The sequence below is a fragment of the Sesamum indicum genome, linkage group LG3, assembly GCF_026168435.1.
Source record: "Sesamum indicum cultivar Baizhima isolate 11 linkage group LG3, ASM2616843v1, whole genome shotgun sequence".
Taxonomy (NCBI): domain Eukaryota; kingdom Viridiplantae; phylum Streptophyta; class Magnoliopsida; order Lamiales; family Pedaliaceae; genus Sesamum; species Sesamum indicum.
The window spans coordinates 29,832,475-29,884,933 of record NC_142659.1 but is presented as its reverse complement, the minus strand read 5'-3'; the positions used below and the strand labels follow the sequence as shown (position 1 = coordinate 29,884,933).

Sequence of the window (52,459 nt, the reverse complement as noted above, 5' to 3'; positions counted from 1 at the left end):
CTTACTACTTTCGTTTAAACATTTATTGTTGTTATTCTCTGCTCTCTTATTACAAGCAATCTGATTAATAGATAATATGGTCAATTATTCATTATAAAAAAATATTTGCGTGGCTATTTGTTTAGTTCAATAATCAGTAGCAACATAGCATAGTTGATTATATCATAGTCATTAATTATGTTATGGGGAATGCATGATCTAACTTAAATAAATTCTCGTGAGAATTTATTGATTAGAATTGAGCCTAATCTAATTCTTGATACTGTTGAGTTATCGGGGTGAAGAAGTGTGTTGTAAATGTAATGACCCTTGACACCCCTATACCTCCGATGGAGAAGGCAAGATGGAGTAAGGGATTCAGGATTAAATTGCCTTGACCTAGAGTCGAGAAACAACTCCTACAACTCCTTTCTGGTCATAGTTCTTCATGCCCGACCCGGCCGGTGCATGGACCAAACCTGTCCTAACAAACCAAAGCCTCCGAAAGAGGCGGCGAGAGCTTATTCGAAGAATCAGCTCGAAGCTTCGGAGCCCATCAATTGAAAATCTCGAGTTGGGTCAACCGCATTGGAATCGAAACGTTTGTGGACATTTTCATGATTGTTTATTGACTAGGGAATTAGCCAACAGACGTTTCTTGCTGACGAAATGATAAGAAAAGGTGAGATCGTTAGGTCTACCAATGATCATAATTGATTTTATCTATTTGAATGATTGTTGTATTTGCATCGATGATCAAATAGTGGAATCAAGCAGGAACCCGACTTTAATTGGAAAAATTTTCTATCAAATCTATTCATTTTATTCAATTTCATCTTCTTCTTAATCTCATCACAATCAAAACCCCTCCTATTTTTTATTTTTGAAAAAACCAACTTAAAACGAATTAGTGAGGAATCAACCATACTCACCCCTTGTCTTCTTTTTTTATGATCTGGGCACCCATCATGTGAATTTAGATTATAAATCATGATTATTTTGGTGACATGGTAGGATATGATTGAGTACCAAATTATTCACATAGTACCGGGCCAGCTACATGAATGGTTTTGGGCTTGGGCGCCATGCCCTCCGCTCCACCACATGTCTCACGACATTTCATATTTCTTTTGGATCGAGCATCCGGAAAATGGGTCGGATCTTCACAAAATTCGAGGCATTCGACATAATGCAACCAGTATTTGTCAAAATCAGTTTTCGTTTGTTTGCAAGTTGGATTTTTTGAGGTACAAAAACACTTCACATTTTCTTCCTTTTGCTTTAATGCAAAAAACGTGAAAGAGATGTTTGCATGAACATAGTTATTGGTATTTATTTATGAATTTATTCATTTGGTTGTTTGGAAATGTTTAAAATAAGTATTTATTAATTTATTGTTTAAGATAAATTTTAAAGTATTTTTATTTCATCATTTTTACTGTTTATTACTAAAATTATAAATATTAAATTATTATTTCAATACCTTAATTTTATTTTATTTTAAAATTTTTATTACCATACACTCTCAATTTATCTTATAATATTTTTTTTATAAGTTATATTCACTACAAAAGTAAAAGATATTGCAGGCACCCCTTTATTCTTATTTTTTTCTCGAAAATTCTTTCAAAGTCAGGTTTGATTGAACCAAAACAATCACATAGCATGTGATACACTTGTCATGTGATTAATTATTTTTTTAAATTGTACATCAATCACATGATAAATATATTACACTTATTTTATAATTAATTCAAATTCGATCAATCACAATTTAAATTAGAATTTTCTATCTTTTTCTATTTGATCTGGTAAAATTGGATTTAAAACTGATAAAATTCGAAAGTTGGATAGGCCTTACCACAAAATATCATAATAACTACGTTATCTTATACATATCATAGTTATGAATTTCTTAAGCAGTTATACAAATATAAAATTAAAAGAAGAAGAAATAGAAATATAAAATAATGGGAGGAGGAAGAAAAAAGACAAAATCCAAAGGGTGACGAGTGTGTTATTTCGTAGCCGACATCGACAAGTTTGGACATTTTGATTTTATTATTGCTGTAGTGCATCAGATTCTTACTTAATGCCCTAGTGTTTCTGACTCAATCCTGGCCGTTCCCACCGCTGATGTCGGTGACATCCCACCACACGCCGGCCTCTTCACAAGATGATCATCGCGTCATTATCTTTCCCCATGCTATATCCGTAATTATTCTCCTACAGCCGTACTGTTTTGGAATTTCCCCGCCGCGTGATGGGGCTCTATAAAGCACCGCTTTATCTTGCCGTGCTTGCAGTGAACGCATAGTTTTTGGCACATTTTTCTTCCAAGGCGTAAGAGTCTGTGTTGTGAGTTGGGATTTTCGTTTGGGAAGAAGAGAGAAATGTCTACTTCGGAGGAGGGGCAAGTGATTGGCTGCCACACCGAAGCGGAGTGGGAGGAGCACTTCAAGAAGGGTCGTGAGTCTGGAAAACTGGTAACTGAGAAGTTCTTTTCTTGGTGGACTTCTTTCTAGTTGTTGATGATGAATTATTTGACATGGGTTTAATTTTCTGTTGTCTTGATTTGTGGTTTCACATACTTCTAGGGTTCAGAAGTAAATATTCACTGATCAAATTGAATTGCTTGAAGCAAGAAAATGGTGCTTTATATGCTTGCTTTTTCTCATTTGGAAGTGTCTTGATTTTGGTGATAAATGGATGAATTGAAGGTCTTTATCACTTAGTTAAGACCAATTGAAGTTCTTGGTTTTCACGGAGACATGTTTCATGATTATGAAGCAAGTGATGTGGGCTAGCCAGTAAAATATTTTTGTCTGTTAAGTGGTTTTCTTGCTTGGTTTCTGAAACTTGCAAAACTGGTAGAAAAACCCCTTATGTGGCTAATGTTACCATCTTTTGCGTTTTGGGTTTCGTTGTTTGTATTATGGGTTTCAAGCCTTGAAGTTTTAACACGGGAAACGCCAAAACCTTTTGATCAGGTGGTGGTAGATTTCACCGCATCATGGTGCGGACCATGCCGTTTCATTGCTCCCATTTTGGCTGAGATTGCCAAGAAGACAACGCATGTTATATTCCTGAAGGTGGATGTTGATGAGCTTAAGGTTTGTATCTTGACATTTATATTTTTAGGCACCAGTATTTTGTCAATAATTTTTGAGATTCCAGAGTAGATTTGAAACTAGTTTGCTGAATTCAATAAATTGCCTGCAGACTGTTGCTCAGAAATACAACGTTGAGGCCATGCCTACCTTTTTGTTCCTTAAAGGTGGCGAAGAAGTGGATAGGCTTGTGGGTGCCAAGAAGGAAGATCTGCAGGCCCTAATCACCAAACATGGTGCTCACATTGCTTCTGTTTAAAGATATAGTTACATTGTCTGCTGATGCTTGTAATAATCATGAGGTTACGGCCTTCTGTTATGGATGTATGCTACGTTTTATGTGGATTGTTCTTGTTAGTCTAATGGATTAATCTATGTAAGTTAATGTAATGGAGTATTCCAAGTATTTGTGACTACTTGAAGTTCTAACTTTTCTATGTGGTTTACTGTAAATTCTTTGAATATTTGTCTTGGAATTATCTTGTCCATGTCTATGGGAAAGTGGGAATAGCAATGTAAAGAGCATTCTCTTAAGTTGAGTAATAAATTAGCATCTGGGTTTGTTTTGAGTCTCCTCAATTGATGGCCCATGGTCGTTTCACACTACATTGTTGATATCTTGATTACAGAGGATATTGATCAATGTAAACAATAAACGATAGTGCGTAGATTTTGAGCTATATTTGGGCGGATCTTGTCTGAATAGTCTTTTATATCCGACTTTCCAATTATCACCGTTCGTAGTGTTCTTGTGCATGTTGTCTAACGTCTTCCATTCAAAAAGCGCCATTACAGGTGAAGGGACTCTGCTTTTGGGCCTAAGAACATCATTTTAATGTAAGAAATCCTGTTATGAAACGTGATACTGTTTCCCATGTTTGCAAGATTTTCTACAGTTTCAAAGAATCATAAGATTTAGTATGAGGTTTGAAACACCTATTGTAGTCAATCAGCTCATGGTCCACGCTCCACAAAATTGATCTTGTCAATCTGTTATTGCAAACTTGGAAGAACCTGGTAAATCAAACATGACAACCTACAACCTTGAATCACTTAATGCATCGGATTTTAGATGTTTCTTTTTCTTTCTTCTGATCAACGTTACGGCACACAACGCCCCGAACGCTATGCATAGTGAAGCAAGTTTATTTCGATCACAGATTAAGAAGCTAGAATGTTACCCCTATTAAGGAGAAACATGTCGCAAGTTTGGAAATCAGCTGGAGTTGGTTAAAGGCATCACCTTGGTTCATTAAGTGCACGCCATTTCTTGAGATGAATAGCTTGATATGGTCTAGCACTGCAAATTTACCCCTGGAACTAATCAGAGCAGTTGCCAGATAAGACAATGAGGGAGATAAAAGATGATTCTTGATTTTCCAATTAGGTGAAAAGATGTAATCTAAGTGAACACTTTATACTCTGCACTACCAGCATCAATTCACTTGGCCTCTTTCTGTTGTGGTTAAGTTCCAGGCATGGTATGCAACCTGTGTACGTCTTCACCTGTTTTCCATGTTGGCCCTTATGTTTTCATATATTGAGCCAATCATGCATGCTAGTCCCCTTTTCAGCAGCTGTAAAGAACTTGTGATATTGGTTCATCATATTCTGATAAGAAAAGAGACAGAATCAGTTCCCCCACTGATATGAAACATTCTAAGGTGCCTTGCAATTTGGGCCCTGAAGCATCTCACGTTCTTGCAAAGTACGAAGTGATGTGATTTCATTGTCATGAAACAATTGTAAATAATGTTTCGCCGATTCCCTTTTTTAGTACTGTCTTTTCCAGGCTCAGGAGATGAGCCATTCCCTGTGGAGGCCATTCTCAACCCATATCTGGTAGGAATTTCAATTCATTGCTGTTGCGTGACATTTTTACTAACATTATAAACAGAAAGGCTCATCTTCTTTGAATCAAATTCTCTTCTTTTGAATGCTTTCGCTCCATAGTGGAACCTGGAATTTGCTAATTATATGAGCATCCAGAAGACGCTATTTCACTAACTTAATTGAGCATACGAAATTCCTCCTTTCTTGGTCGACCACTATATATTGTTCCCCAAGTTTCGAGAGACAATACAGCTCTCATTTGTTTCTTTCACATCTCTGCATCGATAGCTCCAAAAGCCATTTGTCCAAGATGGTAAGTAACATCACATTTTCTAAGAACATTTTCTTATGATGAACTGTTTATAAATTGTTTTTGCATGCAGAGTCTGGAGAAGTTTGAAAAACGCGCTACATTGGTTGGGCCATGGGGAGGTCAAAGTGGATATTACTGGGATGACGGTGTACACTCCACAATAAGGCAATTGGAGATAGGTCATGGAACCGGTGTAGATTCAATCAGGATTGAATATGACAGCACGGGAAGATCAGTCTGGTCGGAGAGACATGGTGGAAGTGGAGGGACTAAAACTGATAAGGTAAGTTCCGATAATCTATGTATGACCTATATTTCTCGTTCCAAGTTGCTACCTTATGAGACTTAACATATGGTGTGTGCTATATATGATCATCATCAATTGATGTTTATTGGCTTAGATGACTGTTCTTATGAGATTCTTTAATCTACCAGGTCAGGCTTGAGTACCCTGATGAGTTCCTTATTTCAGTGCATGGATATTACGGTAGCTTGCAAGAACGGGGACATGTCATTATCCGATCACTTACCTTCGAGAGCAACAAAAGAAAATATGGACCTTTTGGCGTTGAAAAGGGGACGTATTTCACGTCTTCTACAACACATGGCAAGATTGTCGGATTTGTTGGAAAGGCTGGCTGGTACCTAGATGCCATTGGATTTTACATAGAGCCTCTTCACAAATCTGTTGAATCACATGCTCTTTATCAGTCTCAGCAATTTGTTGCTGCTCATGGGACTGAGAAGTACGAGTACTCAATGATCCAAGGAAGTCTTGGTACAAATTATGATCTCGTTATTGCTGTCAGACAAAAGGATAACGCGAAACCTTCTCCCCCAATCGATCATCCAAAGCCAACCATACAAGATCATCCAAAGCCGACTATACAAGATCTCAGCCATACAGAACCCAAGAAAGAGGTCATTATTTGGCTATCTTTTCATGAATTATCTGCATTGTTTTCTTGCATCTCTCTAGCAGAATGAAATTTGATTGGAGACATTTTTTCAGACTGCTGTTGTTGTTCCGAAAAAAATTGAGAGGGTTCCCTCTGAAAATATCAAAGGAGTGGTGACTTATGGACCGTGGGGCGGCAGTGGAGGGAGTCTGTTTGATGATGGAGTATATGATGGGATCAGACAGATCAATGTGTATCGCAATGTTGGAGTTGTGTCTATTAGAGTTTGTTATGATAAGGATGGGAAGGCTGTTTGGGGGAGCAAAAATGGTGGCACAGGATCATTCAAGTCTGATAAGGTAAATTATCCTACAAAGATACTAATTTAACTTCATTGGTAACATGCATAGAATCTTGAATACAAGAAAGACTTCTTTCTCTGCAGATTGTCTTCGATTATCCATCAGAAATCTTGACTCACTTGACAGGCTACCATGCCCCGACAATGATCATGGGGCCTGACGTGATCAAGTCGCTCACTTTTCACACCACAAAGGGCAAATACGGCCCGTATGGAGAAGAACAAGGGGAGTTCTTCTCGACTAAGTTGAAGGAAGGATCAATGGTTGTTGGATTTCATGGGAGGAAGGGATTGTTTGTGGATGCTGTCGGTGTTCACGTGCTAGAAGGGAAAGGTGTGCCTGCTTCAAGTGCCAAAATGAAGGATGCAGTCGTTTCTCCCACGTCTAATACCAAAATGACAGCTGCAGTCGTTTCTCCCACAACTAATACCAAAACGACGGCTGCATTAGTTTCTCCCACAACTAATACCAAATCGAAGGATACAGTCGTTTCTCCCATGTCTAATACCAAAACATCGGGTTCAAGCTCGCCATCCAAATCCAGCTACCAAACCGCAGTTTCAGCTAACAAAGCTGATAATTCTCAGTGGCATTTCAAAGTAGGAAAGCGAGGACAATCTGAAGAGGTACTTGGCATAGTAATATCATGAAATGTAAGTTTATTTGATGAAATATTGATACTTGCATAATGGTCTTAGGTCGTTCCACGACTGGTGATCAAAGATCCTGCTCCTTACGGCCCAGGCCCGTGGGGCGGGGAAGGTGGGAAGCCGTGGGATGACGGGGTGTTCACGGGGATCAAACAGATCATCTTGACAAAAACAGACGCCATTTGCTGCATTGAAATTGAGTATGATCGAAATGGGCAATCCATCTGGTCGGTCAAGCATGGGAGCAGCAGCGGACAGACCGCAGACCGGGTAATAAAACACCGTCCCGACAACCTAAAACGTATATTAAGCATGTGAACTTAGATTAAACAGACGACACTTATGAAGCTATATATTCGCTTATATTTCAGGTGAAGTTAGACTATCCCCATGAAGTCCTAACATGTGTAAGTGGATACTACGGTCCCATAAAAAAAGAGCAGGGGACAAAAGTGATTCAATCCTTGACGTTTCATACCAGCAGAAGAACATACGGCCCCTTCGGACAAGAGCTGGGGACTTATTTCGCGTCGGGCACAACAGAAGGAAAGGTGGTCGGATTCCATGGGAGGAGCAGCATGTACCTGGACGCCATTGGAGTGCACATGCAGCATTGGCTAGGGAATCAGAAACCGTCTAAGCCCCCTTCTCTCATGAAAATCTTCAGTTGATTAATCGACGTCGTGATCATGCTTCTGATAATAAGAGATTTGAATAATTGGCAGCACTGTCACTCGTTTCTTGAAGACATTTTTAGATGTCATCCAAAGAAATCACGAATGTTCATTCATATTTTCGAACAACACACGGTTTAATTAATGTGTATTACTGAACTTAGTGTAATAAAGAGGAGTTGCAATTCAAAGAACAAACATCATGAATTCTTTGTTGTGGGAATAAATACCCCCACTCCCAACAAAGATTGAGGTTTTGATCCCCCTTTACCTCCATACTCATCCAACCGCATTTTTCTTTGATGCCACCAACGCAACAGTGACAAAATCTTCATCTGTTAGGCATTTTACTGGGTGAACTAACAGTAGTACAGCTTAGTAGCAAGAACATTAATACTAACATCTACCTATGATTATATTATTATACGACTCCACTACAAAGAATATATAGTACTATAAACAAAACAAAAGTGATTCTCTATATATGCCCTCAAGAAACAAGATAAAAATTGTATCATGTCTTTAATGAAAAGATATTAACTACAAATTTTCCGGATTATAGGAACAAATTCGACAGATGTTGTCAAATGGATTAAAGAAACACCTGCAACTTGTTTGGATGCCTCAGAAATTCAAAGAATATGGGGAATCAAACCAAATTGGATTTGTCGAAAAATTCCTAATTAGTGTAATGGTTTGGCACATGACGTGTCTAAATGGACACATAGAGCCAACTGGGATGGTCCTATCTCCCCCTTTCCTCCATTTTTCCTAGTGATGTTTTTGGTGATAAGGGACCTAAATCTCTTAAATTCTTGGGCTTTTGATTAATGAAATTCATTAAATTAAAAAAAAAAAAAACCCTACAAATTTCAATGGTATGGTTATAGTTTTGAGAAGACGATGTTCATACTTTCGAATACTTCATTTATAGTATCTGGTCGAGTCAATTCTTACGAGACAACTAAGAAAGTGTTTGACTAGCCTTATTTAAACTTGTAAGGTGTTTTAACAACTTAAAAAATGCCAGATCTTATAAAATGTTAAGAGTATATGGTATAATAAACTTTTGATATTGTAATAACAATTGAAAAATCCATCAAACTATTAAAATTTAAAATCATATGATAGATAATTTTTTTTTTTTGGGGGGGGGGGGGGGGGAGAAGGGGGGAGTTTGGAACGTCAACTATATGAAGAGTAAAGGTGAAATACTAACAAGATTATAATTGTATTTTTTGTTTATTGGATGTTAAGATTAAAAAACTTATAAAATGTTTTAATAAAAAAATTTGGCCGAAATTAAACATTTTTAAAGAACGTGTAAGATTCAAAATATTTCTTATAAGTTCTTTTTCAAAAAAAAAAATTATCAAACGATTTCAAAAAATTATAGGCTCTCAAACATCTTATAATTTATTGTGAGAAGCTAATAACCTCAGTCACCACCCTCTAAATTCATAAACACGAAATTTTAATAAATTTTCAAATGGAACCTAAATTAGAGTAAAAGCAACAGTGTCACGATCGTCAGGAATCACTCAACAAATACAGTTTGATGATTAAAGTCTTAAAAACAACATCAGCATCAACATAAACAATATATTAATTTTGCTTGTGGTCATAAGGAACAATAATCATTTATCATAATTATAAATTTAGGTCCTAACTCCAAATAAATAGAGTATGGTCCATATAATCAAAAAATAACAATTCAAGGTGGGGGACATATTGGGTTCTATCTCTTCCATATGAAGAACCTAAAAGACCAATGAAGAATTGATTGAAATAGAAAATTTTAACTCATATTGAACTTACTTTAATTTAAATTTATTGTATAATATATATAATATATTTATTATGTAATTGATATATAATTAAAAAAATAATAAAAATATTATATTTATTTTATAATTAATTTAGATAAAAAAATAATTAGATTAAGAACTTTTCAGGTGAGAATGAGATGCTGTCAATGTCAGTATTTATTGATATATTTTTGTATTTATATACTATATGTAGGTATAAATAAATGAATAATTAAAGTAGAGTGACACACTTCCCACTAGCTTATAGCTTTACAAAATCCAAAGCTGAAAAGGCAAGGTCAAAATGGTCAGGGGTCACCCACGTACAAACCACTGGATTCTCTGCTCACGTGACTCTTGCCAAGTGGCAGCAATCATCACCAACCACACGTGTGGATCATATTCATCACTGACCGTCAGATCTACTCCTTTGACTTAAACACAATCTTCTTCATCTGGATTGATCAGATCAGAAGGCAGAGAAGTTTCTCTCTTTTCTCTTTTCTCTTTTCTTTTTTTTTTTTTTAAAGAAAACGGAATTATCAAATACCTGAAATAAATTTAACCCCTTTGCAGTGCAAACGCATCGTTTTGTCTTGCATTCTATCTGAAATTCTTTCTTTTTTCTCTCTCTAACATTGTCATTTACCGTACGCACGCCATGACCGCCCCCTCCGCTTCTTCACGCAAGGTCTTTTTCTTTGATTCTAGAATTCATATGTGTGTGTGTGAAATTGCTGTGTGATTAAGTCTATCTTATGTTCGAATCTTCTTAGGGAAAATATTGATTGTTTTTTTTTAATATTTTTTTGTGGGATTGGAATTTGGGGAAAAGGCGTTGAGCAAGATCGCTTGCAATCGGCTACAGAAAGAGCTGGTGGAGTGGCAGGTGAATCCTCCTGCGGGTTTCAAGCACAAAGTTACTGATAATCTTCAGAGGTTTCTTTTTCTGCCTCCTTTTTTTCTTGAGCTGTTGATTTTTCTTAGTTTGTGTTGGATGGTTTGCGAATCGGAGATTTATGGTGGCGATTGATTGAGTTTTGGTGTAATTAGATGGATAATTGAAGTCAACGGTGCTCCGGGGACGCTTTATGCAGGGGAAACGTACCAGCTTCAGGTTGATTTTCCGGAGCATTACCCCATGGAAGCGCCGCAGGTATATGTTTTCTGGAGATTCTATTTCGATTATTGTGCTTTATTTGTGATTCTTTTTGTAACTTATTGAGCAAAATGGGATTTTTGAGTTTCTGGAATATTTGTGGAGTTTTGGTAGGGTTTTACTGCTGCTCGTGGTCATGTTTGTGGAAATTCCAATGTTTAATCACGGTTTATTTAGTTAAATTGAATTATCCACTGTTTCTTTGGCAGGTTATATTTGTTCCTCCAGCTCCTTTGCATCCTCACATTTATAGCAATGGCCATATATGTCTGGGTATGTTTTCCGTGCTCTCTCAATTTTGGTTTTTTATTGAACTATATTTGCACCATATATTTTGTTGTTTTTTGTTTTTGTTTTGCTTCAAATTTATTCATTTATTTACTTACTTTTTGGTGTGTAGTAGTGAGCAATTCATTTAGGGTTGGTATAATAAGCAGTTGGTAGTAAACAACACCCAATATGGTTCTGAAGCAGCCTTTCAAAGGATTGTGTTTCCGGGAAGTTGAGCAATTAGCTTAGGGGGAAAGAACATTTTCTCATGGTTTTTGGTTGAAGATGTCAAGGGCCAAGAATAGCCCTTCCCAGAGGTTTACAATTTGTTGTACAGTGATGGGTTTAAGCAACCTCACAAGTAGATATGGGACAGATATTGTTCCATCTTTCGCGGGAAAGCCGATGTTGTTAGTTCTGGTGCCATAGAAGTGAAATTAAAGAACTAATGTACTGCTTGAGGATAAATGGGCATTGGAGTTCAAACAAATTGGTGCTTCAAATATTGAAGAAGTAGGAGCAGCAATGATCATTCTCCAACACTGCCTCTATTGTTCCACTTAACACTAATACTGGTCATAGGTTAAATGAGTTGTTTTGTTCGGTCATAGTGTTGCAATATGCATGAATTGTTGAAACATCATGATGATATTAACTTTGCTAGAACATCTATTAATAGTTGTATGATACATTTCGATATTCTCTATATTATCTGATTGGCAGATGGTCTTTTTCTCTTCCTGAGCTGGCAGCCATAAGCAATAGCAATACCAAATAGCAGTTTATCTGTTGAACGAGAATTAGTGTCTTGAATTCCTTTATGTCAATGACATATTAGCTTTTCGTTGTAGCTATCAGTGAGGTATCTGGGGATCAGTGACATCAGAATGTCACAATAATTTTATTTTTGGGTTCAGTTGACGCCTCTGTGCTTGTTGGTTTATCAGATAACTGCACTGAACACCTACTTTTTGTTTTTCCTCCTGATGTATCCATGCAGATATTTTATATGACTCTTGGTCCCCAGCCATGACTGTGAGTTCAATTTGCATCAGCATTCTCTCTATGCTGTCGAGCTCCACAGTGAAGGTTTGTCCAATTCTCAGTTGTCGAGGCTTTGAAATATTATTTTGCTTCACATTGTTGCTTATCAGGAATTCACCTTCTTAAATTCTTTACCTAAAACATTGATCCCCTGAAATTTTTTCCCGTGCAGCAACGCCCAGCTGATAATGATCGCTATGTGAAGAACTGTAAAAATGGTAGATCTCCCAAGGAGACAAGATGGTGGTTCCATGATGATAAAGTGTAATAACTTGAATTTGGATAAAGCTGTGACACCGTCTCACTCTAGGGCTGGAGGATAGTTTCTTCCCTTTAAAGATTAGGGGAAGACGGAAAAAATATATATAAATATTCGGAAAGAACAAAAAATATCTTGTTAACTGCTCTGGATGCCTTGATGGCATCAAACATTCAGTAGCCGCTGGCCGAATGTTGATGGATGTATCTATTTATATATATATATATAAAGTATCAGTAGTTCTGTCTATGGTGTATGAAGTAATGTGCTAAAATTGTTGGACATAACAGTTTTACACTGTAAAGCGTAAGCCTTTTTACCCCTTTCAAATCTCTTCTGCACCTAAAACTGAAATGAGATTGATATCCTGAACCGTGTAAATTGTTTGTTGTTTTGAAATTCGTTAACAATTTAAAACCAGTACATCATGATTTATTTCGCTCCAAACCACTTTGGAATTGGAGCAAGCTAAGATGATATGAATTAATAAAACACCAAAACAAAAAAATGGTTAAGGTTGAGCTTTCATGGGTTTGATTTTTATTTTACCTGTGTATGTTTGTTTTATGTCATGAGTTTGGGTCTTATTTTACGAGTGTATGTTTGTTTTATTTAATGTAAATTTATTGTAATTTATTATTTTTGTAATTTAAAATTATATTAATATATGTATTGATATATTGATCAGTTACATTTTATTTATTTATTAAACATTAATATAGTTATTTAAGTAAGTTCCATATCTATCTAAAAGAAAACACACCAAAAAAGAGGGAAAGAAAATCAACATAGATAGATAGAAATCCATAATGGTCGTCCATAAAGGCCAACAGCCACAGAAGTCCGTGTCCGCTATAAATATTGAAGAAGTAAGAGCAGCAATGATCATTCTCCAACACTCTGCCTCTATTATCCCACTTAACACTCACTTTAAACAAATTGGAGCAGAGAAGAATTTACCATGAATATATGTTTTTGCTCGATCTTGAAACCTTATCTGAATTCCAAACCTGATTTCCTTCCCGGTTGGGGTCCAAACCCTAAAATCAAATCCATTCAATTCTTTAATTTTCAACGTTATGGTAAATTTTATGGCTTCAAGGCTGTGCATGATGATGGCGTGGGAGTTCTTTACTCCGACGACCTCGTTTCTGAGCGGGTTGCAGCTCTTGATGCTGAACCGGAGGGTCAGGGTCAGGCCAATGGAGTGGCAGGCACTGTAACGGAAGAAACTCATGAACAACGAACTCAAATTCGGTTGAAAAAGGCGGAAGCTAAGAAAGGCAGTGTAGAGGAAAGTGACGAAGAAGGTCGGTTCAAACTGCGAAATGGAAGAGAGGTCTGTCTTTCTAGTTCGATCCTAGTAATTTTCTCAAAGGAAGTTGTGTTTCGATTTTCGATCTTTTGCGAGTTGTTTGGCCTTCCGTGACGTATGATTGTGTTAACTAAATCCTTTATTGTTTGGTGCTGTATTTGGAATTTCTAGACTTGGTATGCTGCGGAACTATGACATGTGAGAGAGTTTCAAAGTGTTGTCCAAACAATGATGTATAGGTATATATATATTTTTGTCTACTAAATGGAGAATTTTAAGCTAGGTGTTTGCAGAGAAAGCTTACCTAGTTGGTGTGGCAAAGAAAGGTGATGGTAATGGTTCTTTTGGTATAGAGGAATCACTCAGTGAATTAGAGCAGCTGGCTGATACTGCTGGGTTACTTGTTGTTGGTTCGACTTATCAAAAGTAAGTAACTTTGCTAATATGATTTGCTCATCTAATTTTGATAATATTTCGCTTTTCTTTTTTGGTAATTTCTGAGAAATTTGAACGATAATGCACTGATTCAGGTGATTGTTATATTTGGTACAGACTTGCATCACCAAATCCCAGGACATATATAGGATCAGGAAAGGTGGCAGAAATTATGAGCGCAATCCATGCATTTGATGTTGAGACTGTAATTTTCGATGATGAACTTTCACCAGGGTTGTTTTCTGATCACTTCATAAGACATTTATGCATGCCTGAGTTTTTATTCTGTTGATTGTGCCATCTCGGCCACTTTTTACCGAATGCTATTATTATGCATCAACTAGGGGGCAGTAATTTGCTTAGTGTACTTTGCCCAACCTCTGCTATTTTGGTGATCTTGGTCAGCAGAGAAAAGATTTTATGGTGCTGGAGTGTGCCTTCTCTACTTTTCCACTTCCGAATGGAATTTTCAGGCTAAAGTGGTTTCTTCCTCTTCCTAATCTTCTTTTAAATTTTGCTAAATGTTTGAAGACAGGCAACTGCGAAACTTGGAGAAGACCTTTGGTGGAGATGTTAGGGTGTGTGACCGCACTGCCCTCATCCTGGATATCTTCAACCAACGAGCAGCCACCCGTGAAGCTGCTTTACAGGCAATTTATCTTTAAGGGAAAATAATGTGTGACACATATCTTTTTGTTGGTGCTAACAAGAAAAAAATATTTTTAGGTCTCACTGGCTCAGATGGAATATCAACTACCCCGATTAACAAGAATGTGGACCCACCTTGAACGGCAAGCTGGAGGACAGGTGAAGGGTATGGGTGAAAAACAAATTGAAGTTGACAAGCGTATCTTACGTGACCAAGTATGCAACTTGCTTTCTGCTACTCTCATAAATCTTCATACATTTTCAGCAGGTGCAAACACTGGGAGTCATCTTTATTTCCTTTCCTTTTCCTCGTAAATTGGCTTTTCCCCTAGTGCATCACTAGTGATGCATCGTTACATTTAGAGTTGGGTCAATGACGTGTAGACATTATTTACTTTATGCTATGTTATTTCTCTTTTAGAGGAACGTGGAGGTTGACTCGTTGGTGGCTCAACCTCATTTTTCCCTGTTATCGTTTTCTTGTTTTTTTCTTTCGAGTAGCTTCATCGCGCTTACAGTTCTGCTAGAAGTCAATTCATGCTTACAAACTAAAATCATAGTAGTTTCAGTGCCATTTAAGTTTTATATTTTCTTTGTAGAAACTCCTTCTACGTTTGTCTTTAGAATTGCTATTTACCGTCTCCTTCGTATTACCCATCTTTATGACTAATCATTAAACTGAAATTTTTATACTCCAATTTCCTATCGACTTCTCCTATGCATGTACATTGTATATTTTTTTCCACCTTTCTCTATCAGGGCAATGTTTCTTTGAGAACTTTGAATTATTTAGCATGTTTCTGTGGTTGTACTCTGCTGCCTGTACGCTTGACTTCCTTGCTATAGTCATTTGCAATACGTGATATGTACACTCTTTCTGGGCTTTCCAGATTGCTGCTCTCAAGAAAGAGATTGAATCTGTCCGTAAACATCGCAAGCAGTACAGAAACCGGCGATTTGCTGTACCTGTGCCTGTTGTATCTCTGGTATGAAATACTCTTTGTTTGTATTGGTAGGAATAATGTCAGAGATTGAAGCTTGTCTATAATGGCAGCTCAAGTGTTTTATACTGTAAAATACTTCTAGGTTATATGCTATAACTCGCTATATCTTACTATGAGTTGATTTTCATCGAACAATTTTGTATTAGGATCCAAAATGTACCTTCTTACACTCAATATAGTAATGTTTTGTTCTTGAGGAGAAACCCATCTGAGCTGCACAGCTGCTTCAGCTCCCGTTTTCCCAGATGACGTTAGCGATCTGTGTTGCTTCAAATTGATGAGTCTCTCTGCCTATATTGTTAATTGATTGCGTCATGCAGAAATAAATTGCTTACTATTGCTGAAGACAACTTAGTGATGCTTATCAGCTAATTCCTAAAGGATTTGTTGGTGGAACATGTATGGTTATTCTATGCTTAAGAAGATTCCTAGAGAAGTTGTAATCTGTTTCATGTGCTAGCATGCCATGTAAGGATGACATTGAAACAAGTATAATGTTTGAAAGGAAAAATGACTTTCTTCTAAATCGTAGGTAATACTTTGAATTTTTTTTTTTGGTTTTATCTTGGGAGCAAGGCATGTTTTACAGTTTCTGGATTATAAATCGTCCTCTTGTGATTTATTACATATGAATATAATTAAATTTGTATAGTATCATCATCTGCAACAATTTAATATTCGTCGATGCCTTGTATATAATGAGATTGATGATCGTTAAATCTGCTGTTCAGGTTGGGTACACAAATGCTGGAAAGAGTACTCTTTTAAATCGATTGACTGGCGCCGACGTGCTTGCTGAGGACAAGCTATTTGCAACACTTGACCCTACTACAAGAAGGGTGCAGGCAAGTACAATGCCCCTAAAGAAACTGCTAATTGCAAGACTCTATCCAGGGATCTTTGACGTTATACTCTATGAAATGATATGTTTCAACATTTACTACGGGAATTGGTTATCAATGCATCTGTTATTTCCGGCAACATTATTTTCTTTTATATTTTCACGGAACACCCAACGGCTAAAGCAGATAGCACAGTACTTCTTTTTATCAGCATGATGCGATTTTCATTGTATAAGTTCCTTAGTTTTAGAATTCTCATTAGAATGAAATTCCTTTACTTAGCGTGGCTGGAATACAAAATAGAATCTTTCCCAGGTTCACTCATACTTGGTTGGACCTTGAATAATTGTCAAAGCATTACAGAAAATATTTCCTTCTTTGAGTTAGTACTCAGTTACATACAAAGAACTTGCACAGTTGATACCTATTATTGTCTAAAAGAAACACATAATGAAGTCTAATTTTCAATCATTTTGCTTTTCCTTTTCACTTTTCCTCCTTTAGATCCTAGATGCAAAGAGTGCATGAATGTATGATTTTCATGATTTCAAATGGATGGCAAATTCCTTTTTTTGTACTAATAATTGATTCTATGTACTATATTTCTTCCTTGCGTGCCCTAAATGTAGGGAATTGGTGTACTTTCTTTTGTTTAGATGAAGAATGGGAAGGAGTTTCTTTTAACTGACACTGTTGGCTTCATTCAGAAGTTACCAACAACACTGGTATGAACATTTCTCCAGTTATGTCATGGTCATCCCCTGCTATTTCTGATTGTGTTTTGTTATGTTTAGTGAATTAAATCTTGGCTGTTCTATTTAATTGTTGTTTCTTTCAACCAATCATTCTTCTTCTAGGTAGCTGCTTTTAGAGCAACTCTGGAAGAGATATCTGAGTCATCACTTCTAGTACATGTGGTGGATATTAGGTATGATTGACCATTTGATGAGTAGACTGTAAATCTCAACTATACAGCTTCTAATTACATTGTTCAATTTGGATCAGCCATCCACTGGCGGAGCAACAGATTGACGCTGTGGAAAAAGTTCTTGCAGAACTTGATACATCATCAATCCCTAAATTAATTGTGTGGAACAAGGTAGTAGGATTTATTTGTCATTTGTTCTTAAATTTGCAGAATATGGAGCGACAGTTGAAGTTAGCTCAATCACTCTTATGTTCTGTTTAGAGTTTCTGATTCCCTATCTAATAACTCCTCCACAATACCGCCGACCCAATAAGATAGTGTGAAAACTCGAGAATTGTACTACACAATGATACCACCGTGGTTGAGTATAAGGCATTCAGATTAACTCCATCCACTTCATTGAGTGTGAGTTGCCTTATATATGTTTATCTCTAATATATGAACATGACTTCTTGATACATACCTTTGGTAGTAATTGATTTCTTCCACGTCATTGGACTGACATTGACATAACACAGTGTGCTAACCTACTTGGTTGTCACTGACTGAATCTGCTTGGTTTTGTTCTTAATTCTCGACTTATTGATGGTTTTAGATTTATAACATACTTCCATTCAGAATACAAGAGGTTTGACTGGTTGCAATGGAGTGTAAGAGAATCACTTCTTGACTGGTTAATGCATATTTCTATAGGTTGATAATGCAAAGGATCCAGAAAAGATCAAGTCTGAAGCTAAGAAAAAAGCAGATGTCATATGCATCTCTGCTTTAACTGGTGAAGGGTTAGATGATTTCTGTAATGCAGTTCAGGAAAAACTAAAGGTACTTCTCCACGGCTATCTTGCATACTTACGAACTGGTTTCTAATCTTCTTTTCCCCGTCCTCTTTTATATGGGACATATCTACCAGTAGATCGAATGTTCTTATGTGATCCTTGACTTTTTTGTTCAACAGGATATGATGGTGTGGGTGGAAGCTCTGATTCCCTTTGATAAAGGGGAACTCCTGAGCACCATACATCATGTTGGCTTGGTTGAAAAAACTGTAAGCATTCTTCTGCATTTCCTATTCTTGTCTGCACTTTCCTGAAATTTCAAGGGCCTCCAACTTGTACATTTATGAATAGATGCACAACCTAAAATGACATTCTTCTCCCACCAAATTTATCTGATATTTTCTCTCGGAGGTAATAGGAACAACGATATGCTAGACTGCTTCATAATAAGGAAACAGCTTTCTGCTTTAGAAAATTGTGAATGCGGTTGAAGAAAGAGAAAATGAAGAACCTAAGATTTCACATGATATGGTCTGATTCACTGAAATAGTAATAAGGTGGTCTTCTGCCATGCCTGAGTATGTGTCAAAATCACCATAATTCTGACAATGCGATGATATTCTGAGGTGTACTTATGTCCATGTTTGACTCAATATCCAATTTTTACTGGTTGTTAAACAAAAAACATAATCCCAGAAACTTCAATGTTTGACAATCATTTGATAGGAATACGTCGAGAATGGAGCTTTGATTAGAGCTCATGTTCCACTCCGCTTTGCAAGGCTTCTCACTCCCATGAGACAAACTTGCGTGTCGTAGCTGTTCAAGGCTTCTTCCAAGTTATTCAAAAAGGTTTGAACGTTTGAAGAAGGCATGGTTTTTGCTGGTCTTGCTATGGTTGATGATAGAGACAAGAGGGCCATGTTCCCAGCAGGTTAATTGTGGTGACTTCCTTTTCCAGAAGATCATAAGAGCTTTAGGCTCAAAAGAAGATCCTTATAGACATTTCTCTGGGTTTGGCCAATTTCCTTTGTATATAGCAACAATGACTCACTTCCTTATATCTTGAAGATCCTCCCGAGATCCATTTCCTGAAAATGTGGAGGAGGTTAATGAAATCTATGTATCTTGACCTACACTATTTCTTTTAAGCAAACTGCTCTACTATGATTTCTTTTAAGCAAATCTATGTATACTATTTACTGTTTGGAGTGAGCTCTCTCTTCTGATTTTTATGGTTGATTTCTACAATTAGGCCTTGATGAAAATTTCCAGAATGATGCGATTATGCAAAGCAGGAAATACATATATTAATTTCAGTTCAAATTTCCAACTCCTCTTTTCTGGTTTGCCTTAAGATAAGGTGTCACTCGCTTTAGTTCTCCTAATTAATCTAAAAAATGCTTCATCACAAGAAATTTACCTGGAGGAAACAATGTTAGTCTATCATGTTTCATTAACTGAACAACATTGAGAAACTCATTAAGGCAAAATTCGAAGTTAGCTTTAAAGAATGATCATTGAAACAGAACGTGGCTGACATATTATTCATGCAGTTCATGGAGCAGGTGAAACTAAAACCAGAAACACTGTCCCAAAAATTCAAAGTCTGACATACATTTGACATGGTCAGGATATCCGCAAGAGGCATATTATGTAACACCAAGGGGATTTGGTATGTAGCAGAGCAGTTGATTTTACTAAAATTGAGCTCTATATAAATCAATGAATGCTGCACAGAGACCTCACTCTCAAATAAGAAAAAACATCGTATATGATAGTCATTTGAGTTAGAAATGGCTTCTCTCAAGTTGATTTTCAGCCTTCTGGCAGTGGCTTTACTCTCATGCTCTCAGCCTCAGGCTTTCCCTGGTTCCAGTTTTGGTCGAGCCGCTGGAGGTTACACAGGTCTTACCCCGGATTTCTACCGGTTTTCATGTCCACAAGCTAATGAAATCATAATGTCTGTACTGGAAAATGCCATTACCAAAGATCCAAGAATGGCTGCCTCTTTGCTCAGACTCCACTTTCACGACTGCTTTGTTCAGGTAATATTCATAGAATTTCTCTGAGGGAATTACACTATTTTATGTGGTTGAATTCATCAAGAAATCAAAATATCCGGTTTGTCTTTAAAAGGTGTTTCCCTTATTTAAGACCGAGGTTTAGGATTCATTTTTCTTGTTCTTGATTCTAAACTTCTGTGCTCTCTGCAGGGCTGCGATGCATCAGTATTACTAGATGATAGCACGGCAACAAGGAGCGAGAAGAACTCAGGGCCAAACAAAAACTCCCTCAGGGGATTTGAAGTGATTGATGAAATCAAAGCTAAACTGGAGCAGGTCTGCCCTCACACTGTTTCTTGTGCAGACATTCTTGCTCTTGCTGCCAGAGATTCTACTGTCCTAGTAAGCTACATTCCAATCTATTACCAGATCAACGACAATCTTTCCTAGGAAAAAATAATCTAACTTCCGGAATAATGTGCAACAGAGTGGTGGCCCTCATTGGGAAGTGCCGTTAGGGAGAAGGGATTCAAGAACAGCAAGTCTGAGTCAATCCAACACCAACATTCCTGCTCCTAATTCCACCATCCAAACACTCATAACAAAGTTCAGGGCCCAAGGCCTTGATGTAGAAGACCTCGTTGCTCTCTCTGGTTGATCAACTCTTCCTATTTACCTACCGTAAACTAACGATATAAACCACAAACATATTAACAACAGTAAGATATTGCAGGAGGGCACACCATAGGAGCAGCAAGATGTGTGACATTTAGACAGAGGCTGTACAATCAGAACGGGAACAATCAACCAGACGTCACGCTTGAGAAAAACTACTACAATGGCCTAAAAGTAGCCTGTCCTAAAGTCGGCGGTGACAATAATATTTCACCTCTTGATGTTTCATCTCCGGTGAGATTTGACAACACATACTTCAAGCTGTTGTTATGGGGCAAAGGTCTTCTCAGTTCAGACGAAGTTTTGTTCACCGGAAATGTTGGGAAGACCGTCGAACTGGTGAGAAGCTATGCAGAAAGTGAGGCTTTATTCTTCCACCAGTTTGCAAAGTCTATGGTTAAGATGGGGAACATTAGTCCTCTCATTGGCTCCAAAGGCGAAATTAGGAAGAATTGCCGCAAAGTGAACTGAACTGAACTGAGAATACATAGCTCAGTGCCTCAGTCATTGTCTATGTGAAGTCAGCTTCCTTTATATGCACGCTTCTTCTGTTAATGTTCTAAAGATGTTCTTTCTCTTGGGAGGGAAGTAGAGAAGTTCTGTCATTTATGTATGCAATTACCAATATTTTTCAATATGACTAATCAGTAATTCTCTGTTACAAAATTTCAGGGCAAAACTGAAAATTTCATACAAAATTAAGAACAAAAATCAAATTCAAACACACACTTTTTTTAGGTGGTAATTACATAATTACTTAAGAATTCAATAAATTGATGGATCATCGATTCGATAAATATATTAATATACTAAAATAATAAAGTAAATTATAATAAATTCATATTTGATATTGTACGTTATTATGTATATACGATTTATGTCATTTATATATTTTAAAAAATATATTTTATACATATTTAAGAGAATACAGAATATAATATTATTTTATAATAACAAAATTCAGACTGATACAATGAAAAACATTCTTTTTCCTTATTAAAGATATGACAAAATGTGTGAGAAATATGTTACTTTTTCCTCACACTATTTTAATTCAAATTGAATTTGTTGGGATTTAAATTAATTGTATAACATATATAGTATATTTAAAATATGATTGATTTATAATTCAGAAAAAAATGATAAATTAAGTAGTAAGTATTCCACAAGTGATATGATTGATTTAGTTTGGTCAAATCTCATTTGACGAAGAATTTCCCTAAATTCAACCTAATAATTCATTAAGTAGCTAAACTTTTTGTTAACTGAAATAGCTAATTTTACATTTTAATCATTCAAAAGTGTAATTCTGCCCTTTTTAAACTCTATGTCTGGCCAAGGTGACGGTGTCGTTTCATGAGTGAAGAGTTGGAAATGGAGTGTGAAGGCTTGTAGATCTAAACAGTGAGCAGACAAGTTTTCTTCCAACTCATCAGATTGGTGCCCTAAATGCATCAATTCGACACTGAATTTGATCTTTAATTGTGCTGCGGCTGTTGAACAATATAATGGCGAAGCATTCGACGACGTCGTCAATTTCAGTCCAGAAGAAATGGCCTTTGCTGATATTACTCTGCATCGCCCTCTCAACCGCCATTGCCTTCTTTATCGGAGCTTCGTTCAATTCCTGCAATTCTCATGATTACGCTGATAACAACAGTTTCAACACTCCCATTCACTCGTTCAACTCTGAGAGCACGGCTGCTACGAAAGAAGAAAATCCTCTCAGTTTTATGAAATCAAAGCTCGTGCTCATGGTTTCGCACGAACTCTCGCTCTCCGGTACTTTTAACTTTTGACTCTATGAAACTAACTAAGAGGAACTGTTTTTCAAGTGTGATTGATTGGTGTTGTGAATGGGCACAACTTGCTGTCGGGACAATACAAGATCAACTTTTGACAATGAAGAATAAACTAATCGTCGAGTCTGATGAATTTTGAACTGTGTCATATACTGCATTTCCTAGTTGTCCAGGAAATTGCTTTGAGAAAAAAATCAATCTTTCTGGACTAAAAGCTCTATCCAAGAGTCTACAGAAAGACTAATTTTGTTTTTTAACAAATTTTCGTAGGCGGGCCGTTACTACTAATGGAGCTTGCGTTTCTATTGAGAGCCGTTAGCACACGGGTTGTCTGGATCACTAATCAGAAGCCCACTGAACCTGATGAAGTGATTTACAGTTTGGAACAAAAGATGATGGCCAAAGGCGTGGAGGTATGATGAAGTTCATATATCCAGTTCTGCCCAAATGACCATTCTTTTCAACGTCATTTGTCACTACGGCGTCAGAATGATAATAGTTGATTTTGTTATTCAATGCAGGTTATGCCTGCAAAGGGCCAGGAAACTGTTGATATAGCTCTTAAAGCTGATCTAGTCATTTTAAATACTGCGGTGGCTGGCAAATGGTTGGATGTTGTGCTCCAAGAAAATGTAGCCCGTGTTCTCCCCAAGGTTTTGTGGTGGATTCATGAAATGCGAGGGCATTACTTTAAACTGGAGTATGTTAAGCACCTCCCTTTTGTTGCAGGTGCCATGATTGATTCTCATACTACTGCTGAGTACTGGAAGAACAGGACACGAGAACGATTAGGGTATGCTACTTCACATATTATATATGATTCGTATGACCCTATTTGTTTCAAGATGGTTTCGCTCATAATTCTAACAACTGCTCAAAAACTATGCATATTTATAGCCTTTGAAGATGCAGAAGTTAATAAGTACTTCGTTCCAAAAAATAGAAAAGTTAAGTAATGTTTTGTTTCATTTCTAAATATGCATTTCCAGAAGATGTTTCAGTGGATCCATGTCGGCCAGTGTTTTAGAAATGTCTTTTCTTATTCAGTACTGATTCCTCATTTCAAAGATTATAGGAAAATATTTTCAAGAAGTCGCCCATTTCTGGAAATATCAATAAGATGTTTGTTTGTTTTCTTCATTCCATGGATAACATGCATTTGACTTAATGGAAAACTATAATTTCGAAATACTTTAGCAACACATTTTGATTTTCTACCATACGCCTGATGTAGGCCCTTACATAATCTCATCCTCAAACTCCTTTATGAACTCATCCATCTCCGAAAAATTGAGAACAAGTTTTGGAACATGAAACTAAACTTAGCTTATGTTGCAGATCATTTACTGTGTCACCAAAATTTGTATAAATGCAAATGATTGTGGAAACCTGATCTCTATCTAAGTTGACTTCAACACTATCCAGAATTTTTGGGTTATTCTCCCTGCAAGCAATAATTATAACTTATATTGTTCTCGATTGGTGCAGGATTAAGATGCCTGACACCTATGTTGTGCACCTTGGGAATAGCAAAGACTTGATGGAAGTAGCTGAAGACAGTGTTGCAAGAAGGGTTCTCCGGGAGCATATCAGGGAATCACTTGGAGTACGAAAAGATGATCTTCTGTTTGCCATTATCAACAGTATGCTTTACAAACTATGAAATTGTATTTTATCCTTGGCCATTTTTCTTCCAGAATTTATTTCTTAAACAGCAATTTTCTTTGAATGCGTTTTAATGTATTAAGAAGTGCTTTCAATCTGCTTCCGGGTTGGTTTGACATCTAACCCTCCCTGTTGCAGTTGTGGGTTTTGCTGTAAAAGGAATTTTGTGTTTAGCATGACAGTTGCAAGCACGCATTACATCTAGGTTATTTTTTTGAAAAAAAAATAAATAAAAGAATTCTGATGAAACATTAGGACTAGGCTACCATTCAAATATCCCATGAAAGTTCAGAAGAGCTAGTTTTCGTCGTACCGTTTTCATGTCCAACTATTTATGCCATGATACAACTTGTATCTGTACAAAATGCATTACTTATATGTATCTGATGTAGTGGAGACAAAGGCAATAACCATGGCCTTGCTTGATACTTGAAGCTAGTTTAAATATCCTGTTGCAACTATCATGAATGAGCCAAGATTGCGTTTGCTGTTTGGCTCTTCCTCGGCAAGGACAAGAACCTTCATGGATTAGAGAGGTGACTGATAATTTGCTAGTCCATTTCTGCATAATTTCTGTCAGCCATCAAACTAAGAAGCACTCTTCTTCTATCTTGTGATTGATTAAACAAATTTTAGAATGTCTTAGAAAAGATATGATAGTGACCACAAAGTAGAGTGGGCATGCGGCTCAAACATCAAAAAAGCAATTAAAGAAAGATTCGCTGGTTGTAATTTCTCTCTGCTATATCTTGCTAAAAAGGTTTGATGATAAATTTAATCCTGAACCTCTTTCAATTTTTAATTGACGGAACATAATATGTATTTCTTTACTTTAAGCTCCTAATTGTTCACACGCCATAGTTCTGTAGTTCTAAGCATTTTATCTTGTGGCCTTTATTGTGATCACATGTACCACATGTGAGATAAGTTAATTCTATATGCTGTATGTTGCCTCTGTATGCACGCAAGTATGTTGTTACTCATGGTTGTATCCACTAGACAGTTTCTGACTTATGATGCTGCATTGCTATAGGTGTTTCACGAGGGAAAGGTCAGGATCTGTTTCTTAAAGCTTTCTATGAAGCCCTGCAACTCAGCCAAGAGAGGAAACTGAAAGTTCCACCAATGCATGCAGTTATAGTGGGAAGTGACATGGGTGCCCAGACTAAATTTGAAACAGAATTGCGGAGATTTGTTGCTGACAAGAAAATTCAGGAGAGTGTACACTTTGTGAACAAAACACTGAATGTTGCTCCCTATCTGGCTTCCATTGACGTTCTTGTCCAGAACTCTCAGGTATATATTGATTTGTTAGTTTTATGAATGCACACAATACTTAAGTTTCATAAATCACTCAGATACTACTAAGGGGCTTACTCTCATTGATGGAAGAATTATCTATGATACTTTGCACTCATTTAGGAGTTGTTCATGTTAGTTTATTAGGTATTCTTAACTTTGTACAAGATTGCTGACATTTGTTGAAGGTGAAATGAAAAGAAAAGGAAGCCACATAATCTTTTTTATATTTTTGCAAAAACACTTTATTTTTGCTTTCTCTATTTGTGATCACTTTGGACATCTACTGATTACATGCACTAAAATTAAAGTGGAGTAGTTTTGTTTCATACTAATAGCCTCAAACCTAAACTGGACTTGGTGCTGGCTCTATGACAAATTTTCCAACAGTAAGTGGATGAGTGCATAATTGGCCCTCTCCTGCTGCAACTTCCAGATCATCCGTCTGTCCCAACAATCTCAAAAGCATGTAGCAGCTGGCAAATTAAGAAGGCAAATTTACTTATGATGTGCTGGCCCAGGTGCCTACTTGCTGGTTTTGACAAGCTCAACCAGTTTTTATCAGCCTGGAGTTAGGACTTGGCTCTCTCTATTTCCTGGCCGAACCTATATGGTTGGTTTTAGACTAAATTTTCAGACTGAAAGGAGAAAGGCCAAGCTCCAAACTCCAAAGTGATGAATTAGTTCAATGAGAATGAAAGTTGTTTGGGCCTTTCTTGCATGAAGACCACTTTCTTATAATGTTAATATTAAGCTATATTGTCGAAAACATTGGGAACTTATGAAATCATGACTTTCTTGATGTTATGCAGTTGGTGTTCTTATTGCCAACTTCAGAATGATAATGTGGTTGTGATATTAAGAAGTATGATTCACTTGCATATATAGATGAGCTTGATCTCTCTTCGTTGTACTTGGAAGAACTTAACATTCTGTTAAATGCAGGCACGTGGAGAGTGCTTTGGAAGGATAACCATTGAAGCTATGGCTTTTCAGCTGCCTGTATTGGTGAGCTTATTCCTGTTTCTATCTTTTTTTATTTTGAATGCATTCTGGGCATCCCTGAGTTTATTTATCACATACAGAATTTAGAGTCTGTGACCTTCCCATGTCTCATTTCCAAATATTGATTATTTAAAAATACCTGCTATTGTCAAGGGAGGAATTACTACCTACTGAAGATCATAAATATACTAGTCTTAAAGAGGAGAATGTCCTTCCCTCTTATTGGCATCTACATGCAGGGGTTGGGTGGTTCATGGCTGAGGTATCGATCTTGTCTTATGAACTTCAACTCCTACCAAGCCCAAAAATCATCATAAAGTTGTAACAAAACAAATTTTGAAATTATCATAAAGCATGCTTTCGTCCATTCCTTTTACAAGCAAGCAAGATCGTTGTTCCAAATTCAGCACTTCGTAGAGGCTATGGACCCTTTGCATCAGTGCTTATTTTTTGTTTCTGTTGTGCCTTCAATTTGCCTCTGTGCGAAAGCTTCCTAGATGACCTTCTTGTATCCCGAGGTTTCTACTTCACAATGAAGCTTAAGCCGATCTATCCTGAACAATCATGTACACACAGACAGACAAACCATAGGTTGAGTTAGACGGGGCTGGTGGTGCAGCCTACACCCCTGCAGTGAAATATTTCCAGTTTCTACGTGCAATACATGCAAGTCATCCAACTAGGAGGGGGAAAAATGAAGAGAAAAAGAATTCCCCTTCCCCCTCTCCCTACACCCCCCAAATTCCCTCTTACCCTACTTCTGAATGTCATAACTCGCACTAAGAAAAGATGCCCACATTGTGGAGGACCAGCATCTTGGGTTAATGGAAAATGCATCACTGGCTACCAGGTTCTACTAATTGAAACTGAAACCTTAGGCTGTTTGTATATGCTTGCATGACTTTTTATCTAGACCCTGGTTATTCTTTTTTCTTTTAAAAAAAAAATGCGAACAATATAAAACCAACATTCTTGATCATTAAAGTAGTCAATGGCTTCCTGATTCCAGTTTTCATTACCCTTGCACTTCATTAAGCATATATGTTATATACTTCAGGGTACTGCAGCTGGAGGTACAATGGAGATTGTTGTAAATGGCACCACTGGTTGGTTGCATCCAGCTGGAAAAGAGGGTGTAACACCTCTTGCGGAAAACATCATTCGACTAGCCACAGACGTTGAGACGAGGAGGACAATGGGAATGAAAGGTTACAAAAGGGTCAAAGAGATGTTTCTGGAACACCATATGTCGCACAGAATATCCTTGGTCTTGAAGGAGGTTCTGCAAAAGGCAAAGAAAGGAACTCATTAACTGGGAAGGCTTGTTCCAGCAAAGAAAGGAACTCATTAGCTCGGAAGGCTTGTTCCAGGTACTACTCTCCTCTCCACCCCCCGGGGCAACCAAGTGTGTACAAATTATCACCCACTATCTTCATAATTCAGTTTTGTGGATGAGAGTGTGTAGATACGACGGCCACTTACGTTATTGAATCATATCACATGATAATCAAAAACTGTTCGGTGATAGTTTCTCAGTTGGTAGTTCTCGTGATATCAAAGGAGAGAACCTGCTTCAAGTACATGGAATTTATCGAACAGGAATGTTGAGGGTGTTCTTTAGGGCTGTCCTTAATGAACTGAAGATGAGTGGACATTTTTTGTCATTTAATTGCGATAATATATTCCACTTAGATTAATATTGTCTTTTAAATATAAGAAGCAAAATAATAACTTCCTTTATTTTTAGGGTAAATTACAACAGGCTCCTTGAAATTTCTCTTAATTACCAATACATATAAATACCCCTTACAATGAGCTGTTACAAGAGGGTATTTGTGTATTTGTAATTTTAAGGAATACTTGTAATTTTTCCAACAACGAGGAAGTATTTCTAATTCTGGCAGACTTTAAAGGAGTCCACTTTTCCCTTATTTTGAATACTTCCCTAATTGAAGAGTGGATGTAATTATCCTAGCAGGTTTTAATGGTTTGTGTTGTCATTTTATTCCTAGCAAAAAATGTTGACAAAGATAGTACTTATTAATTAGTATTACTGGGGAGGACATACATTCCCGTGCATGGGGAGTGTACAACTATTTATCTAATTTAGGAATTTCATGCAACTACTAATATATTGGATGAGAAAAAAAGATATATATGGAGGGCTGGTTGGTCGCAAATGCACTTACTACCTACAATTTCTTTATTAAAAATTGTGTATGCATGAGGATGAGGTCACACACTCCATCACACAGCACCTACTTGAAGAACAAAGCAATTAAAATAAAGCTGTTAAAGTGGTTTTAATTATGCTTAATAATTACATCACCAATACATATGACCATCATTTTCTTAATTTTTTTACTTAGTTTTCCCTAAGAATATTTAATTTGTCCTCTTAAATTTTCAAAATACATGAAAATGTTCTGATCAAGACTATTTTAATAAAGGTTTTTTTTTCACCTTAAATTTAGCTATTATATTTTTGACAATTTACCAATTAATTCAATGTAAGTTGCATCATTTGCTAGTTTCTTCCTCCTAATGATAAATTCTTAATAAACAAAGAAAAGTTACCACCACAACTTTAACTTGCACTATAAAAGCAACTTAAAACCCACTTACTCTCCACCAAACAAGAAACAGCATAAAGGAACGGAATGATCTTAATTATGGTTAAACTTAATTTATATCCTAATTATGGCTGCATCCCATACTTATATACAAAAAAAAGAAGAAGCAAGTTTTTCTTTTTCGATCATGAAAACTATAAATTAATATCAAAATCATTTTTTTCTTAGATTTGCAATCAAATTTCAAAGATAGAAAAGTGCATATTTAAATTAATCATGTCGTCCTCTTTTAAGATATCATTATGAAAGGTAATCATTCTATTGACCCTAGAAAAAAATTTACATGTTTTTAATTTTAATTGGCGGATGGTAATAAAGTATGATAAGTATAATATATTTGTCTGTTCAAGATAAATGTATCATATTTATTGTATAATTGATTTAATTTGATCAAAGCTAATTTGGATAAAAAAATTTAAAAATTAATGTGCATGCATGTAGAAGAAAATTGTTAATGGTGCATTATATTGATGGATTTGAATTTAAGGGAAGAATTTGAAAAAAGAATTTAAAATACTTCAATTTGAAAAGAATTTGAAGTTCATCAATATTCAACAAAATATAATTTAAAATTAAAACTGAATGATTTAAAATCTTTTAAACTTAGAATATTCAAACAAATTCAAAAGATTTATATAATCTTAAAATCCTTCAATCCAAATACTACCTAAATGAATTCGATATATTGACAATGAACTCAGTCGTCATGTAATTAACCTTATGAGAACTCAGAACGCCTAGTAGGAAAAAAATAAAAATAATAACAAAAACATTTAAAATCATAAGCCCTTGAAGATTTTACATGCACAACCTTGCAGATTTAACATTGCTACAGACCCATATATATATATGACATACAAATATACATACATACATACATATATTGATCAGCTAGCCCTCAAATTAATCACTTTTGGACTGGTATTTTAGACCCTAATAATGAAACTAATCCTCTAATTCATTATGCTAATTAATATTTAAAAAAATAATAAAAACTAAAATGAGACAATCATTAATTTCTCCTGACATTCTCGAATCACCGAACTTCTAATCCAGGAATTTTCCTCAAATCACAACCACAACTAGAAATGGACAATAGAACATTCACCATTATTACATTCTTGATCCAACAATCCCAATCCTGATCAATAATCCAACATTTCAGCAGACGCCAATATCACTGGGTACTGGATTGGACCCATCATGTTCCATGGATGGTTCAAGATGAAACCATCAACCAATTCCCTGATGCTGAAATTACTAAGTCCCGAACATGCAGCACCACCCGCCGCCGGCGGCGGAGGCGGAGGCGGTGGTCTTGGTGTTGTGGATGTAATGCAAATATGTTTCAGGGATTGGAGTCTTTTTGTGAGCTCAATGAGCTGAGCTCTCAAGACTGAGTTTTCAGCCTCCATTTCCACATACTGCTTTTTTATGAGATCTATACTGGTCAACACCTGACTCTTCTTTTTTCTCAGCAAACAAATACAGTTCATCAGATCTTCCAAGTGCATCTGCTTCCGCAGCCTGGACCGCCTCGCCGACTCCCGGTTCGATTGCATTCTCTTTCTCTTCCTTTGATCCATCATCACTCTCTCTCTCTCTCTCTATATATATATATGTATATATATGTATTGTAGTAGGATTTAAGGGTTGATTAGAAGGGATATATAGTTATGAAAAAACGTAGAACCAGTAGAGGAATACAAGTGAGAAAGATTGAAGGAGATGGGTTCTGCGCCTGAAGGAAGAATTGATCATAAAACCAGAACGGAGGATTTCACTGAGTACAAGAGACATCAATCTCAAACATCAACAACACTACCGTCTAGCAGCTGCACCATCAATATTTTAGTGTGAAATCAATTCATGGTTCAAGAATCAAAGTTTCTTCCTTCCGGAAGAACTTCAACAGCACCAGAATTCTCAGGAGCAGAATCTCCCCAAGAAATAAATGAGAAAGCCGGACAAGAAGAAACCGAAATATATATATAGAGAGGAAGAAGTAAGAAGAAGAAGAATAGGAGGAAGAGGATTTTGAGGGCGGGGAGGGGCCTCATTTATACAAAGAGCAGGCAAGAAAATTGACTGGAAATCAGTTTTTGTGGGAACACGGATAAGCGTGTTTTGGCACCAAATTTCTAATTCAGGTCGAGTTTAATTAAATTTAAATTAATTATATAATAAGTATAATATATGTAGTGGGATAATGGTACGAGGGAAAGTATATCGTACTGTTTTGCTTTGATTCGATCAAATATAATTTCGATTTAATTTGAGGTAGAAGTGGTAAATTGAAGTTTTTTATTAAATCTTTAAGTGGCCATATATTTAATTATTTAAATAAAGAAAGAATACGAGTTGTACAAATATATTATTTTTCGGACATAAGAAAACCATTAATCAGCCAAGCAACAGGCCCAACCAAACAGCATGCACTGAGATAAAAGTACAGGCAAATCATCTACAAAGATAGGTTTCACGCCCCAAAAAACGACCAACACAAGTAAAAGCTGCTAAACAGCAACAGAGGGAGGAACAACTGGTCTTCCAGCTTCATCAAAATTTTGCAATAAACGATGTATCTTTCTTAATGGGTCCAGAAGTTTCAATCCAATATTAATGAAGGGTTTAATCATTTGGAATAAACTCATCCATTCATGCTCATGGTTCATTAATCCAACTCATGATCACTTGCAAGATGATTATGCCCTGTCTCTTATCTGTGTTACGTAAAATTTGAATTTATAATTTTTTAACTGTGAGATCTCTGTTACTCCGTTCAAATAAAATTTCATTGACACCACTTTTTAATATCAATATCAGCCTTCTAAATTAATATCTAACATAATCTCTTTTCAAATAAAAGTGGATTTGACAGCACAAGAAAAGGAGACAACCAAATTCCTCCGTCCCTACCCCATCTCTCTGAAATTATCTTCCCATGATGTGGACTTGAAGCAGCCCATCGGATTCTCAATATACTTCAAACTACAAGTTTATAATGTTGAATTTTCACTAACTCTAGATATGGTAGGTAATAGAAAAGTATTATTCAGCCAATTATAAATTTTTATCAGATCAATTTCGGTCAAATTTAACTAATCACACAATAAGTGTTATATATGATACTGATCTCTCTAATTAAATTGTACATCAATTACATAACCAACATTTTGTACCTGATTTGTAATTGATTTCAAATATGGTCAAATCCGATCTTTGGGATAGAATTTCCACGTTATGCATAATATACAAACTTTGTCAAACGCATTTTTCATTTATAATTAATTAGGTATCATATGCTAATCGTATTCCTCATGTTTTGCGTATTTTCTAAGCGTTATTACTATACTCTTCTATTTTTCATTTCTTAATTAAACATACGTAAAGTCATCTTCAAGTTTGTCTATTTTTTTTTCTTTGTTTATTATGTTTTATCTAGAAAATTAATTTCAAGCCCATTGAATTAAATTTACTTTATCATGTTTTTCACACACGTACGTCATGCATGGTTTCCATCACTTTGTATGTCTCGACCTGCAGGAAGAAAATATATATATATATATATATATATATATATAAATTCAAGCACAAGAAGAAGGTAATTTAATTTTTACTAGTGGTGAAAATTCTGGATTAATTGGAATGATACGTATAAGGTTAGGAAATGGAAAACCCTTAAATCAGAAAGGAAAATATTAATTATTTTCTAACTTCCCTAAGATTATACATTATTATTACTTTGATACCTGATCAGTTTGATCTTCTAGTTTCTCACTTTGCTTGATTGCTTATATGAAAATAAGAGCTGCTTATCATCATGATATATACAAAAGCCACAACTATATATATAGGTCCAAAAGAAGAAAGAAAAAGAAAAGGAAAAGACATATATATATATATATATATATATATACCTGTCTGATTATCATAGCATATAGTTACATTATCAATAATTGCGCAAGAGTACTTTAGTTTGCTTTTGTTGTGTTCTTACAGCCACTGAGAAAAGGTGGTGTGATGGTCGGTTTTGTAGGCTCGGAATTGGGACCTATTTGTCTTTCAATAAAGACAACAGTATTTGTTAGTTTGGGTTGAGAACAACTTTAATTGTTTCACCTCTTTCCTAAAATTAATTCTTGTATGTAATAATACAGAAATATTTCATGTATGCATTTGAATTCTTTAATTAATTTAATTTTGTATGGCACTTATACTCTTATTCGTTTTTAATTCATATGGGATGGACTATCCAATAATTTACTATATGGTCATCAAGCTGGTTAGAAATATTCAATTGTCACATCAAAACGGTTTAAAAAATATGATGCAACGAGTTAAAGTTAACTGAATTCGCTTATGAAAAACTAAAAATCACGCATGGCACGAGAAGTTATAGTGCACCCGTAGCTAAAAGCATCGGGTTTGTGTCTTCTTTTTTGTACCAATTTCAGTTTTACTTTCTTTTTTTTTGCCAGTACGCGATTCATTATATAATTCAATCATTCAACTTCAACAAGATTGATTTAATAAATTAATAATTAAAATTAATGAATATTGATGCATTTTGCGATTCAATGGATACCCCGTTGCATGAAGTATTGTCCATTTTGGTCTCGTATGATTCTCACGGATTTGTCCTGAAAGGCATCTCCCTAGAGAGAGAAGGTCTTAGAGGCTATAAGCCACTCAAGCTCCTCGTTTGCAAACAATATATAGAATGCTTGTCTATATCATCAACTCCCAGATGGTGTGATTTGCGACTCGATAAGTGCTCCATTTCGCGAGGTATCTATATCATGAACACTCAAATTATGCAGCTTGCAATTCGATAAGTGCCCCATTTCGCGAGGTATTGTCCATTCTAACTTCGTATAAGCATCACAAATTTATATTGAAAATATGTCTCGTTAGAAAGAAAATGCCTTGGAACTTATAAATCATTCATGCTCATCATCCGCAATCAATACAGGATGCTTAGCTACATCAAATATGTTCAAATAATTTTAAAAAATTAACAATTTACGATAAAAATAAAGTTACGCCCATGTTCCCGGGAGTTCAACCCCCAATGGATTACCATTTTGAGAGTGCTGACGATGGAAAACAGGGGAAAAGTGTTAAAGTGGTGTGAGTGTCACTATACCTTTCTTGATGTAAACTCGTACTTCTCCAATTGGCTTCTAAAGTTCACATACCCACTCTTGTAACTTGCTTCACCTCAAAGGCAATAAGTTGAGCAAAAGTCGTAGTTTTTGTTGGTGAAAAGTAACAAGTTCAGCGTTAATTACATACTTATAATGGAGTAGCTTATGCAACTCTACCTCAAAATTAATTAATTAATTAATTAATTAGGATTATACATTTATTTTCAATTGTAATCAAACTTCTAAAGATTGTCTTTATACTACTTACATAATTACACAAACGTAAAATTCTTACTCAAACTAAATCAATGACACAAATATATTGTACTTATCATGTAATTTGATTACTCTCCCTAATAAATAATTAATGAGAAAAAATAATTAATGAAAGTTAATGTAATTAACTATTTATATTTATAGAAATAAGCATATGTGGCAAATTAAATCTAAACTAACTTATCCACATCATATGACATGTCTTGAGAGAGAAAAATATTGGTTGGTTTTCATTTTAAATAAGATAATATGATACAATTTGTTGTTTGAAAAATTATAAATATTTTTTAAAATTATTATCTAATAAATACTTTTACAACGGACTGTCATGAATATGTATTTTTGTTCGATATTCATTAATTTTAAATATATCTATAATTTTTTAAATAATAAAAAATATTTATAACTAGAGAAAACTTAACAGAAATCCGTTATAATTTAACATAATAAGTATTATAACAATAGATGACATTAAAGAAATAAAAACGTGATATGATAAGTATAAAATAAACCAATAAAGTTAGTGATATTAATATTTCATGAGTTCAAAGTAGTGGAAAATAACATTATTACGAATTCTATATATGGGGATTTATTTTTTGTTTGATAACCAAAATAACTCTTTTTTCTTTGTATGTGAGCAAATTATATTAACATTCATTAGAATTAAGTTCGTATATATTAATACATTTTGTTATTTATAAAATTATAAATAAATCTTTCTAAACAGTGTTAAAACATTATACATTAAAAGAATTTGTATAAAATTTTTATTACTGAACGAAAAGTGTACTTATATTTATAATTATAATAATAATCTAAAAAAGTGTAGGTGTAATTTTATAAATTATGAATAATAATCGGAGGCCCAAGTTATCTCAAACGCATTTTATCACTAAAGCCCAATTTTTGTTTGTTATTGGATCCCAGTTTGATGGAGAGTGACCCGGCCCGGCCCAATTGAAAGTACAATAGGGTGTATTTAGATATTTAACCGGCAAATTTTGGTACCGTTGTGAAACTCACAAGTCACAACACACACTTCATCCTCCTCCAGCCTCCAGCCTCGGTTTTCTTCTTCTTCAGGTAGGTACTTCTTGTAAGTCATCAACTCAAAACAAGTGAGTTTTATTTAAGTTTCTTGATTTAGGGTTCTTGCATTGTGAAATTAACTGTATCTTGATTCAATAAATTTGTCTGCCCGACGGAAAACTTTCTTGAAGATCACCGAATTCTTCAATTACACTGTTTTACTCTCTTTTTTTTTTTTTCCCTGTACTTTTTTTGGCTATATTTCTTCCTTGCGTGTCCTAAATGTAGGGAATTCTTGTAATTTCTTTTGTTTAGATGAAGAATGAGAAGGAGTTTCTTTTAACTGACACTGTTGGCTTCATCCAGAAGTTACCAACAACACTCATATGAACATTTCTCCTATGTCATGGTCATTCCCCGTTATTTCTGATTGTGTTTTGTTATGTTCAGTGAATTAAATCTTGGCTGTTTTATTTAATTGATGTTTCTTTCAAACAATCATTTTTCTTCTAGGTAGCTGCTTGTAGGGCAACTCTGCAAGAGATATATGAGTCATCACTTCTAGTACATGTGGTGGATATTAGGTATGATTGACCATTTGAAGAGTAGACTGCAAATCTCAACTATACAGCTCCTAATTACATTGTTCAATTTGGATCAGCCATCCACTGGCAGAGCAACAGATTGACGCTGTGGAAAAAGTTCTTGCAGAACTTGATACATCATCAATCCCCTAAATTAATTATGTGGAACAAGGTAGTAGGATTTATTTGTCATTTGTTCTTAAATATGCACAATCATTCTTATGTTCTGTTTATAGTTTCTGATTTTCCTATCTGATAACTCGTCAACAATATCGCCGACCCAATAAGATAGTGTGAAAACTCAAGATTGCACTACACAATGATACCACCGTGGTTGAGGATAAGGCATTCAGATTAACTCCATCCACTTTATTGAGTGTGGGTTGCCTTATATATGTTTCTCTCTAATATATGAACGTGACTTATTGATACATACCCTTGGTAGTAATTGATTTCTTACACGACATTAGACTGACATTAACACAGTGTGCTAACCTAGTGTGGTTGTCACTGACTGAATATGCTTGGTTTTGTTCTTAATTCTCAACTTATTGATGGTTTAGATTTATAACAAACTTCCATTCAAAATACGAGAGGTTTGACTGGTTGCAATGGAGTGTAAGAGCATCACTTCTTGACTGGTTAATGCATATCTCTACAGGTCGCTAATGCAAAAGGATCCGGAAAAGATCAAGTCTGAAGCTAAGAAAAAAAGTGGATGCCATATCCATCTCTGCTTTAACTGGTGAAGGGTTAGATGATTTCTCTGTAATGCAGTTCCGGAAGAACTAAAGGTACTTCTCCATGGCTATCTTGCATAATTACAAATTGGTTTCTGATCTTCTTTTCTCCGTCCTCTTTTATATGGGACATATCTACCAGTAGATTGAATGTTCTTATGTGATCCTTGACTTTTTCCTTCAACGGGATATGATGGTGTGGGTGGAAGCTCTGATTCCCTTTGATAAAGGGGAACTCCTATGCATATTTATCTGGTATTTTCTCTCGGAGGTAATAGAAACAAGGATATGCTAGACTGATTCATAATAAGGAAGCAACTTTTTGCTTTAGAAAATTGTGAATTCGGGTTGAAGAAGAGAAAAAGAACCTAGAATTTCGCATCATATGTTGGTCCGATTTTGTGCAATTGTAATAATGCAACATAAAGGGTATAGCGGTCGTAGGTTGTCTTCTGCCCATGCTTGAGTCAGTGTCAAATTCACCATAATTTTGACAATGCGATGATAAAGGTTGTAGCATTCTTAGGTGTACTTATGTCCGTGTTTGACTCAATATCCAATTTTTTCTGTTGTTAAACAAAATATAATCTCAGAAACTTCAATGTTTGACAATCATTCGATAGGAATACATCAAAGGATGGAGCTTTGGTTAGAGCTCATGTTCCACTCCGCTTTGCAAGGCTTCTCACTCCAATGAGACAAACTTGAGTGTCATAGCTGTTTTCCGGGCTTCTTCCAAGTTGTTCAAAAAGGTTTGAGCGTTTGAAGAAGGCACGATTTTTGCTGGCCTTGCTGTGATTGATGCTTACAGCTACAGAGACAAGTGGCCATGAATGTATGCATTTTCTGTTCTTTTAATATGAATGTGACTGTAGCAATAATATGAATGTATGCATTTTCTGTTTTAGAAAGTTCTTTGCTGGAAGTTATATAATCTAAACGCATGCAAAAATGCAACGGAAATGATTTTCTTTTTTTTTTTTCTTTTTGGAAAAGATTATTTTAATTGATGTAAAAGGATTATATGTACACTTACAAGCTTTCCACAAAAGTTTTCTTTAGAAATGATTTTGTATCTATGTGAGAGGTTTGTCTAGTGATATCTTTTGAAGTTTTCTGAAAATTCTGTCAGTGATCCTTGGTTCTCGTAGGACTTTGGTGCCGAAACTTTTTGGCTCCACTTGTTAACATATGGAGCTATTTGAGCAAGATGCTGATGTTGTCAATTACACAATCCAGAGTAAAACTACTGCTTGAAGGTAATGGAAAACCATGTATATCTTCATTTTGATTAGTGACTCTTCGTCTATTTGAGGAGCAGAAAGTAACATTATGTTTGCTGATTAATTTGCCTGCTTCATCTCTTAATGCATATATGTGATCCACTGCTAGCTGACCGCCATCCTTCTACTCTCTCTTACTCTTATTTGAACTTGAGTTTAAGTATCTTAATATTCTCTTGGGACTGTGATGGAACTTCTTTATATGTGATCCGCTGAAAGCTCAGTGCCACCATCCATCTCTTACTCTTAATTTAACTCGACTTTTAGTATCTTAATATTCTCTTGGGACTGTGATGAAACTTCCTAAACCAATTAATGGACCAGCAGAATATTTTCTCTCAAGTGCCATCTAGAAAGGTATATTCTTGGTTATGCAGTATCTGTTTTTATGCTTCAAAATAGAGCATGCCGCAATGACATTTGTGTTGTTTTCTTTTGTGCCTTACTTCATTATTATGTATTAATGCAAAGGATAGATGTCCTACGATTTATAGTCTCTTATAGAAGTGTTGTTACTGGTAATTTAGGAGGAATTCTTTTATTTGCAAGTTTTGTTGTTGATATGTCATTTTTCAGTAATACTTGTAACATGCGTTTATTTGATTCTACAAGTGAAGCATGTCACTTGGTATATGTGATTCATACTTGTCTTTTACTAGAGCGAGGGCTAGAGTTTGAATTTGGTTTGCTAATTTCGTGCAAAGTAGATAACCTCATATCGATAAGGATTGTGCGGGAATCAAAAATTTAAGTAGGATTTAAATGCTCAATTAAAACATATGTTGGCTGCTAATGTGTGTTTTTTGATGATATTTTAGAACCTAATGGTAGCCTACCTGTCTTCATATTCGTCTCTTCTAGTTTCTAACGCAAAAGGAACCAATGCCCCTATTAATTCTTCGTTGTCAATTTTTCTTCCATATTTTAAAATCAAGAAGGTTGAACCATTGAGTTTTACACTTTGTATAATTCAAACCCAATTTTACTGCTCCGATTTCTTTGAAAAGCCGCGTAATCACCATTCTCGTTTGGAAAGAAAAGAATTGTGGGTTTTGGGGCTGCTCAAAATGTGAAGGATGCAAGGGTAGAGTTGAGACCTAAATTGGAGAAAAAACCCTCCTCTGTTTTTGTAAATTTGTTCTTGGTTCGTTTGTTGTGTTGGGTTTTCTCTTCATGCGCTTGCCTTAAAATTTTTTGTTTTTGATACATTTGGCATTCTTGTATGGATTTACAAACTCCATGTTGGTTCATGTTATTATCCTCTTATTTTTGCAGGTGTATCATAGAAACATGTGTTGAAAAATCTATTTCATACAATCTTGAATTATTTTATTTGTGAACTTCGAAAATTAAATGCTATGCTAAAATGCGAAACGGTTGTCTAGATGCCAATTTAAAATTTGCTTTTCAAAAGGACTTGGTAAATCTTTTCTGAGTATTATATAATTTCATGAGTTGATAAATAGTTTTTGAGGAACAAAGAGTTTTGGTAACATATACAGTGTTTGAAGAACTTTTTAATTCTTATTTCTAAATAATAATACTGGAAATTAGTTTTCCTCTTTCACTTAAAGATTTGTTTTCCTTGTCAAATTCATGTTCTAAAAATCAATTTTTATCTTTTACTGAAATATTTGTTTTTCTTGTCAAGTGTTTTGTAATAAACTCATGTTTTCGCGATTTTAGCTTGAAGTACACTTGCAAATATTGTAGACAAATTAACAAAATATTTTGATTAGCAATAGATGAATTCATTTAATTGTTTTTTAATGAATGCACGAAAAGTCATATGTTTTGGACTTTGTGAAATTTGTTATTGAATTTTATTTTCATAAAAGTGATTGAAACTGTTTTTGAAGTTTTTTGGAACATTTTTAAGAAGCATTCAGTTTACTATTTCTAGTCAAATTGCATTCAACGCCATATTTATTCATATTTTCAAAAAACTACATTATTAACTTTTCTTTTGATAAATGATTATTGTGCTGAAACTTGACAAAATGTGTTGAAAATTCTTTTAAGATATTTTTTACCAGTAATTTAAAAACGAATAATGAGATTGGCATCTAGAACTGTAACGCAATTTAGTATACGACATTTTATTTTTGAAGTTCACAAATCAACTAATTTGTGATTGTGTGCTATGGAATTTCCAACCATGCTTAGATACACCTCCAAAGTTAAGACGATGAGGATACGAACAAATATGGTGTTTCTGTAAAATTTATACAAGAGTTTTAAATGTATCATAAACAAAAAGTTTTAATAAAGCGACATGGGAACAAAACCTAACATAATGAAGAAATCGAGAATAAACAAAAAAAAAACGGTGGAGGGTTACTTCTCATTAAGGCCTCAACTCCAAACTGTCTTGCGCCCGTCATATTTAAAGCGGCCTTAAAATTCGTAATTCTATTGCTTCCAACTTAGAATGTTGAGAACGTGAGGGTTTCATAGAAATCAGACACTTTTGGGTTTGAATTATATAAAGGAAATTGCTATAGTTTCAACTTTACTTGATTCCTAAATATGGGAAAAGTTGATAAAGAAGATGTAAGTTGTTATTGCATGTCATTATGTTGCGTGTTTTTCACTTTAATTGTTAATTCTGTACACGTTTTCTTGTTTGTTTTTTTTTTTTCTCATTCTAACAGCTTAATGTTGGTGAAGATGATCTTGCACCAGCTTTCATGTCAACTCGGGTGTAAGTACCTCGGAGTAGGAGCCCTCTTGCACCAGCAACCATCTATGTAAAAAGTCTATTGTAAATAAGAATTAAGTGTGTTGGATAGTACTTTTGCCTTCTTTGTAGTTTGTGGAAAATTGTTGCTCTGCCCAACAAGGTCCGGCTTATTCTTAGCCAGAGAAATAAAAGTTTTGATTCAAAACCAATTTCTAGTTGTATAATTATTACTTGATTAGCTCCCAAAGCACATCAAAATCAGCTCAACTCAACAATATAGCAAATTGGTACATCAGTGAAACTCAAATTCATTGTTTTCGAAAATATTTTTGTTCTGTACTTCTACCACTACTCCGCTTACAATTGGAACATCTTTGAACTCTTCACCATACGAAAGAAACACTGCCAACCAATAGCAAATAAAAAAAAAAGAAAGAGAAAAATCGTTTATAGTATACAATCATCATCAACAAACTATCATCCAAAGAGGTATATCAAGAAAACTTTTAAGGTAGAGTCAATCAGCAAAGCTAGCTTTTATGTGTTCGTACACATAAATAAATACGTCACCATACGAAAGAAACACTGCCAACCAATAGCAAATAAAAAAAAAAAAGAAAGAGAGAAATCGTTTATAGTATACAATCATCATCAACAAACTATCATCCAAAGAGGTATATCAAGAAAACTTTTAAGGTAGAGTCAATCAGCAAGGTTAGCTTTTATGTGTTCGTACACATAAATAAATTCGGCATTTTATTAGCAACTTTGGAATAGGATGAAGTCTCTAGGCTATCATAACTATAGCTCACGATTATGACTATGATGGTGATTGTAAAATATATGTCTAAGACCTTGGTTTTAAATGTTCAAAGTTAAGAATTATTGAAATCGGATATCAATGATCTTGTGGGGACTTACCGACGTGATATATGGGTAAGGAAATTTATTCTTTTATGGAGACTGTACAAATACATTTTTACAAGTAAATATATTATTATAGTTAGTCATAAAATATATTAAGTTCATGATATTATTTATGTTTCTGTCATTGAAACATTTATATTATACAATTATATTTTCAAGACAAATTGATAATAATTGCTTTATTGATAAGGAAACTATTTATTTCTATTATTTGTAATTCACTTTCTAAATTTAATTGGTACTACCAAATAAAAAATATTTTTCAAAATTAAAATTGTAGTTCGTATTCATGAATTATTATATTTTACTATTTTGTATTCAAGTCAATTAATATGAAAATATAAATAACAATATTAAAAAACGCAATAGTAATATAAAACTAATTAGTCAAAACTCCTTATTGTATATTGTTTTAGTAAGAAATTCCATTTAGTAAATTATTGATAAGAGATTGCAGTGTTGGACTTCGATTCGGCTGTCATTTGCAGCTAGAATTCAACTCATTAAATCAGTATTCATGTCACTATAATTTATTGTGCTATGACATTTATTTTGCCAAAAGGAGTTAATAAGCAAATAGAGAAACGGTTCAGCCAGTTCCTGTGGAATGGTGCATCAACCTTTGGATATCCGAAGGTTTTCTAGAATCAAGTGTGTCGTCCGGTGGAAGAAGGAGGACAGGGAATCATGATTGTAGCAGCCCTCAATCGGACTCTTATGAGTAGACATATCTGGAGAATAGTAAGTAGATTCCGCGGTTCTATATGGGTAACATGGATTTACACCATGAGACTTCAAGGCAAATCTATATGCACAGTTGAGGCCAATTCCGGGGCATGGGGTTGGCGCAAATTGCCTAGACTTGGACATATACTACAACCTCATATCCATTATAAGATCGGTAATGGAGAATTAATATATATATATATATATATATATATGTCAGGATACTTGGCATCTTATGGGGATTTTAATGACTATATTTCCACACGACCCCTATCACACCCACACACGGGCGGATATGCTCCTTAGAGAGGTTATTCACAATGGAGTATGGCATTGGCCATTGCTGCTCACACCCAAACACACACAGGCGGACATTATTATGTTGGACATCATTCAAAGTTTGCCTCCACTACGTGGCACACACGACTCGATCACTCTGAGGGGAGGCCCCTACACCAACAGGAGGGTGTATGACATTTTTCGTTCTTCAGGCCCAAAGGTAGGTTGGTATCCACTCCTTATGTGCCCATTCAAAATCCCCCGGAATTCGTTTTTCTTATGGCTAGCTCTACATGAACGACTCTCGACCATGGATCGTCCGTGGTTACAATATTTTAGTAGAAATTGTGTTCTTTGCTCGTTGGGTACGGTGGAGACTCACTAATACTTGCTATTTTCTTGCCCTTATTCAAAGCAGTGTGTTCGAATCTTACGCAGGAAGGTTCGATTTGCATGGACAAATAGAGGATGGATGATTGATGTGATGATTGCTGCGCGAAAGTGGCGAGGAAAGCATGCAGTTAACACCGCCTATCGCAACCTTTTAGCATCTCTAGTATATCCCATTTGGCAGGAGAGCAATAGGAGGAAATTTCAGCAATTGGATCGAGACCCGTCGTCATTGGCTAACATTATTTTAGACAAAAATAGATTACGTATACTTAGTGCAGAATTGACGAATAAAATTAGTACGGTAGCCTTGTGTAGATTATGAAAAATTCCATGGCACACAACATCAGCCATACGACTGTACATTATAATTTTTTTAATGCAATTTACCTTTAACGAAAAACGATATAATTCAATAAGAGCACATTATGAAAATGTACCCCAATAAGGGTGTGGATGTTTTTTTGTTATAGGAATAAACACTCAAGAGATTCTCACTATTTTATATTTAATCACAATACACTTATTTGAATTCTAAAAATGATACGTCCATTATATTATAAAAAAAATTATAATAAAAAAAAATTATCTAATATTAATTTTAAAATAAAATTAATTAGTTGGAAACCACTTAATTTAAAATTTTCAACAATACTTTTAAGTTAATAAAATTGAGGATATTTATTCCATACTATATTTTTATTTTTTGAAGTTTGGGTTAGTATTTATATGTTATTCATATGCCATTCATTTTAAATTTTAACGTGCCCTCTAGTAATTCATTTTCTTGTTATAAATATATAAGATCTTTCCAATCAAATTAAGCGTGTCAAAATATTATTTGCCTATTTAGTTAGATACATCATTCATCTTCTAAGTAGTTTAGAGGAATTAGAAGTACTATATATATATATATATATATTGTTAGAGTTAAATATTATAGTTAATTCCTTATATTTCATTTAGAATCATTTTAGTTTCTCAAGTTCATTTCTTGACGTTAACATCTCTAAACTTTAATTTTGTCTCAAATTGATCATTCTGACCAAATTATAATTGGGGATAAAATGATCAGTTTAGATTTTTTTTTTTCTCACTTTAGTCCCTAAATTTGTAAGTTGTCAACGTGGAGTTTGTGTCACTACAGACATGGAAAATCAGATACATAGAGTGAAGATTTATTCGTATTTAAGAACTAAAATTGGTATATATCTACAATATAAAAAGTTTTATTTAAATCAGGTTCGTTCAAAATACGACAGTTCATAGAATAAATATGCTATATTTTACATGTAATAGATCACTTTTCTTAAATTGTATATCAATTACCTGACAAATATATTATATTTTTTGTGTAATTGTTTGATGTTTGATTAAATTCAATTTAAATTAAAAAAAATTTATGCACAACACTTCTCGTGATACATTATGATGGAGATAATTTCTTGTAATGTATCTTCCAAGGGAAAAATAGTCACTTCATATTATGCTCTTTTTTTATTGACTGATTTTTTATTATATTTTTAATTTTGGGTTATTTATTTTCTTAATGAGAAGTTCAAAACTAATATATTTCAATAATGAGTGAAATTTTATAATGATTGTAAACAAATATTATGTGATACATTATTATCACACAATAGTAATGTACTTTTGTGATTATTATATATATATATGTATATAATCGGAGGCCCAAGTTATGTCAAACACATTTTATTACTAAGCCCCAATAATTGTTGTTATTGGACCCTAGTTTAATGGAGAGTGACCCGGCCCGGCCCAAGAAAGTACAATAGGGTGTATTTAGATATTTAACGGGCAAATTTTGTTATACCGTTGTGAAACTCACAACACACCCTTCATCCTCCTCCAGCCCCCAGCCTCGGTTTTCTTCTTCTTCAGGTAGGTACTTCTTGTAAGTCATCAACTCAAAACAAGTGAGTTTTATTTAAGTTTCTTGATTTAGGGTTCTTGCATTGTGAAATTAAATGTATCTTGGTTCAATAAATTTGTCTGCCCGACGGAAAACTTTCTTGAAGATCACCGAATTCTTGAATTACACTGTTTTACTCTCTTTTTTTTTTTTCCCTGTACTTTTTTTGACTATATATCTTCCTTGCGTGCCCTAAATGTAGGGAATTCTTGTACTCTCTTTTGTTTGGATGAAGAATGGGAAGGAGTTTCTTTTAACTGACACTGTTGGCTTCATCCAGAAGTTACCAACAAGACTCATATGAACATTTCTCCTATGTCATGGTCATTCCCCGTTATTTCTGATTGTGTTTTGTTATGTTCAGTGAATTAAATCTTGGCTGTTTTATTTAATTGATGTTTCTTTCAACCAATCATTTTTCTTCTAGGTAGCTGCTTGTAGGGCAACTCTGCAAGAGACATATGACTCATCACTTCTAGTACATGTGGTGGATATTAGGTATGATTGACCATTTGAAGAGTAGACTGCAAATCTCAACTATACAGCTCCTAATTACATTGTTCAATTTGGATCAGCCATCCAGTGGCAGAGCAACAGATTGACGCTGTGGAAAAAGTTCTTCCAGAACTTGATACATCATCAATCCCCTAAATTAATTATGTGGAACAAGGTAGTGGGATTTATTTGTCATTTTTTCTTAAATATGCACAATTTTGAGGAGCGACGTTGAGGTTAGCTCAATCATTCTTATGTTCTATTTATAGTTTTTGGTTTTCCTATCTGATAACTCGTCAACAATATCCCCGACCCAATAAGATAGTGCGAAAACTCAAGATTGCACTACACAATGATACCACCGTGGTTGAGGATAAGGCATTCAGATTAACTCCATCCACTTTATTGAGTGTGGGTTGCCTTATATATGTTTCTCTCTAATATATGAACGTGACTTATTGATACATACCCTTGGTAGTAATTGATTTCTTACACGACATTAGACTGACATTAACACAGTGTGCTAACCTAGTGTGGTTGTCACTGACTGAATATGCTTGGTTTTGTTCTTAATTCTCAACTTATTGATGGTTTAGATTTATAACAAACTTCCATTCAAAATACGAGAGGTTTGACTGGTTGCAATGGAGTGTAAGAGCATCACTTCTTGACTGGTTAATGCATATCTCTACAGGTCGCTAATGCAAAAGGATCCGGAAAAGATCAAGTCTGAAGCTAAGAAAAAAAGTGGATGCCATATCCATCTCTGCTTTAACTGGTGAAGGGTTAGATGATTTCTCTGTAATGCAGTTCCGGAAGAACTAAAGGTACTTCTCCATGGCTATCTTGCATAATTACAAATTGGTTTCTGATCTTCTTTTCTCCGTCCTCTTTTATATGGGACATATCTACCAGTAGATTGAATGTTCTTATGTGATCCTTGACTTTTTCCTTCAACGGGATATGATGGTGTGGGTGGAAGCTCTGATTCCCTTTGATAAAGGGGAACTCCTATGCATATTTATCTGGTATTTTCTCTCGGAGGTAATAGAAACAAGGATATGCTAGACTGATTCATAATAAGGAAGCAACTTTTTGCTTTAGAAAATTGTGAATTCGGGTTGAAGAAGAGAAAAAGAACCTAGAATTTCGCATCATATGTTGGTCCGATTTTGTGCAATTGTAATAATGCAACATAAAGGGTATAGCGGTCGTAGGTTGTCTTCTGCCCATGCTTGAGTCAGTGTCAAATTCACCATAATTTTGACAATGCGATGATAAAGGTTGTAGCATTCTTAGGTGTACTTATGTCCGTGTTTGACTCAATATCCAATTTTTTCTGTTGTTAAACAAAATATAATCTCAGAAACTTCAATGTTTGACAATCATTCGATAGGAATACATCAAAGGATGGAGCTTTGGTTAGAGCTCATGTTCCACTCCGCTTTGCAAGGCTTCTCACTCCAATGAGACAAACTTGAGTGTCATAGCTGTTTTCCGGGCTTCTTCCAAGTTGTTCAAAAAGGTTTGAGCGTTTGAAGAAGGCACGATTTTTGCTGGCCTTGCTGTGATTGATGCTTACAGCTACAGAGACAAGTGGCCATGAATGTATGCATTTTCTGTTCTTTTAATATGAATGTGACTGTAGCAATAATATGAATGTATGCATTTTCTGTTTTAGAAAGTTCTTTGCTGGAAGTTATATAATCTAAACGCATGCAAAAATGCAACGGAAATGATTTTCTTTTTTTTTTTTCTTTTTGGAAAAGATTATTTTAATTGATGTAAAAGGATTATATGTACACTTACAAGCTTTCCACAAAAGTTTTCTTTAGAAATGATTTTGTATCTATGTGAGAGGTTTGTCTAGTGATATCTTTTGAAGTTTTCTGAAAATTCTGTCAGTGATCCTTGGTTCTCGTAGGACTTTGGTGCCGAAACTTTTTGGCTCCACTTGTTAACATATGGAGCTATTTGAGCAAGATGCTGATGTTGTCAATTACACAATCCAGAGTAAAACTACTGCTTGAAGGTAATGGAAAACCATGTATATCTTCATTTTGATTAGTGACTCTTCGTCTATTTGAGGAGCAGAAAGTAACATTATGTTTGCTGATTAATTTGCCTGCTTCATCTCTTAATGCATATATGTGATCCACTGCTAGCTGACCGCCATCCTTCTACTCTCTCTTACTCTTATTTGAACTTGAGTTTAAGTATCTTAATATTCTCTTGGGACTGTGATGGAACTTCTTTATATGTGATCCGCTGAAAGCTCAGTGCCACCATCCATCTCTTACTCTTAATTTAACTCGACTTTTAGTATCTTAATATTCTCTTGGGACTGTGATGAAACTTCCTAAACCAATTAATGGACCAGCAGAATATTTTCTCTCAAGTGCCATCTAGAAAGGTATATTCTTGGTTATGCAGTATCTGTTTTTATGCTTCAAAATAGAGCATGCCGCAATGACATTTGTGTTGTTTTCTTTTGTGCCTTACTTCATTATTATGTATTAATGCAAAGGATAGATGTCCTACGATTTATAGTCTCTTATAGAAGTGTTGTTACTGGTAATTTAGGAGGAATTCTTTTATTTGCAAGTTTTGTTGTTGATATGTCATTTTTCAGTAATACTTGTAACATGCGTTTATTTGATTCTACAAGTGAAGCATGTCACTTGGTATATGTGATTCATACTTGTCTTTTACTAGAGCGAGGGCTAGAGTTTGAATTTGGTTTGCTAATTTCGTGCAAAGTAGATAACCTCATATCGATAAGGATTGTGCGGGAATAAAAAATTTAAGTAGGATTTAAATGCTCAATTAAAACATATGTTGGCTGCTAATGTGTGTTTTTTTATGATATTTTAGAATCTAATGGTAGCCTACCTGTCTTCATATTCGTCTCTTCTAGTTTCTAACGCAAAAGGAACCAATGCCCCTATTAATTCTTCGTTGTCAATTTTTCTTCCATATTTTGAAATCAAGAAGGTTGAACCATTGAGTTTTACACTTTGTATAATTCAAACCCAATTTTACTGCTCCGATTTCTTTGAAAAGCCGCGTAATCACCATTCTCGTTTGGAAAGAAAAGAATTGTGGGTTTTGGGGCTGCTCAAAATGTGAAGGATGCAAGGGTAGAGTTGAGACCTAAATTGGAGAAAAAACCCTCCTCTGTTTTTGTAAATTTGTTCTTGGTTCGTTTGTTGTGTTGGGTTTTATCTTCATGCGCTTGCCTTAAAATTTTTTGTTTTTGATACATTTGGCATTCTTGTATGGATTTACAAACTCCATGTTGGTTCATATTATTATCCTCTTATTTTTGCAGGTGTATCATAGAAACATGTGTTGAAAAATCTATTTCATACAATCTTGAATTATTTTATTTGTGAACTTTGAAAATTAAATGCTATGCTAAAATGCGAAACGGTTGTCTAGATGCCAATTTAAAATTTGCTTTTCAAAAGGACTTGGTAAATCTTTTTTGAGTATTATATAATTTCATGAGTTGATAAATAGTTTTTGAGGAACAAAGAGTTTTGGTAACATATACAGTGTTTGAAGAACTTTTTAATTCTTATTTCTAAATAATAATACTGGAAATTAGTTTTCCTCTTTCACTTAAAGATTTGTTTTCCTTGTCAAATTCATGTTCTAAAAATCAATTTTTATCTTTTACTCAAATATTTGTTTTTCTTGTCAAGTGTTTTGTAATAAACTCATGTTTTCGCGATTTTAGCTTGAAGTACACTTGCAAATATTGTAGACAAATTAACAAAATATTTTGATTAGCAATAGATGAATTCGTTTAATTGTTTTTTAATGAATGCACGAAAAGTCATATGTTTTGGACTTTGTGAAATTTGTTATTGAATTTTATTTTCATAAAAGTGATTGAAACTGTTTTTGAAGTTTTTTGGAATATTTTTAAGAAGCATTCAGTTTACTATTTCTAGTCAAATTGCATTCAACGCCATATTTATTCATATTTTCAAAAAACTACATTATTAACTTTTCTTTTGATAAATGATTATTGTGCTGAAACTTGACAAAATGTGTTGAAAATTCTTTTAAGATATTTTTTACCAGTAATTTAAAAACGAATAATGAGATTGGCATCTAGAACTGTAACACAATTTAGTATACGACATTTTATTTTTGAAGTTCACAAATCAACTAATTTGTAATTGTGTGCTATGGAATTTCCAACCATGCTTAGATACACCTCCAAAGTTAAGACGATGATGATACGAACAAATATGGTGTTTCTGTAAAATTTATACAAGAGTTTTAAATGTATCATAAACAAAAAGTTTTAATAAAGCGACATGGGAACAAAACCTAACATAATGAAGAAATCGAGAATAAACAAAAAAAAACGGTGGAGGGTTACTTCTCATTAAGGCCTCAACTCCAAACTGTCTTGCGCCCGTCATATTTAAAGCGGCCTTAAAATTCGTAATTCTATTGCTTCCAACTTAGAATGTTGAGAACGTGAGGGTTTCATAGAAATCAGACACTTTTGGGTTTGAATTATATAAAGGAAATTGCTATGGTTTCAACTTTACTTGATTCCTAAATATGGGAAAAGTTGATAAAGAAGATGTAAGTTGTTATTGCATGTCATTATGTTGTGTGTTTTTCACTTTAATTGTTAATTCTGTACACGTTTCTTGTTTTCTTTTTTTGTTTTTTTTTTTTCATTCTAACAGCTTAATGTTGGTGAAGATGATCTTGCACCAGCTTTCATGTCAACTCGGGTTCAAGTACCTCGGAGTAGGAGCCCTCTTGCACCAGCAACCATCTATGTAAAAAGTCTATTGTAAATAAGAATTAAGTGTGTTCGGTAGTACTTTTGCCTTCTTTGTAGTATGTGGAAAATTGTTGCCCTGCCCAACAAGGTCCGGCTTATTCTTAGCCAGAGAAATAAAAGTTTTGATTCAAAACCAATTTCTAGTTGTATAATTATTACTTGATTAGCTCCCAAAGCACATCAAAATCAGCTCAACTCAACAATATAGCAAATTGGTACATCAATGAAACTCAAATTCATTGTTTGCGAAAATATTTTTGTTATGTACTTCTACCACTACTCTGCTTTCAATTGGAACATCTTTGAACTCTTCACCATACGAAAGAAACACTGCCAACCAATAGCAAATAAAAAAAAAAAAGAAAGAGAGAAATCGTTTATAGTATACAATCATCATCAACAAACTATCCTCCCAAGAGGTATATCAAGAAAACTTTTAAGGTAGAGTCAATCAGCAAAGCTAGCTTTTATGTGTTCGTACACATAAATAAATTCGGCATTTTATTAGCAACTTTGGAATTGGATTAAGTCTCTAGGCTATACATAACTATCTCACGATTATGCCTATGATGGTGATTGTAAACTATATGTATAAGATCTTGGTTTTAAATGTTCAAAGTTAAGAATTATTGAAATCGGATATCAATGATCTTGTGGGGACTTACCGACGTGATATATGGGTAAGGAAATTTATTCTTTTATGGAGACTGAACAAATACATTTTTACAAGTAAATATATTATTATAGTTAGTCATAAAATATATTAAGTTCATAATATTATTTATGTTTCTGTCATTGAAACATTTATATTATACAATTATATTTTCAAAACAAATTGATAATAATTGCTTTATTGATAAGGAAACTATTTACTTCTATTATTTGTAATTCACTTTCTAAATTTAATTGGTACTACCAAATAAAATATATTTTTCAAAATTAAAATTGTACTTCGTATTCATGAATTATTATATTTTACTATTTTGTATTCAAGTCAATTAATATGAAAATATAAATAACAATATTCAAAAACTCAATAGTAATATAAAACTAATTAGTCAAAACTCCTTATTGTATATTGTATTAATAAGAAATTCCATTTAATAAATTATTGATAAGAGATTGCAGGGTTGGGCTTCGATTCGGCTGTCATTTGCAGCTAGAATTCAACTTATTAAATCAGTATTCATGTCACTATAATTTATTGTGCTATGACATTTATTTTGCCAAAAGGAGTTAATAAGGAAATAGAGAAACGGTTCAGCCAGTTCCTGTGGAAAGGTGCATCAACCTTTGGATATCCGAAGGTTTTCTGGAATCAAGTGTGTCGTCCAATGGAAGAAGGATGACAGGGAATCATGAATGTAGCAGCCCTCAATCGGACTCTTATGAGTAGACATATCTGGAGAATAGTAAGTAGATACCGCGGTTCTATATGGGTAACATGGATTTACACCATGAGACTTCAAGGCAAATCTATATGCACAGTTGAGGCCAATTCCGGGGATGGGGTTGGCGCAAATTGCTTAGACTTCGACATATACTACAACCTCATATCCATTATAAGATCGGTAATGGAGAATTTATATATATATATATATATATATATATATATGGCAGGATCCTTGGCATCTTATGGGGATTTTAATGACTATATTTCCACACGACCCCTATCACACCCACACACGGGCGGATATGCTCCTTAGAGAGGTTATTCACAATGGAGTATGGCATTGGCCATTGCTGCTCACA

The 52,459-nt window shown here is 34.8% G+C and overlaps 7 protein-coding genes and 2 long non-coding RNA genes across 24 annotated transcripts; 8 read left to right on the top strand and 1 right to left on the bottom strand.

The window, feature by feature from the left end:
* Positions 1-2,248: 2,248 nt before the first annotated feature.
* Positions 2,249-3,505, top strand: LOC105159310 (thioredoxin H-type 1). Its single transcript, XM_011076322.3, has 3 exons — positions 2,249-2,465; positions 2,970-3,092; positions 3,202-3,505. The coding sequence occupies exons 1-3, from the start codon at positions 2,373-2,375 to the stop codon at positions 3,346-3,348; spliced, it is 363 nt and encodes a 120-aa protein (XP_011074624.1). The 5' UTR covers positions 2,249-2,372; the 3' UTR covers positions 3,349-3,505.
* A 1,514-nt stretch (positions 3,506-5,019) lies between these two features.
* Positions 5,020-8,082, top strand: LOC105159309 (Mannose-binding lectin superfamily protein). The gene is made up of 7 exons (XM_011076321.3): positions 5,020-5,235; positions 5,306-5,518; positions 5,671-6,156; positions 6,248-6,493; positions 6,580-7,122; positions 7,195-7,416; positions 7,518-8,082. Exons 1-7 carry the CDS (start codon positions 5,233-5,235, stop codon positions 7,815-7,817), a joined length of 2,013 nt encoding a protein of 670 aa, XP_011074623.1. The 5' UTR covers positions 5,020-5,232; the 3' UTR covers positions 7,818-8,082.
* Positions 8,083-10,144: 2,062 nt separating this feature from the next.
* LOC105159308 (putative ubiquitin-conjugating enzyme E2 18) lies at positions 10,145-12,609 on the top strand. Its single transcript, XM_011076320.3, has 6 exons — positions 10,145-10,319; positions 10,464-10,567; positions 10,682-10,784; positions 10,997-11,060; positions 12,058-12,146; positions 12,274-12,609. The coding sequence occupies exons 1-6, from the start codon at positions 10,290-10,292 to the stop codon at positions 12,367-12,369; spliced, it is 486 nt and encodes a 161-aa protein (XP_011074622.1). The 5' UTR covers positions 10,145-10,289; the 3' UTR covers positions 12,370-12,609.
* Positions 12,610-13,172: 563 nt separating this feature from the next.
* On the top strand, positions 13,173-19,523 carry LOC105159575 (GTP-binding protein, HflX). The gene is made up of 13 exons (XM_088878396.1): positions 13,173-13,699; positions 13,959-14,101; positions 14,228-14,344; positions 14,646-14,760; positions 14,837-14,974; positions 15,649-15,744; positions 16,494-16,607; positions 17,261-17,329; positions 17,462-17,532; positions 17,610-17,703; positions 18,226-18,354; positions 18,488-18,577; positions 19,035-19,523. Exons 1-13 carry the CDS (start codon positions 13,322-13,324, stop codon positions 19,125-19,127), a joined length of 1,647 nt encoding a protein of 548 aa, XP_088734522.1. The 5' UTR covers positions 13,173-13,321; the 3' UTR covers positions 19,128-19,523.
* A 520-nt stretch (positions 19,524-20,043) lies between these two features.
* LOC105159307 (Peroxidase superfamily protein) lies at positions 20,044-21,655 on the top strand. The gene is made up of 4 exons (XM_011076318.3): positions 20,044-20,356; positions 20,525-20,716; positions 20,802-20,967; positions 21,048-21,655. The coding sequence occupies exons 1-4, from the start codon at positions 20,105-20,107 to the stop codon at positions 21,458-21,460; spliced, it is 1,023 nt and encodes a 340-aa protein (XP_011074620.1). The 5' UTR covers positions 20,044-20,104; the 3' UTR covers positions 21,461-21,655.
* A 674-nt stretch (positions 21,656-22,329) lies between these two features.
* Positions 22,330-28,491, top strand: LOC105159306 (uncharacterized). The gene is made up of 7 exons (XM_011076317.3): positions 22,330-22,771; positions 23,062-23,204; positions 23,313-23,584; positions 24,280-24,434; positions 25,490-25,752; positions 26,701-26,763; positions 27,818-28,491. Exons 1-7 carry the CDS (start codon positions 22,498-22,500, stop codon positions 28,070-28,072), a joined length of 1,425 nt encoding a protein of 474 aa, XP_011074619.1. The 5' UTR covers positions 22,330-22,497; the 3' UTR covers positions 28,073-28,491.
* A 2,047-nt stretch (positions 28,492-30,538) lies between these two features.
* Positions 30,539-30,979, bottom strand: LOC105159573 (bZIP transcription factor 44). Its single transcript, XM_011076685.3, has one exon. The coding sequence runs from the start codon at positions 30,977-30,979 to the stop codon at positions 30,539-30,541; it is 441 nt and encodes a 146-aa protein (XP_011074987.3).
* Positions 30,980-35,837: 4,858 nt separating this feature from the next.
* LOC148788877 (uncharacterized) lies at positions 35,838-41,350 on the top strand. 7 transcript variants are annotated; one of them, XR_016064852.1, is made up of 7 exons: positions 35,838-35,909; positions 36,369-36,435; positions 36,513-36,607; positions 37,097-37,229; positions 37,799-38,010; positions 38,327-38,434; positions 41,129-41,350. It is a non-coding gene; the product is annotated as an uncharacterized LOC148788877 (long non-coding RNA). The 7 variants fall into 7 exon arrangements; XR_016064850.1 differs by having other exon boundaries at positions 41,113-41,350; XR_016064849.1 differs by having other exon boundaries at positions 38,308-38,434; positions 41,113-41,350.
* A 3,953-nt stretch (positions 41,351-45,303) lies between these two features.
* On the top strand, positions 45,304-50,844 carry LOC148788876 (uncharacterized). Of its 10 annotated transcripts, XR_016064980.1 has the most exons (6): positions 45,311-45,365; positions 45,599-45,894; positions 45,972-46,718; positions 47,288-47,499; positions 47,816-47,923; positions 50,607-50,844. It is a non-coding gene; the product is annotated as an uncharacterized LOC148788876 (long non-coding RNA). The 10 variants fall into 10 exon arrangements; XR_016064974.1 differs by having other exon boundaries at positions 45,599-45,719; positions 45,824-45,894; positions 47,288-50,844; XR_016064975.1 differs by having other exon boundaries at positions 45,972-46,066; positions 46,586-46,718; positions 47,288-50,844.
* Positions 50,845-52,459: the final 1,615 nt, after the last annotated feature.

Coding starts and splice junctions, on each gene's coding strand:
- LOC105159306 (XM_011076317.3), top strand. CDS start 22,498: ATGGCGAAGCATTCGACGACGTCGTCAATTTCAGTCCAGAAGAAATGG. Junction 23,585..24,279: donor AGGACACGAGAACGATTAGG/GTATGCTACTTC, acceptor CGATTGGTGCAG/GATTAAGATGCCTGACACCT. Junction 24,435..25,489: donor TCTGTTTGCCATTATCAACA/GTATGCTTTACA, acceptor GCATTGCTATAG/GTGTTTCACGAGGGAAAGGT.
- LOC105159308 (XM_011076320.3), top strand. CDS start 10,290: ATGACCGCCCCCTCCGCTTCTTCACGCAAG. Junction 10,568..10,681: donor GTTACTGATAATCTTCAGAG/GTTTCTTTTTCT, acceptor TGGTGTAATTAG/ATGGATAATTGAAGTCAACG. Junction 11,061..12,057: donor CAATGGCCATATATGTCTGG/GTATGTTTTCCG, acceptor GTATCCATGCAG/ATATTTTATATGACTCTTGG.
- LOC105159307 (XM_011076318.3), top strand. CDS start 20,105: ATGGCTTCTCTCAAGTTGATTTTCAGCCTTCTGGCAGTGGCTTTACTC. Junction 20,357..20,524: donor TTCACGACTGCTTTGTTCAG/GTAATATTCATA, acceptor TGCTCTCTGCAG/GGCTGCGATGCATCAGTATT. Junction 20,968..21,047: donor AGACCTCGTTGCTCTCTCTG/GTTGATCAACTC, acceptor AAGATATTGCAG/GAGGGCACACCATAGGAGCA.
- LOC105159575 (XM_088878396.1), top strand. CDS start 13,322: ATGAATATATGTTTTTGCTCGATCTTGAAACCTTATCTGAATTCCAAA. Junction 15,745..16,493: donor CTGTGCCTGTTGTATCTCTG/GTATGAAATACT, acceptor TCTGCTGTTCAG/GTTGGGTACACAAATGCTGG. Junction 17,533..17,609: donor GTACATGTGGTGGATATTAG/GTATGATTGACC, acceptor AATTTGGATCAG/CCATCCACTGGCGGAGCAAC.
- LOC105159309 (XM_011076321.3), top strand. Junction 5,519..5,670: donor GAGGGACTAAAACTGATAAG/GTAAGTTCCGAT, acceptor TTAATCTACCAG/GTCAGGCTTGAGTACCCTGA. Junction 6,494..6,579: donor GATCATTCAAGTCTGATAAG/GTAAATTATCCT, acceptor CTTTCTCTGCAG/ATTGTCTTCGATTATCCATC.
- LOC105159310 (XM_011076322.3), top strand. CDS start 2,373: ATGTCTACTTCGGAGGAGGGGCAAGTGATTGGCTGCCACACCGAAGCG. Junction 2,466..2,969: donor GTCGTGAGTCTGGAAAACTG/GTAACTGAGAAG, acceptor CCTTTTGATCAG/GTGGTGGTAGATTTCACCGC. Junction 3,093..3,201: donor TGGATGTTGATGAGCTTAAG/GTTTGTATCTTG, acceptor AATTGCCTGCAG/ACTGTTGCTCAGAAATACAA.
- LOC105159573 (XM_011076685.3), bottom strand. CDS start 30,979: ATGGATCAAAGGAAGAGAAAGAGAATGCAATCGAACCGGGAGTCGGCG.